The sequence below is a fragment of the Peromyscus eremicus genome, chromosome X (assembly GCF_949786415.1).
Source record: "Peromyscus eremicus chromosome X, PerEre_H2_v1, whole genome shotgun sequence".
Classification (NCBI taxonomy): Eukaryota; Metazoa; Chordata; class Mammalia; order Rodentia; family Cricetidae; genus Peromyscus; species Peromyscus eremicus.
In genome coordinates this window covers 48,924,572-48,996,403 of record NC_081439.1, presented here as the reverse complement: position 1 = coordinate 48,996,403, position 71,832 = coordinate 48,924,572, and the positions used below count along the sequence as shown (strand labels likewise).

General features: G+C 45.4%; 1 protein-coding gene across 1 annotated transcript; it reads right to left on the bottom strand.

Annotated features, from left to right (window-relative positions):
* Positions 1-39,057: 39,057 nt before the first annotated feature.
* Positions 39,058-43,303, bottom strand: LOC131898894 (transcription factor SPT20 homolog). Its single transcript, XM_059250170.1, has 2 exons — positions 43,147-43,303; positions 39,058-41,591 (listed from the first exon to the last, which is right to left on the bottom strand). The coding sequence occupies exon 2, from the start codon at positions 41,569-41,571 to the stop codon at positions 39,169-39,171; it is 2,403 nt and encodes an 800-aa protein (XP_059106153.1). The 5' UTR covers positions 41,572-41,591; positions 43,147-43,303; the 3' UTR covers positions 39,058-39,168.
* Between the last annotated feature and the right edge of the window lie 28,529 nt (positions 43,304-71,832).

The window sequence follows — 71,832 nt, the reverse complement described above, 5'->3', positions numbered from 1 at the left end:
GAGGTGAGGAAGCTGTGGCTTGTTCTGCTTCTCTGATCTTCCAGCATTCACCCCAATACTTGGCTCTGAGTTTGATTTTATTAATAAGACCTTTTAAGATTCATGCTACAAACTCTTGCCAGGCTTTGTGGCGCATGCTTTTAATCCCAGCACTGGGGAAGCAGAGGTGGGTGGGTCTCTGAGTTCCAGGACAGCCAGAGCTACACAGAGAAACCCTGTCTCAAAAAACCAAAAAAAAAAAAAAAAAAAAAAAAAAAGAGAAAAAAAAAGAAAAAAAGAAAAAAAAAAAAAAAAAGAAAGCCTTTCTCCCAAGCAACCGTCAGTCTGTGTAGATCTGCTTATTGTGGACATTCCACGAAATATGTTGCATTTTTTTTTGGTCTGGCCTCTCATTTTAGCATACTGTTTTCAGCACTGATCCACATTATAGCACGTGTCAGTATTTCACTTCATTTATGACCAAATAATATTCCACTGTAAGGATACGCCACAGTTTGTTTTACCATCCCCACCAATCCATTAGGCTTTGGCTAATGTGAATGGTGCTCACTGTGCGTAAGATTTTGTGGACCCCGCTTTCCATCTCATAGCATCCATTTCACTGGTGTGCTCACAGATTATGGGAGAAGTCACTTATTGCTCACTTCCTGCCTCAGAGTCAGCATTGTATGACAATGACTGTCCATCCATGCTGTTCCTTTTCTGTCAGGCTATAAGCAAATATGTATCTAACAATTATGAATCAATAGCAGTCTTCGGCAATCCTCTCCCATCTAACTTGCCATTATTTTTGGTGCAAGGGGATGAAGTTTGTCAGAATGAGGCATAAAGAGTTGGTGAGCATTTAGTTCAGTAACTATTTCAGATAAATCAGCTCCTTCCTTTAAAATTGCATGTCTATACAAACACACGAAATCCATACATGAAGCTAAATATGGTGGTACATGTCTTTAATCCTATTACTCTGTGAAGGCTGAAGCAGGAGGATTATTAGGAGTTCAAGGTCAGTTTCTACTGCATTGCAAGTTTGAGGCAACCCTGAGCTGCTTGAGACTGTCTCAAAACAAAACAGTGTAATGGTGCATGCCTTTAGTCCCAGCACCTGGGAGGCAGAGCCAGGCAGATCTCTGTGAGTTTGAGGCCAGCCTGGTCTACAGAGCGATTTCCAGGATAGCCAGGGCTACACAAAGAAACCCTGTCTGAAACCAAACCAAACCAACGAAGATGGCTGGGGAGATGTTCAGTTGGCAAAGTGCTTGCTGTACGAAGTATGAGGACTTGAGTTTGATCTCCAGCACCTTCAGAAAAAGCCAGAGGTGGTGGAGCCATGTTTGGAATCCCGCAATGGGGAGATGAAGGCAGGAAGACCCCTGGGGTCACTACCTAGACAGCCTAGACTACATCACCACATCCCCCAACAAAAGAAGATAAGAGTGCCTAGCAACTGCAATACCCTGAATTCTGTTTCTAGAACTACAATAATGGTAATAATAATAATAAGAACCTGTCACCACCAAAACACTCAAAAAAGAAAGGGGGCGGGGCATGGGTGCAATAGTCAGGCAACAGGCAAGCAAGTCAAGAGAGTTCACTAAGAAGGGAAAGAAGTACAGAGGCCATAAGCTGCGGGTGTCAGTGCGTGATGGCAGCCCCGGCACTTGAGAGGGAGAGGCAGGAAGTTCAGGAGTTCAAAGACACTTTCAGCTATGTAGCAAGTTCCGGGCCAGCCTAGGATACAGGAGACCCTGCCTCAACAAACAAACAAACAAACAAACAAACAGCAACAAAGTAAGATTCTTTTAGTGCCTCTCTAATCCATCCCCAGGTCCCCAAGAAGATCCTAATGTCATTCCCCAGGTGATTACCATGGTTGCCTCTGCTTTTGAATGATGGAAAATTTCAGAAATTGTAATCTGTCACTTAGGGAAAGCTTGATGGGTGGAGAGTCAGTCTCAAGGACCTTAAATTAGATGACTCCAGGCAACAATTCAGAAACTCTAGCCTAACTGTAATCTTTTATTTACATTTAAAAAGTATTGTTGTTGCACACCTTTAGTCCCAGCACTCTGGAGGCAGAGGCAGGCAGATCTCTAAGTCTGGGACCAGCCTGATCTACAGAGCAAGTTCCTGGACAGCCAAGGCTACACAGAGAAACTTTGTCTCAAAGAACCAAAAAAAGAAAAGAAAACAAGAGAAAAGTAGTGTGTGTGTGTGTGTGTGTGTGTGTGTGTGTGTGTGTGTACCCGTGCACACCATTGCATGTGCATATGTGTAGAGGTTGGAAGACAATGTGGAGTTAGTTATCTCCTTCCACCTTTATGTAGGTTCCAAGGGTTGGATTCAGGTCAGTAGGCTTGCTTACCAAATGCCTTTACCTGCTGAGCCACTCACCAGTCCATCACTATATTTTAAATTGAAATTGCAAAGTATGCTTCCCTAAACTAAGCCTGACTAATATCATTGGCTCTTGGAAGCAATTTTACACAATAAAGATGTGTGCAGTGTATATTTACTTATATTTATTTTTATAAAGGATCTCATCATATGGTTCAAGCTGGAGCTCACCACATAGCTTGATCTGGCCTGAAACTTGCATTCTTCCTGCCCCAGGCTCCGAGCGTTGAGATTACAGGCATGTAACACCATGTCCAGCTGCAATGTATATTTTTAAAATTCATTCACGTATGTCCAAGTGTGTCATCTTTGGGAACAGTGCCTCCTTCAAGACAGGGTCTCTCACTGGCCTGTGGAAGTCAGAAATTAGACTAAATGGGCTGGCCAGTGAGGCTCGTGGGTTCTGTCTCTACCTCTTTGGCACTGGGATTACAAGTGTGGCACGATGACCAGCATTTTCCTTTTAATGTGGGCTCTGGACACCTCTGGACTGAGCTATCTCTCTATCATCTGCACTGTAGTTTTAAAAGGGTAGCCCTACAAGCTAGCTTACCTATTATTTCTAGAACATCAAATGATTGACATCCCTTTAAGGGAGTGTGTTTCAGAGACATTCAAAACAAATGTGTGAGAAACCATGAAAGTACCCACATGGGTCCCAACTTCCGGGATTGTCTGTCTCTCATTCATCCTTCCAAACTTCTGCACCACCTCTCCCTGTATCCCCAATGTTCAAAAGTCAACCTTGACTCACTGATGAGCTCTTATCCAAGTTCACAGAAGCAGTATCGCATCCAGTGACACCCCCCCACACACACACCCCGCACCATGCTGCCACACTGGTTTGGCAGATCAGTTCCTCTGGTTAACCAACTGGCTTTGACCAGTGGCCTCCTTCAGGCAGCCTTGACCTCAGCTTCAGGAGGAATTCAGTCTGCAGAGGGCATGCCTGGAAAGCAGTGAAAGTCACCTGCAGGGGCTGCCAGGAGACCCTGAGTAATTCTAGGAAGAGTAAAGAGAGGCACTTTGGAACTCCAACCAGCAAATGGAAGCCACAGTCCCTCTCTTTGCACCCTGGGAGCGAAGACAAGAAAACAAAGCCTCTGCAGAGAAGTAAGTGCCTGCCACTGGAACAATTCCCCAGTAGTCAGCATTAATCAGGGCAAACGGTAGAGTGGAATAATGTGGAGTTCAATAGAAAGGTACATTACATCCACTGGGAGCCAGATGACGTCATCACAGCTGATGTTACTACAATGGCCACAAAAGGAATGAATGATTCACCAGTTCATTCCTGATGTTACTACAATGGCTACAAAAGGAATGAATGATTCACCGGTTCATTCCTTTCCTCCCTTCCCCCAACACCTTTTCTTCAGCTTTAAGAAACTGGTCTGGAGGCAACTGCGACTTCAGTATAGTAATGGCTTTAAGCCCCATTTCTGCTGTATCATGACAATTTAAATTGTCACTTTCTATTAAAAAGGTCTACCTCAGAATGGTTTTAAGTGAAAGCGTTCCACACTGACAGTGCAATTAAACAAGAAAAAAATTCCTTTCTTGGGATGTCAGTGCCTTGCTAATTTAAACTACGGTATTGCTTTCTATTAAAGAATAGAAACTGATTTGGAATTTTCCCCATTCTCCTTCTATATGTGTGACACTTTGAATTGGCACCATGGCCCAGTCAAAGTCCTGATGTGCCCACGGGGTACCTGAATCTAAAGTGCATCTCTCCTGAGGCAGGCATTAGACAGAAATGGCTTTCCCTTGAGACAGGGGCAGGCAGCACCTTGTCCAGCATTTGCTTTTAATGTTGCCCTTTTCTGATCCAGCAGCGTACCATTTCTCACCCGCTCTCACTGGCTAATCAGGGAGAGAAGTTTGAGTTGCAAGGGACTGCTTTTTTAAGGCGACAACTCCCCGTTTTCTAAAGGACAATTAGAGAGAAAGTTCAGTGTGGCAAATAATTCTAAGCAGAGGTGTGTGAGTCTTTCTCTTTCTCCCCTAAGTTTCGATCGTGAGGTGGTTTGGCCATTTCCCCAAGCTCTTCTTCAATTGAGCCGAGGAAAGACACTTGAGACACTTTAGTCTTTGAATGCATTTTAACACATAAATGGTAACAGAACCCAAATGTTGAACGAGCCAGTACAAAATAACACGTTTTAGCCGCCTCATTTGTCTTCTGGACTCCTGTAGCCCCAATAGTCCATAATTCCTAGGCATTTGCCTTAGATAGATTCCAGCTATCAGAGAGAATAACACAATTACATTCTTAGGTGTTGGTGCCTTAAATTAGAAGTTGAAGAATATTTGAACAGCAGGAATGGTGGGCATTTTGTTTTAATGGTCTTGAAGTGTTTCCAGTCTTTCTGACAGAACCTGATGTCATGAGCAATAGCCCTGCTCCGAAGCACATTAGGCTTGCCAGCAGCAAACGAGGCATAACACTTAAGTTGCTTCTGTTACGTTCTCAATTGGTATCGTTATTGCTCTGAAGGACACCGAGATAGCATCTTGAGAAAAGTGTCCCGATGATGGGTCTCGAGACGCAATTTTTTATGTCTACACAATTACATTTCTCACTCCACCATATTCCACACTTGACTGCCAGGGGGAAAAAAAAGATGATCGATGTAAACCCAGTCCTCACAAGAATAATACATAAGCTGCTGGAATCGAAACTCATTTTATTTTACAAATTAGGCAAACTTTCTTGCAGTTCCATTCTCATCTTCTTTTCGGTTAACATAACAGGCGTTTGTATTTAACCTGAGGGCAGGTGGAAACAGAAAAAAAAAATGGCCTGTTGATTTGGGGACTGATGGGGGTCAGAGAAGGGTCACCTCAAAAAAGAAGTATTACCTCTTGAAAGGTAGAGGTGGGGCGAGAAGAGAGGCCACAGAAACTTTCTTTGCAATGAAGAACATGGAAAATGGAGAAATCAATAAAAATGCAGAGCGGGACGTGTGGAAAAGTATGTACGAAGGAAAGCCTTTGCTTTTATGGTCTGCCTTCAAGCAACAGGAATCTGTTCTGTTGCATTGGACGGTTGGAGGGGAGGTGGTGCAGGGCATGGGGCTTTGGAAGAGAGTCCTTGCTCAACCTTCTCTAACTTCTGGTGGCCATCAGCAATCCTTGACTCTCCTTAGCTTATGACTGCAGCCCTCCAAATGTGACTTCTGTGTGTACACAGCCTCCTTCTGGTGTGTGTGTCCCCTCTTTTTCTTTTCTTTTCTTTCTTTCTTTCTTTCTTTCTTTCTTTCTTTCTTTCTTTCTTTCTTTCTTTCTTTCTTTCTTTCTTTCTTTCTTTCTTTCTTTCTTTCTTTTTTGGTATTTTGTGATAGGGTCTCACCATGTAGCCCTGACTGTCCTGGAACTTGCTCTCTAGACCAGGCTGGCCTTGAACTCAGATCTGTCTGCCTTTGCCTCTCGAGTGCTGGGACCTCTTTTTCATTTTTTTCTTTCCAGTGCTGGGGACCTTTTGCATGCTAGGCAAGTGCTCTACCAGTGAACTGCATTCCCAGCTTCAGGCTATACAATTTTTCCCCTTCCCTTCCCTTCCCTTCCCTTCCCTTCCCTTCCCTTCCCTTCCCTTCCCTTCCCTCCCCTCTCCTCCCCTCCCCTCCCCTCCCCTCCCCTCCCTCCCCTCCCCTCTCCTCCCCTCTCCTCCCCTCCCTCCCCTCCCCTCCCCTCCCCTCCCCTCTCCTCCCCTCCCTCCCCTCCCCTCCCCTCCCCTCCCTCCCCTCCTCTCCCCTCCCCTCCTCTCCCCTCCCCTCCCCTCCCTTCCTTCCCTTTCTCCTTCCCTTCCTTCCCTTTCTCCTTTCCCTCTCTCCCCTTCCCCATTCTTTCCTTCCTTCCTCTCTGGCCTCTGTCCCATGCCACCACAACTAGAGTGTGCTTTTCTTGATGTGTCATGGGCGGCACCCCTGAAGACAGGGGTCATTTCAAAGCAGCTTGCCTATGCTGCCTGATGTGTAGATACAACACCAATGTTACATCGGAACCCAGAGTTTCCTGGCTGCCCCTCTAGATACGTTCTAAAGTGCCTGTTCCTAAACTGAACAGCAAGCTGGCAAAATGAAAATAGACTTTTTAGGCAAGGTGAATCTATGGAGATATTTTTAAAACTAACTTTGTTGGAAATAATTTAATAAAAGTTTCATTTTTATGGTTTAGCATTAAGTCTGTTTGCCTTCATTAAGTTTAGAATCCTAATAGAGTTAATCACAATCTATTGCATTTATTAAATTTATCAAAGAAAGTGCTGCTGTGCATTAGAAGAACTAAAAAGGCCAAGTTTTGGCTGGGTGTGGTGGTGCATGCCTATAATCCCAGTGCTCAGGAGGCTGAGAGAGTTTGCAGTCAGTCTGTGCTATACAGTGATATATATACTCTCAAATCAAAACAAAATGAGTGAGCAAAAAGACAGATGGCTTCTATTTTGGAGAATGTTCCAAATCCAAGTATCTCCTCCATATAAAAAAAATTGTGGTTGAATTTATCGGTTAGAATTTAACGTGCTCCGCTCCTTTAAATACATCCGCATTGTTGTCTATCCTTGAAACACATCCGCATTGTTGTCTATCCTTGAAACACATCCACATTGTTGTCTATCCTTGAAACACATCCACATTGTTGTCTACCATTACTGTCTTTCATCTGAGCACTTCATCTTGTGAAAATGCCACTCTGTACTCTTTAAACAACTGCCCACCCCACCATCCCTGGAAGATACCTTTCTCCTTTCCTTTTAAAACAGTTACACTTATTTATGTGTGTGTACGCATGCAGCCAGGTGCCACGGAGCATGTGTGAAGGATCTCTCCTTTTACCATGTGGGACCCAGGGATTGAACTCATGTCATCCCCTTTGCCTGCTGAGCCATCTCCCTGGCCCTGCCTTTCTGCTTTCTATGTCAGTGAGGCTGACTACGCTAGAGCCCTCATACAAGGAATCGTATGTTTCTATTTTTGTGTGTGTCCTCAGGTTCACCCATATTGTGGCTTGTGTCAAATTCCTCCCTTTTAAAGGCTAGTTAGTATTCTCCAGATGCCATTGCAGTCTTTGTGTATTTTGTAGTAGAGGCTGGCTGGTAGCATATTTTGTCCTTGTCTTCAACAAGACAACATTCTGTGGCACCTGGATGTGGATTCTTAGGGGTCAATAACCATGTGCTATTAACTTTCATCTGATCCTTGTACATAAATGCTTGCTAGGCAGTCAACCTGTATGGAATATTCCTTGACACTGTGTGAATATATGTTGCTGTGATTGGTTTAATAAAGAAGCTGACTGGCCAGTAGCTGTAAGGTTAGGCAGGAGAGCCAGACTAGGAGAATGCTGGGAAGAAGAAGGGCAGAGTCTGGAGTTGCCAGCCAGATGCAGAGGGAGCAGGAGGTACAAGATGAAAGAGAGATAATGCCATGTGGTAGAATGTAGATGAATATAAATGGGCTAATTTAAGTTGTAAGAGCTTTTTAAAATAAACTTATAAAAATAAGCCTGAGCTATTGGCCAAGCATTTATAATTAATATTAAGTCTCCATGTTGGTTATCTGGGGAGTGGCTGGCAGGACAGAACTGATCAGCAGTCTAGATGGAAAATTCCGCCTATAAACATGTGGTTAACAGACATAACTAGTGTGGGTGCCAAATGACTCTTCTGGGCAGGACCTTTGGAATGGCCACCTGCAGATGGGGTTACAGATGAGTCTAGATTGTGACTTTCTGTTTTGAAGTTTTAGAAAATGTTGATCCAGCTCCAGAGAACTGATTTCTGCTGGCTAGTGAGAGGTTTAATATTCTTTCTTTCTGTAACTTTATTTTATTTTATTTATATAGTTTCGAGACAGGGTTTATTTGTGTAGCCCTGGCTGTCCTGGAACTTGCTCTCTAGACCAGGCTGGACTCAAACTCACAGAGATCTGCCTGCCTCTGCCTCCTGAGTGCTGGAATTAAAGGTGTGCACCACCACCACCTGGCTTAATTTTTCAGATTTTTAGTATTTTTTATCTTTTATGATTTTCTACATGTGTATATTGTATGTAAAGTATATCTTCCTCATACCCCCCAACTCTCCCTTTTCTCACCCCTCTCTACTCCTGTTGGTCCCCTTAGACAGCTCTATTTCTCCTTTCAATTGGGTTATCTATGTGTGTAGGTGCATGATTTTATTTATCTATATAAAAATCTAGGAATCACAAATAAGAAAAAACATGACATTTGTCTTTTCTGTGATTGCCTTAATTTACTCAATGTAGTTTTTTTTTTTTTTTTGGTTTTTCGAGACAGGGTTTCTCTGTGTAGCTTTGCGCCTTTCCTGGAACTCACTTGGTAGCCCAGGCTGGCCTCAAACTCACAAAGATCCGCCTGGCTCTGCCTCCCGAGTGCTGGGATTAAAGGCGTGCGCCACCACCGCCCGGCTCAATGTAGTTTTTTTAAGATCAGGTTTCACTATTCGGTCCTTGTTGGCCTGCAACTTGCTGTATAAACTAATCTGGCCTCAATATTTGGGTGATTCTCCTCCCTCTGCCTCCCAAGTACTGGGATTACAGGAGTGTGCCGCCACACTTGGCTCACTATGGGCTTCTGTTGTGCCACCAACAACTGTAGCTCCAAAGATCATTGCTCCCCTTCCAAGGTAAAGAGATGCTTCTGGCAACAATTGCTTATTCAGGGTATGTTTTTAGCTCCCCTTGCCTCTGTGTAGACCCATAGGACTGAAATCTGGCCAATAAGATGTGGACACAAATAGAATATCTCAATTCTAGACTGATCTGTAACCTCCCTACACAAGTCCCCATGCTTGAGCCAATGAGATGGCTCGGTAGGTTGAGTGTACTTGCCACTAAGCCTGAAGGATCTGAGTTACTCCCCATGACACACAAAGCGGAAGGGAGAAAACCAGTTCCTGTAGTGCATCTGTAGCTTGAGTTTTCCTGCCTGGCCCACAGTCAGGACAAATCTCTCTCACCTGCCAGTCCCACAGCCACTCAGACCCAACCAAGTAAACACAGAGACTTATATTGGTTACAAACTGTATGGCCATGGCAGGCTTCTTGCTAACTGTTCTTACAGCTTAAATTAATCCATTTCTATAAATCTATACCTTGCCACGTGGCTCATGGCTTACCGGCATCTTCACATGCTGTTTGTCATCGTGGCGGCTGGCAGTGTCTCTCTCCTCAGCCTTCCACTTCCCAGCTTTATTCTCCTCCTTGTCCCGCCTACACTTCCTGCCTAGCCAATGGCCAATCAGTGTTTTATTTATTGACTAATCAGCAACACATTTGCCATACAGAACATCTCACAGTGCACCAGTCACTTTCCTGTTGCTGTGATAAAACACCAGGACCAGGGCAACTTGTAGAAGAGTTTCTTTTGGGCTTACAGTTCCAGAGAGTTACGTTCCATAACAGAGTGGAAACAGCAAGTGGCAGGCGACTGGAGCAGCAGCTGAGAGCTCACATATCCAGCCACAAACAGGACACTAAGAGGGCTAACTGGATGCCTGCCCAGTGACATAGTTCCTCCATCAAGACCACACCTCCTAATCCTAATTTCAGCTCTGAAATCTTTGAGTTCCTTAAGCAAGGCTAGTGACCATTGATCTCCAAGCTTTTTGGTGGGTGTGAAAACGTTACCCTCTGGTCTGTAGAAGCCACTGTTTAGTCAAGAATTTTGTCCCTCATAGCTACTAATTTTATCCCTAATGCGTGCCAGATGTGGTGGTACATACCTTTAATCTCAGCATTTGGGAGGCAGAGGCAGGGACAGAGGCAGAAGCAGAGGTAGAGCAGGTCTTTGTGAGTGTGTGTGTGTGTGTGTGTGTGTGTGTGTGTGCGCTCCCATGCACATGGAGACTGGGCCTTTCATGGGCTTTTGAAACCTCAAAGCCCACCCCACCCCCCAGCAACACACTTCCTTCTAACAGGCCACCCCTGTTCCAACAAGGCCACACCTCCTAATCCTTCCAAGATAGCTCATCACCTGGGTACTAAGCATGAAAATATATGAGTTTATGGGGGGGGGGCAATCTCATTCAAACCACCACAGCTTACAACCGAAACATCAGATGTTTGATGTTTTACTACACTGTGTCAGATATGCTGTTAGTGGCTGTGAACACAACTGTAAATAAGGGGAAATTCTTTTCTCCACGGATTTTCAACTTCAGTGGAGGGAGACAGAATACAAATAAATGAAGTCAATACTTGTAAGGGAAACAAAGATGTCATGGCCGAGGTGAAACAGTAGAAGAATGGCCTTCAAGCAAAGACTGGCAGCCGAAGAAGATTCTGGCCATGCAAGGTACCAGAGAGAGGGTATTTCAGGCTGAGAGAGAAGCCCCTGACTGACGCAGCTTGCTCTAGGCAGGGGTAGACAGCCAATCCTTGGGGGAGGCAGAAAGAGAGGTATGTACCATGCATGCTTTGAGACGAGCCACAAGAACCAGGAAGGCCTTTCTAGGTCATGGCCAGGAGTTGGGGTTGTATTACTTGTGAGATAAGAAACTACTGAAAGGCATTCAAGAGAAAAGTAATCCATAAACCATTTATTTACAGGTCCCCCCAGCACATCTGGAATCTCAGCTTTAGGGAGGCAGAAGCAATGAGAATTAAGTTTGAGGCCAGACTGGGTACTCAGTGAGAACCTGTTTTGAGCAAAACAAAAGGAAACAGAAACTTTTAAAAATTCCTCTGGCTGATGGGTGTGAACTGGCTTGAATGTACTGAGACCTGAAGTGAGGTCAGTGTAGGTAAGAGGCATTAAGGTGGGAGGCAAGGAGAGCATGGGATGGGCAGGTGGCCTTGGGTGTGGGGAGAAGCTGGGGAATGCAAGTTATGAGTTACAGATTGAGTGAACAGTGGGGAAGCGAGAGCCTTGCTGTGAGGGATGGGGAAGGAAAGAATCAAGGATGTGGCCATTATGTAGCTTAGACTGTAGATCTGGGGGCCATATTTTGAAACTGGGATCCTGGGAGTTTCCTTGTAAGGCCCCCCGTATTTTCCTGATTTCCCCTTGATGTGGGGCTGAGGTGAGACAGGCAGGACCATAATTCATTCAAACAAGTGAAGATGCATTAGTTAAAGAAGTCTCTGCTTCGGCCTAGTCTGATCTATCTTTGGTGGACTCTGGTCTCTAAAAGATGGTGTGGGCCCAACACTAGATTTACATCTCCAGGGGGCAGGTGGGGAGACATGGAGAGAGGAGAGGAGGGGAGGGGAAGGGAAGAGAAAAGGGAGGGGAGAGGAGGGGAGAGGAAGGGAAGGGAGGGGAGGGGAGGCGAGGAGAGGAGGAGAGAGACTTACTGTACAGAAGTGAGCATGAAGCTTGCCAAAGACGTTTTGTCATGGGCTAAGTCCCTCCAACAGAAGGGGCTCAACTTTTACTTCAAAGGCAGTTAGAGCTGACTTACAGCAGGGGGCCCCGGGACTGTTGATGCCCCCCACATCGCATGTTGGTCGCAGGGCTTGTCTGTGACTGTGATTACATAAAGCAGTAGCTCTGGTCCTGGCTGCACCTTGTAAACCCTTCCAGCCTTCACTGGTGAGATAGAGCAACAAAGCATGGATTCCTGTTACCGGTCCGCCCCCTCCTCCAAAGCTCTCTTTGAGATTAGCCCTGTGGAGAGCTGCGGTTCGAAAACCAGTGGTCAAAAAGCAATTGAAACATAGCTAGTGACATTTAATAACGGCTGTTTTGATTAGCCATTAGCCTTGAAGCAATGATTCTACACTAAGCAATACCTTGCGTTCAGAAAAGGCACACTTTGTCTTGATTTTCTTGAGTGCTTTTTCATACCACAAGGTATTAAATGTGTCCATCACTCAATGCCAAGTTTTCTTAAGTTCCTTAAAGCAAAACTCACCAGGCGATTCATACCAAAACGACCCACTTGATCAACACGTAAATGTCTGACTTTTCAACAGATGGGGTGTACTGGAGCTGGGGGCATCACAGGACTGTGACAGTTGTCCTCGCTTTCCTCACAACTGTGTCAAATGTCAGCCCCCTCACCCGCCTGCCTCTGGCTGTCTCACCTGGACCCCTCAGTGGCTCTTGAAGGCAGCTGTTTGCAGCACTGTTTCCCTCAGCTCAGCGGAGGCCAGAAGCTTATTAAGGGGAACCCCGCAGCCGCTGGAGTATGAACTTTGCTGATTAAGGAAAAGGGAGGAAGTAAGTCATTAACCAGCATCTACACACAGCGCCTGGCCTGTTTTTTTTTCTTTCTTTCTTTCTTTTCTTTTTTTTTTTTAATCTCCTCTTTCTTCAAGAAAATGAAAAGCAGAAGATGCTGCTGTTCCAGGTCTCTGAAAGAAGACGCCAGATCCAAGGACGAACATTCAACAGCTGTTTTGGAGCTGATTGTGGGAACAAACAAAAGGCACAGTTAAACAGCGCAGGCATCTCTGTGGTTCGTACACAGTGTACAGCAGGCAAGCAGAGCCAAGGAGAGCACGCCAAGAAAGAGACAATGCAAAAGGCCGCGGCGGCGGCGGCGGCGGCGGGGTGGGGGGTGGGGGGTGGGGGGTGGGGGGTGGGGGGTGGGGGGTGGGGGAGGGTAGGTAAATCATCGCTACGGTTGCGATTGGAATTAAACGTAAACTAGAAGTGACTTGCTTCACTCTGGTAAGAAAGCTAAGGGAAGTCTACAGCAAGTGGCCCAGGGGTTGTTGAAGTTCACTTCCTACCCAGAGACTTTCAAAATTTAGCCTATTCTTAATGAAACACAGGAAAATAAAAACAGTCTTTTGATGAGCCAGGGTGAGTGTTCCTCCTAGAACACTCCTAGAAGTTCCTAATTCCTTCTCCCCTCCTCTCCTCTTCCTGTCTTCTTCCTTCTAATTCCTCTTCAGCCTCTCCCTCTCCTCTTGCCTCTTGTCTTTGCCCTCTCTTTCTTCCCCTTTCCCCTTCATGTCTTTCCTTGGCTCCTTTCTCTTTCCTTCCTCTCTCTCCTCCTCCCTTCTGCCTCCTCCCTCCCCTCCCGCTCCTTGTGTTTTAACAAGCCTGTTCGGAGGGGAGCCAGAGGGGAGATGGACAGGAATTCGTGCTTTACACCAGAGAGGGAGACGAAAGGGAAAGTCAGACGAGAAGAACATGGAGGGAGCAGGCTGTGGGCATAATGGAGGTCTACTGTGTGAATCCCAGAGCTTGAGCAAGATACTCAACGCCGTGTGCTCGCACTGCGAAGAGGGCTGAGGGAATCTTGGGCAACAACCGGGAACTGGCCTGATTTTTGGCAAGGGAAGAAATCAAGAACACATGGAAGATGACAAATTAGGATCACGAAGTAGAGTTAGTAATTTGTAGAAATTGGAGAGAGGGCTGGGGATCCTCATTGTGACAGTTGGGGATTCCGCCAAGTTTACCTAACTCTCTGAAGGCCAGAGAAGCTTCATCTGGGATGTATTTGCAAGGATTTGTGAGACTTTTTTTTTTTTTTTCATTTAAGCTATGTGGCTGCGAAGCCATGGAGTGTCCTGTGGGGCCCCCCCCACTGCTCTGGGATAGGATTTCACTATGTGGTTTAGTCTAGTCTCTTGGCCCACTTCCTGCCCCAGCCTCCCCAGTGCTGAAGTACAGGTGTGCAGCGTCGCCCCTGGCCCATGCACTGCTTTTTACTGAGAGCTGTGCACTGTAGTTTTTGAGTCCTATTTGGAATGACGATCAATTTTGTACAAGTTCCAGGAGTCCTTAATGCACACTTTCCAATTCTGGCTACATCCTTCGTCCTTACAGCCACTAGTCCACTTACCCATGGACTCAGCAGACCCACGAGCACTTTCTGTGTTTAAGACATTATTATTAAGACACACTACTCCAGGTACTTGAGGGTAAACAAATAATAGACAAGGCATCTTAATCTCAAGGAGCTCAGTCTGAAGATAACCATAGTGGGGCTGAATCACTCCCCCCTCAAACCCAAGATACGTCTGAGACCTGGTTCCTGATACTGAGGAAATGCTGAGTGAGATTATTTGGATTTAAGGTGGGCTGTAAATCTAATGACAGTGTCTTTTTAAGAGACAGAAAAGGAGAAGATGGAGAAACAATGGACACATGAGGATGGAGGTGGAGAAATGTGTGCAGGGCCGAGCCAAGAAGCGGAAAGGGTTGGCAGCTACTGTAACCAGAAGTGAGGAGAGAGGCATGATGCTGGTTTTCTCCTCAGGGCCTTCAGTGCTTTGGCAGGTCAAGGTGGGAGATGAAGCAAAAGAGGAAGCAATTAGAGAAGATTTTGTGTTGGGGCAAGAAAAAAAAATACATGAATTTCCATGTTCAGACATGGTGTTGCTAGGGATGTAGTTCATGCAGAAGAATGCTTGCTTAGCACAGGAGAGGCTGTAATTTCAAGTCCTAGGCTTGAAAAAGTAAAATAAAAACTCGTATCAGAGACAGCGGTGTATTAAATTGGCTACATGGTTCCAGTCACCTCTAGATATACTTCAAACAGAACACTGGTCTGACTACCAAGGAAGGAAACACTGCCCTCTGCTGACAACACCAAACTGTGCTAATTGAATTTGTTCTTTGGTTGCTTTTTGTGAACCTCTCCCTGTATGCTTCGCAGGCTGGCCCCATGCTCATGATACTCCTGTCTCAGTATCCTGAGGGCTGGGATAACAGACATCTACCACCATACTTGTCTCATTAAACAGTTAAAAGAGATTTATTTTTGTATCCCAGAACTCCATTGGCAGAGGCAGGCAGATCTCTGTGAGTTGGAAGCCATCCTCGTTTGCATGAAGGATCCCAGTTCTGTCAGGGTTGCATAGTGAGACCTCGTCTCAAAAAAATATTCCCGGTTGGGGATTTAGCTCAGTGGTAGAGCGCTTGCCTAGCAAGCACAAGGCCCTGGGTTCGATCCTCAGTTCCAAAAAAAAAAAAGAAAAGAAAAGAAAAAATATTCCATTTTTATTTATATGTACGTGGTGTGTGTGTGTGTGTGTGTGTGTGTGTGTGTGTGTGTGTGTGTTCACGCTGGCCACGTGTGTGCAGGTGCCCGAAGAAGGCAAACAAGCATGTCAGATCCTCGGAGCTACAGGCAGGTATTGTGTGGGCACTGGGAACCAAACTCTGTCCTCTGAAAGAGCAGCAAGGTCTCTTAACTATTGAGCCTTCACTCCAGCTCATCACTAACCAATTTAAAAACAGTTCTACTGAGAAATACTCAACCTACTCAAAGCTGCACACATGAATGTCTATAACCTGATGAGTTTGCTTGCACGCATGCAAACATCCACAGTCCCATCATTACCATCAAGGTAATGGACATACTCAACACCTCTCAGTTTCCTTATGTCCCTTTGTTTTCGTTTGCTTTGTTTTATGGTAAAAATATGTACCACAGATGTACTCTGTTAACAGACTTTTTTGAGTGTAGGATGCCATATTGCTAACCACAGGCATTAGGTTGTACAGCAGCTCTCTGGAGTTTATCCGTCTCCTCTAACTGGAAACATCCCATGGGCAGCAGCTCAGCATTTCCCTATCTCTAGGCTGTCTTGTTTGCCTTGTTTGAACTTGTTTGGATATGTGCAAAGTGTTTTCCAAAGCACTTGCACCATTGTGCACTTCTGCAGTGCATGGTGGGCCAGTTTGTCCGTGTCCTCACAGGAAGAAACAGGTTTAAAAACCCATTTTCTCCTCCCTCACCTTCCCTTGGTCCATAAGCATTGATTTTACCTTCTATGTCTCACGCACCGTGCCTAACATCAGGGATTCAAAGATCAAGGTGCTACTGTCAGCCTGGGATGCATGAGAGAGACCCTGTCTCAAAAAAAAAAAAGTAAAAACGACAAATCCTAAACTGATCAAACAGACAGACAGACAGACACACACACACATAGAAACATGAGGAAAGAAAGGCAGACATAGGAGCCTTTTCAAATGAGAAATTATATCAAGTGAACACTTGATGGGCTGTGAATCTTAGCTTCTAATGTCACATATGGGTGTTTACATGGATTTTTATATGTGGATATTTATATGGGAGTGAGTGTGGGCAGAGGTCAGGAAATTACAGCAGGGCCTGTGAGATGGGACAAAAGAGGCTTTAAGGGTGGGAAAGGTGATAAAACACGTGATATGAAAATGGAAGGGGGAACACAGGAGGTAAGAAGGGTACATGTTGTGGAATATTAGTTTAATGTGTGTTACATTTGTTTATGCTGTGGAACATTTGTTTTAAGATGCAAAGATGTGTTGCATTCTTTTATGTTGCATTTGTTTCACTCTGTGAAGCTGTGTTAGTGTGCCTGTCTAAAATACCTAATGGTCTAATAAAGAGTTGAACGGCCAATTCAAGGCAGGAGAAAGGATAGGTGGGGCTGGCAGGCAGAGAGAATAAACAGAGGGAGAACTCTGGGAAAGAAGGAGGAGCAAGAGAACAAGGAAAAGAGGACGCTAGGGGCCAGCCGCCCAGCCAGCCACCCAGCCACCCAGCCACACAGCCACACAGCCACAGAGCCACAGGCAGCCACGGAGTAAGAGTGAAAGTAAGACATACAGAAGTAAGAAAAGGGAAAAGTCCAGAGGCAAAAGGTAGACGAATAATTTAAGGAAAGCTGGCTAGAAATAAGTCAAACTAAGGCCTGGCATTTATAAGTAATAGTAGGTCTCCGTGACTGATTTATTTGGGAGATAGGTGGTGGGCCCCCAAAAGAGCAAAGAACAACAAGCCCAAAGAGAAAAAAAAAGCCAACGACAGGTACAATTGGGGACTAAGGGGGAAGGGTTATGGGGGAGAGGAGTGGGAAGGGGGAAATCAACCAAAGCTATGTATGTATGAGAATGCCATAAGGAAATTAAAAAATCAAAAGTTAAAAGTTATAAAGTTAACTTGTTTTCTGGTTTTGAATGGGGGAACTAACATTTTCATTTTGAATTTTTTAAAGATGTATTTATTTTATTTTATGTGTGTGAGTGTTTTGCCTGTCTGTCTGTCTGTATGTATGTGCACCACTTGTGTGCCTGTTGCTTCTGGTAGTCAGAAGAAGGAGTCTGATTCCCCTGGCACGGGGCTTATGGATGGTTATGAAGTACCTCATGGATGCTAGGGAACAAACCCAGGTCCTCTGCAGGAGAAAAAAGTGCTGAACCATCTCTCTACCTCCAACACATTTTCATGTTTTACTGAGCGCAATAAATCAGCAGCTGGCTTCACACCTTGTATGACTGCATACCAGGGAGAGAATACTAAACATGTACCTGGAGAACATTATGGATACAGGGGTGGAGAATTGGGTCTTGGATCTAATTTAGCACCCAATACATTGCATTCCATAGACTAGGACAGCATGTATTTTATGAGGACAGGAGGGAGAGGAGACTTATAACACTCTCATCTTCAAAGTTTCTTCTTGAGAGTAATAAAGGATGCTATCAGATGCAGAAAAAAAAACCAGTTGACATACGACCTTCTCTTTTAAATGTATAAATACGATCTAATTTGGAGTTGATTTCTGTTTTCTCTCTTCAAACTGTGGAAAATCTTAGCTGATCTCATACACTGCTGGCTTGATTAACAGTGTTGTTTTGCTAAGGAGCCCATAAATTACAGTGGTTGGATAGCCCTCTGAATTGCAGGGACGGGACATAACAGGATGTCAGCAAAAGCCAGGCAGAGACAGTGGTCTGACTTTGTACCTTACCGTGTGTCCCCATTCTCTTCTTCAGATAAAACTCACTTGCCATTAGCTTCGTTTTGTCTCTTGATCCAGTTCCCATCATGTGTGTCGTAAACAGGCTCAAGTTTGGAGAAAAGGTTCAGGCTTGCACTCTGTTGCTTGCCCAAGGTCTCTCAAGCAGTAATTAGACAACCCAAGACTGGAATCAAGTTTTCTTTGTACTTAAAAAGAGTTGCATTTCGTTTAAAGAGATTATAGTCTTTCTTTTTCAAATACTATTTGGGGGCTACACACATGCGCGAGTGTACACAGACACACACACACACACACACACACACACACATGCACGCTCGCGAGCACAGTTTATTTTATAGGGATTTAAATCTCTGTCTGGCCAAAAAAGTTTAGTTTGCACAAAACATTACCACAGATAGTTTTTAAGACTTGAAAAAGTTCTTCGTTGGCAATTCTATTAACCATTAGACAAGAAATTAGAGAAACAAACACTGTCTGCTTAATTCAGCTCTTCAATAGAGTTTCACTTAGGAATATGTGTTTCCATCCCAGAAATGATTAGCGGATGGTTAAATTACAAGAAAAAGAAGAATTAACATTTTGAATGAAAGCGTATATAATGAGGGAGCTTGAAGTGGGAGAAAATTACTCCCAAATAGAATAGAATTTAGAACAAGAGAAAAACTGGCTATTTATGTACGTTACCCATTTCAACCACTACACTTTGAGTTCTTTTTTAGGTTTGGCTGGTCTTTTATTAATTTTTTTCAAGACAGGGTCTCATGATGTAGTCCAGGCTGGCCTGCAACTCCTTGATCTTCCTGTCCCCAGCCTCCCCACTGTTAGGATGACACAGCTGTGGGACAGCTCACATGGCCGCTTGAACCCTTAAGCTTTCCTGTCCAGGATTTTGCTGGCGCTCTACGGCTGCTAAAGGCACACCGCCCATCTCGAGCCCCTGAAACGGTGTGCAGACTGCTAAACAGCACACGGATAAAGCTGCTCTCACTTCTTTTTCATTTTCTATCTTGACCACTGAAAAAACTACCCAAGTGCTGGGCAGGTGACATATGCACGCCTTTAATCCCAGCACTCAGGAGGCAGGGGCAGGCAGATCTCTGTGAGTTCGAGGCCAGCCTGGTCTACAGAGTGAGATCTAGGGTAGCCAGGGCTACAGAAGGAAACCCTGTCTTGAACACCCCCCACCCCCAAATACCCAAGAGCCAGGCATAGCAAACAAACAGGGATTTAAAAAATACTTTGTGTGTGTGTGTGTGTGTGTGTGTGTGTGTGCTATGACATGCATGTAGAGGTCAAGGAACAACTTTGTGGAGTCAGCTCTCTCCTTCCATCTTTATATAGATTCTGAGGGTTGAACTCAGGGCATCATTAGGCTTGTGTGGCATCTTGATGGCCCCATCTTTTTTTTTAAACATTTTATTGATTTTTTTTTATGGATTTCATATCATGCATCTATCCCACTCATCTCCCTGTCTCCTCGCCTCTGCCCTCTGCTCTTGCAAACCCCCCCCACAACAAAGTAAAACCCAAAAACACCAAAACAAGCAAACAAATCCCGTATGGAATCTGTACTGTGGCCCGGTGAGTCACACAGTTTACCCTTTAGTCCACATATCTTTGCTTGCAAGTGTTCATTGCTATGAGTCATTGGTCTGGCTTGAGGCCTCTGGCTTCTGTTACACCATCTATACTGGGTTCTCCCTGGGGATCCTCTTGGATATCCTGTTGTTTGTTGTCCTGTGTCATGGAGATCCCGCATCTTTGGATCTGCAGGTCCGGCCCCTTCACATGCTCCAGCAGTTCATAGATGAGGTGGATGGGAGGGCTAACTCACAGCCCTGGTTCTGGGCCTGGGTGGTAGCTGGGTTGGTCAGCCCGCCAGCTTTCCCTCATTGTCGCCGCCAGGGAGAGCTCTCCAGCACTGCCCTGGCTAGCTCACCCAACGAAGCAGGCAGCAAGGAGAGAGGCCAGTTCTGCTCTCAGGCTTTTAGATCTGGGTCACCCACATTCACACCACCAGGGCCAGCTCTACTGTTTTGTCCAGGCAGGTGCAGGGTCTGCTCTCCTGATTGCTGTACTTGATGAGAGGCAAGGACAGCTCTTTGGTTTTCACGCCCCCAGGCTGGCTCCCCCGACCCCTGCCACAGGTGGCAAGGAGTTGGGGGGTGCATATTTCCCTCATCCATACCACCACACGGCGTACGAGGGAGGGGCAGGCCACTCTTCGGCTCTCACGACCACAGGACCAGCTCATCTGTCTTAATTAACCATTTTTTACTTCACAGTTCAGTAGTGTAAAGTGCATTCTCATTGCTGTGCAAGTGATTTTCAGAGCATTTCCGTTCTGCAAATGGCAACTCTACACCAATTTCTCCTTGTCCTCTCCCTGGCCCTTAGCAGCTACTTTTATATTTTCTCTTTCTATGATTTTTAAAATTTCTTTTTATTATTTTATTATCTTGTGGGGGTTTGAATGAGAATGGCTGCCATAAGTTCATATATTTGAATACTTGGTCCCAATTAGTGGAACTGTTTGGGAAAGATTTGGAGATATGGCCTTGTTTGGAGAGGTGTGTCATTCGGGGTTGGGGACTGAGGTTTAAACCATTCCCAGTCGCTCTCCCCAGCTCCCAAACACAAGATTGCCAATTATTGTACTGCCTAAGTGTCCTGACAATATGAACTCAGGATACACTACCACTTTCTTAAAATTTCCCCAGAACCTCTTAACCTCTGCTTAAATCCAGCTCTAACCCCATTCCCTCTTCTGTTGGAGGAAACGTCTCTAGGGACCCCTGAAGCTGTGTTTTGCTGGCCGCTCAAGCTATACGAAGCTAATTTGGTGTGGTCTACAGGTGTGCTCCTCAGGGTTTTTTACACCCGGCCTTTTTGTTGCCAGCTGCTTAGTATCAGTATCGTGAAAGAAATGTGAATAGGCACTATTTTCAAAGCTAGGCATTTTCTTCTTTTCTCTTTCCTGTCTCCAATATGGTTTAATCCCACACATCCCTCTTTTTAAAATGTCCACTGTTTCAGGGGAAACTGTTCAGGCAGCTATTGTTTCTGAACATTAAACAGAATTTAAAATCGTGGTGATCAGCGTGACTTTAGGTAGTGAGCGTTGGAGGCTGGGAGGTTCTGTAGATGTAGTACGATGGCGTGAGAGGTACATTGAGGCTCTGTTTGATTGGGGGTTAAGGGAATTTGATTGCCAGGACTAGAGCTTGGGACTAAGGTGAAACTGAGTTAGGCATTCGTGCAAAAATTTAATGTAGTGCTAAAAAATTTTTAAAAACCCTTAAAGGCAAAATATCATCAACAGTCAACAATATTTTGAAAAAATGTTTGGGCAAAAGTATCTATGATGAATGCAAACTAAAAAAATAAAAGAAAAAGAAAGGCAAGTTTTGTGGCTCACACCTTTAATCCTAGCACCCAGAAGGCAGAAGCAGACAGATCTTTGTGTGTTGGAGACCAGCCTGGTCTACATAGTGATTTCCAGGCCAGCCAGGGCTACATAGTCAAACCCCGCCTCAAATAACCCAGTAATAATAATAATAATGGGATGTATAAAACGATTTATACCTATACTTGCATAACCCCGAGAGTGAGTATCTCGCCTACCTTCCTCTTAGTCTCAGCCCTAGAAAGGACGATGGCTAGCCAGCGGTCAGTCGTGTTCTCACTATTCCAGCTCTCGGCCTCACTGGGAACTACTAATCCCAAATGGAGAGGGGTTCAAGTGCACACCTCGGCCAGGGAATGCTTGACTGGAGGGAAGATGGTTCTCATGACATGTGCTTCAATGTTAAGTGGAGCTGAGATTTCAGGGATTGGATCTGGAACAAGGAGACAACAGATGATAATGTCTGACAACCATAGTACTCTCCCTAAAGAACTAGTCTATGAGGGTTGGAGAGATGGCTCAGCGGTTACTTCCAGAGGTCCTGAGTTCAATTCCCAGCAATCATATGGTGGCTCACAACCATCCGTAATGAGATCTGGTGCAGGCATACATGCAGGCAGAACACTGTACATAGTAAATAAAATAAATCCTAAAAAGGTGGGCGGCATTGGCACACACCTTCAATCCCAGCACTTGGGAGGCAGAGCCAGGCGGATCTCTGTGAGTTTGAGGCCAGCCTGGTCTACAGATCAAGATCCAGGGCAGGCATCAAAAGTACACAGAGAAACCCTGTCTCGGGAAAAAAAAAACACAGAAAAAAAAGCTAGTCTATGGGGGTAACCTAGTTGGGTGACTATTGGAGACTCTCAGGGTTTCAAATGGAGGGATGTTGGTGAGTCAGAAACAACAAAGAACATTGCTATTGCAATTTGGGTGGCTGGAGCACCACTGTCATGCGAGGAGCCAAGACTGAAGATGTATTACATGTACAAAAAACATATGTGGGACAAAACAGACCCCCCATGAAGCCAGATGGCAGGCATGTGGAAATTAGATTTCCGTGTATTCTGCTGGGAATGGGGCCAATCTGGAGAGATACAATTTTCTGGTACTTGTAAGGACATTGAAGAGCAAGGTTAGGTAGTCTGTGTAAAATTAGGTTTTCTGGGCATATATACAAGGAAAATATTTTCTGGGAAAAATATTATTGGAGAAATAACACAATAGCTGTATAGAAGCTTTTGAAGTCTTTCTTAGTGTGCTTTTTCTTTCTTCTTTTTGTGGCTGTAGGGATTGAACCTAGGGCCTTGTGCATGTGAGACAAGTGCTTGCTTGCATCCCTGAGATTTATCTATAGCTTTCTTAGTGTTCTTCTGTGATGTTTTTATTAGCCAAGTATCACGTCCATGAATTGTCTTATGCCAAATCTGCAACCCAAAGCTGCTTTTAGCACATTCAATTGATGTCTTAGTTATTGTTCTCTTGCTGTGAAGAGATACCATGACCAAGGTGACTGAACCCAAAATATTCAAGGTTTTATTAGGATTAAGATCTGAACTGAGCCAGGCAGTGGTGGCACACGCCTTTAATCCCAGCACTCAGGAGGCAGAGCCAGGCAGATCTCTGTGAGTTCGAGGCCAGCCTGGTCTACAAAGCGAGTTCCAGGAAAGGCACAAAGCTACACAGAGAAACCCTGTCTCGAAAAACCAAAAAAAAAAAAAAAAAAAAAAAGAAGATCTGAACTGAGAGCTGGTCATGGTGAGATGCACATCTGTAATACTAGCAGGAGGATCAAGGGTTCAAGTCCAGCTTGAGTACATAGTGGGATCCTGTTCCTAAAAAAAAAAAAAAAGAAAGAAAGATCCCCAGTATTGAAATAAATAGATAATAAACAAATACATTAACAAAAATAACCAAGGTCTTGGTTTTCCTAATGATGTTCTTATTAGAAACATTGAGCCAGGTTTCTATTGAGGGCCAAATGTCTACATGGTGAAGCCTACAACAGGAAGTATTCTGTCCTAAAATCACTTAAACAAACAAACATTGGGTGGTTGATTCCAGTGTATAGCCAAGACTGAGAATTCATAGGACAAGTGGGTCATATAGAACTTTCTGTGTTGACAGAGATATTCCATAGTTGTGCTATTAAAAAGAGCCGTTAGCAGAGTGAGGCTCCTGAGCACTGAAATGTCACTAGTATAATTGAAATTTTGATTTATTTTTTTCTTTTTTTTTCCTTTTCTCATTTTTTTTTATTTTGCAATACAATTCAGTTCTACATATCAGCCACGGATTCCCTTGTTCTCCCCCCTCCCGCCCCCCTCACCTTTCCCCCAGCCTACCCCCCATTCCCACCTCCTCCAGGGCAAAGCCTTCCCCACAGACTGAGATCAACCTGGTAGACTCAGTCCAGGCAGGTCCAGTCCCCTCCTCCCAGGCCGAGCCAAGCGATCCTGCACAGGCCCCAGGTTTCAAACAGCCGACTCATGCAATGAGCACAGGACCCGGTGCCACTGCCTGGATGCCTCCCAAACAGATCAAACCAATCAACTGTCTCACCCATTCAGAGGGCCTGATCCAGTTGGTGACCTCTCAGCCATTGGTTCATAGTTAATGTGTTTCCATTCATTTGGCTATTTGTCTCTGTGCTTTATCCAACCTTGGTCTCAACAATTCTCGCTCATATAAACCCTCCTCTTTCTCGCTAATTGGACTCCGAGAGATCCACCCGGGGCCTAGCCATGGATCTCTGCATCCAGATCCCTCAGTCATTGGATGGAGTTTCTAGCACGACAATTAGGGTGTTTGGCCATCCCATCACCAGAGTAGGTCAGTTCTGGGTGTCTCTCGACCATTGCCAGCAGTCTGTTGTGAGGGTATCTTTGTGGATTTCTGTGGGCCTCTCTAGCACTTTGCTTCTTCCTATTCTCATGTGGTCTTCATTTACCATGGTCTCCTATTCCTTGTTCTCCCTCTCTGTTGTTGATCCCAAAGAGTACACAGATGAGACACAGCACAGGCTGGCTGAAGAGAAAGAGACACAAGCTCTGACCGCAGTTTCTGCTGGCATGTACCCACTGTTTTGTGTATGGGTAGGCAAGTGCCCTACTACTGAGTTATAGTCTCAGCCCCTAAGTAACTTAAATTAAATGTGAAAAAAACCACAGTAGCTTCTGGCTATCATCTGGAACAGTGTAGTAATGTCCAGATTTCAGCTGGGACCAGGCCTATGGGAGAACACAGTAAAGCTGCGGAGGACCAGACTGCATCCTACTGCAGCTGGCATGGGACTCTCTGTTCTTTATCACAGTTTTTAAACTTTCCTTTTATTTAGTCAATGTGTGTTTCACATCATGTATCTTGATCCCATTTGTTTCCCCATCCCTTTGCATCCATCCTCTGCCCCTGCAACAGCCCCCTCCCCCAATAAAACAAAATTTAAGAGGAAAAAGAAAAAAAGGAAAAGTAAAAAAAAATTCCCATCATGGAAGCTGTGGTGTGACACAGTGAGTCACGCAGTAAACCCCTTGTCCATATATCTTTACTTGCAAGTATTCATTGCGAAGAGTCATTGTTCTGGTTCGAGACCTCTGGCTTCTACTGTACCATCAATGCTGAGACTCCTCTTGGATATTCTATTGTTGCCCTGTGTTGTGGAGATCCTGCAGCTTTGGGTCTGTGGGTCAGACCCTTTCACGTGTTCCAGCAGATCATAGATGGGGTGGATGTTGTGGCAGGCCAATTCCTAACCCTGGTTCTGGGCCTGGGTAGCTGCAGGATTGGTCAGCCCGCCAGCTCTCTCCTGTCCTCACCACTAGGGTGAGCTCTCCATCATTGCCCTGGCTAGTTCACCCTTGCAGTGATGAGCTAGAGGCGGGGCCAGTTCTCCTGCTTTCATGCCATCAGGGTTGGCTCTCCCCGACCTACACCTTCAGGGTCAGCTCTACTGTGCTGCCCAGGCATGGTGCAGGAGCCACTCTCCTGAGTGCTGCAGCTAGTGAAGGGCAAGGACATCTCTGCTGTTCTTAGGACTCCAGGGCCAGCTCCTCCACCAGTCTCAGGCATTGATGGGCAGGGGGTGGGGGGAGGGATCTCTCTTCCACCCATGCAGCCACATGCCAGTTGAGTAACAGGGACAGCTCTCCCTTGCTCATTACTTCGGGACTGGCTTACCCTCACCGCCAACAAGGTTAGCTCTATTGTGTTGCCCAGGCAATCTACAGGGCCTACTTTCTCTCTTGTGACCTCAGGGCTAGCTCTCCCACCTGCCTCAGGCATTGATGGGTGGGTTGTGGAGGGCATCTTTCCCCAACAGAGATGAGTAATGGGACAGCTCTCCCATGCTCACAACTTCTGGGCTGGCTCACCCACACATCTGCTAACAGGGTTGGCTCTATTATGTTGCCCTGGCGAGGTGCAGGGCCTGCTCTCCTGAGTGTTGCAGCCCATGGTGTGTGTGTGGGGGGGGGCAGGGACAGTTTTCCCACTCTTGTTACCTTAGGGTCAGCTATCCCATTAGGTGTTGATGGGCTGGTGGGGGGGCATCTCTCCCCAGCCCATGCCACCACATGGCAGATGAGGGGTGAGACCAGGTCATCGATGCTCATGTTCTTGGGGTTAGCTCACCTGTGCCCTTGTCAACAGGGTTAGCTCTGCTGTGCTGCCCAGATGAAGTGCAGGGCTTACTTTCCCGGGTGTTGCAGCTGGTAAAGGGGTCAGCTCCCTTGCCAACTGGAGGCATTAGGGGCGAAGGGGAGGGCATCTTTTCCCCCTCCCCACTACTTCACTGCAGACAAGGGAGGTGGTACCTGAGAGGACCAAGCAGACACCATGACAGGCTGCTCAGTCTTCTCTCAGAGATCAGGCCTCAATTTTAGTTTCCTGAGACTGAGCAAGCAGTTTCTGGGAGGGCCACGAACAAAAGACAATATCACTGATGTCCCTATCAGCAGGGACAGGGAGATAGGACACACCAAGCCTGGGCCACTGAGCCAGCCCCCACAGTCAGTATGTGCTAGGCCAGCCAGCCTCCACAGCAGCTCAAGGACAAAGCCTGGGACTTGTCCAGGCCTGCCCCCAAAATGGATAACTAGTCCTAATAAACCTCCAACTAATGCTAGCCAAGTAAAAATTACTAACATGATTGCCACTCGCATAAACCAATCCTGAGTCTGTTCCTATGTAGTCTGTAGACTCTAAGACCCCCCCCCCACTTGCTTTACCCTATAAAAACCCTGCCCCATTGCTACTCAGGGTCTCTCCTGCTCTGCTGCTGCGTCAGATGGATAGAGAGGCCCGGGTTAACTCACAACAATCAAGACTCTTTGCTTTTGCATTGGATTTGGTCTTCGGGGGTCCAGACTCTGGGCACAACACTACCAACTATGTCCTTCTCATGATGTCAGGGCTGTTCTCCTGCCCACACCTACAGACAGGATCAGCTCTACTGTGCTGTCCGGGTGAGGCACGTGGCCTGTTCTGAGTGCTGCAGCTGGCAAGGGGTTGGGTCAGGTCCCCCACCTGCTGCAGGTGGCGAGGGGGGAGGGGAGGAGGACATCTTTCCCTTGTTTATGCCACATGGGATATGAGTGGGGCTCAACCTGCTCTCCCATTCCCACACCCTCAGGGTCATCTCTCCCATGCCCCTGAGCACAGGGTCAGCTCTATTGTGCTGTCCAGGTAAGGTGTAGGACCCTCTCTCCTGAGCACTTGAGCCAGTGAGGGGTGAGACCAATTCTCCCTAATATTGCAGCCAGTGGGGTCAGGGCCAACAACTGTATAGTCCTGTCCTCTCAGCTTTTGGTGGTACAAAGGGCCAGGGACATCAACAGAGACCACGGCTGTGTTAAGCCAGGAACCCAGATGTGGGTCCCAGCAGCAGCCCAGGTCTAGATATCACCTTGGCCCTGGGTGGTGAGGGCCACTCACCTCAGCCTGCTCCCTTCCTCTCTCGCCTCTTCAGATACGCCTCTCTCCACAGGACACGAACCATTCTGTCTCTCTCTCTCCCATACCACACCATACCTCTGCTCACTCTAATAGTGCCCCTCTGGCTGGTACTGCAAGGTGTCAGATGGGCCCATGTTTTCTCCTCAGAACCCAGGGTGGACAGCCCCAGGCCTGCGTGTGGGTCTCCTCGTCCCACTCAGTTCGCCAAGATGGGGGACGGGGCCATGCTTCCTCATCTCAGAGAGATCATTATAGTGCCCAACTGCCCAGCACCATTGTGGGCCCCTGGTGGTGTGGAGGTAGTGCTGGAGTCCTGTGGCAGGTGGGGCTAGAATCCCCAGACCGAGTTCGGCTGAGTTCTGCCCACCTGGCCGCATGGCATAGGTAGAGGCCTTCTTTATCACTTACCAGATTTTCCATAACAGTACTTCTCAGACTCCATGTAGGAGCCTTGTCAAAATGCTCATTCTGACTCAGAGGTTCTGGGGTATTGGGGTGTAGCCTGCAAGTCTGTATTTCTCTCTCCCTCTCTCCTTTCTTTACTCCCCCCCCCCCCCCGCCCCAGACAGGTAGTCTTGAACTCACTATAAAGCCAAGAATGACTATGAATTTCTTTCTTTCTCCCCCGCCACCCCGAGACTGGGTTTCTCTGTGTGTAGTCCTGGCTGTCCTGGAACTCACTCTGTAGACCAGGCTGGCCTTGAACTTGGAGATTAGCCTGCCTCTGCCTCCTGAATGCTGGAATTAAAGGCATATTCCACCACTGCCTGGTGACTTTGAATTTTTAATCTTCTTGTATCTACTTCCCAAGTGCTGGGATTATAGGCATGTACTCTCACACCCTGGTTTTTTAAAAAATTTACGTGTGTGTGTGTGTGTGTGTGAGAGAGAGAGAGAGAGAGAGAGAGAGAGAGAGAGAGAGAGAGAGAGAGAGAGAGAGGGAGGGAGAGAGAGAGGGAGAGAGAGAGAGAGAGAGAGAGAGAGAGAGAGAGAGAGAGAGAGAGAGACTCTGTACATAGCTCTGCCAGTCTTGGAACTCACTCTGTAGCCCAGGCTGATCTCAAACTCACAGAGATCCACCTGCCTCTGCCTCCTGAGTGCTGGGTTTAAAGGTGTACGCCACCACACCTGGCACCATCACACCCTATTAATGTACCGTGACTAAACTCAGCTTTGTGCATGCTAGGTAAGCATTCTACCAACTGAGCAGCATTCCCAGCCAGAGTGCCTTCACTTGACTCTCTGTCTCTCTCTGTATGAGTGTCTTGCCTGCATATATGTCTGTGTACCTTCTGTGTGTAGTGCCTTCTGAGACCAGAAGTATGTGTGTTGGGACTCCTGGGACTGAAGTTTCAAACAATCGTTGAGTCACCACGTGGGTGCTGGGAATTGAACCCCGGTCCTCTGCAAGGGCAGTCAATACTCTTAACCGTTGAACCATCTCTCTAGCCTCTCAGAGCCTGCATTTCTTTTTCTTTCTTTCTTTCTTTCTTTCTTTCTTTCTTTCTTTCTTTCTTTCTAGTTCTGAAGTTACTTTTTTTCTTTTTTCCCCCTTTTTATTTATTCTCTGTGTCTTTCACATCATGCATCTCCATCCCATTCATTTCCCTGTCCCTTCATATCCACACTCTGCCCTTGCAACCTCTCCCCCAAAATAAAATAAAATAAAATTTAAGAGAAAAAAGAAAAAAAGAGAGAGAAGGAAAAATCAATCTCATCATGGAAGCTGTAGTGTGACACAGTGAGTCGCACAGTAAACCCTTTTATCCATGTATCTTTACTTGCAAGTGTTCATTGCAAAGAGTCACTGGTCTGGTTCAAGGCCTCTGGTTTCTGCCACACTATTCATGCTGAGGGCCATACTATTGATGCTGGGCCCCTCACTAGGACTCCTCTTGGTTATCCTGCTGTTGCCCTGTGTTGTGGAGATCCTGCAGCTTTGAGTGTGTAGGACTGGTCCCTTCACGTGCTCCAGCAGATCACAGATGGGGTGGATTTTGGGGTGGGCCAACACATAACCCTGGTTCTGGGCTGGGGTAGTTGCAGAGTTGGTCAGCCCGCCAGCTCTCCCCTGTCCTCACCGCCAGCGTGAGCTCTCCTGCCTTGTCCTGGCTAGTTCACCCCTTGCAGCTCTGAGCAAGGGGCAGGGCCAGTTCTCCTGCTTTCATGTCTCAGGGTCAGATCTCCCATACCTACACCTTCAGGGTCAGCTCTACTGTGTTGCCCAGGCATGGCATAGAGGCCACTCTTGGGAGTTCTGCAGCTAATGAGGGGCAGGACAGGCTCTCCTACTCTTAGGACATCAGGGCCAGCTCTTCCACTTTCCTCAAGCATTGATGGGCACCGGGGGGGGGGGAGATCTCTCCCCTGCCCATTCAGCCACATGTCAGATGAGTAATGAAACAGCTGTCCCTCTCTCATGTTCACAATTATGGAGCTAGTTTACCAACACCTCCTCTGAGCTCTCAGAGAAGGCAATACAGATTGTCCTAGGACCACACTGGGTAGCATGGTGCTAGATTTGGGTTGTATTAATTTTTTCCAGGAGAATTGTTGTGCAATATTAGTTTAAGATGTGTTACATTTGTTTGTGCTGTGGAATATTTGTTTAATGATGCAAAGATGTGTTGCGTTCTTTTATGTTGCATTTGTTTAACTCTGTGAAGCTGTGTCACTGTGTCTGTCTAAAACACCTGATGGTCTAATAGAGAGTTGAATGGCCAGTTCAAGGCAGGAGAGAGATATAGGCAGGGCTGGTAGGCAGAGAGAATAAATAGAAGGAGAAGAACATTACAGGCAGGAAGAAGCAAGAGAGATCAAAGATTGAGAAAAGAAGGGGCCAGCCACAGAGTAAGAATGAAAGTATGATTATAGAAGTAAGAAAAGGAAGGAAAAAGCACAGAGGCAAAAGGTAAACAGGATAGTTTAAGAAAAGCTGGCTAGAAACAAGCCAAGCTAAGGCCAGACATTCATAAGTAACAATAAGCCTCCATGTGTGATTTATTTGGAAGCTGGGTGGTGGAACCCCCATAAAAAGCAAAAGAGTAAAAACAAACAAACAAACAAATACCCCCCCCCCCAAGAATTCCTGAATGAAATGAATGCTGTTAGCTATTTTCAAATATTTTACTCAGTGAAAAAAGCACAATCAGCTAGGAGATGGTGGTGCACGCCTTTGATCCCAGCACACAGGCAGAGGGAGGTGGATCCCAGGCAGAGGCAGGCAGATCTCAGTGAGTTCTAGGCCAGCCTGGTCTACAGAGGGAGTTCCAGGGCAGCCAGGACTACACAGAGAAACCCTGTCTCAAAAAAAAAAAAAAAAAAAAAAAAAAAAAAAAAAAAAAAAAAAAAAAAAAAAAAACAACCAAAAACTCAAAACCCAAAACCAAAACCCAACCCTCCCTCCAAAAAAATTGCAATCAACCAGAGAAGAGGTGGCTGGGACATCAACTACACTTTACCTTTCTTCTTGCTCCATTTCAAGGATAGCTGCATTTTACCCTCCGATCCCATTTCCCTCTACCCTCTAATTAAAAGCATCAGGAAAACCTTGACTAGGGAGGGATAGAGACTTAGGAGACATCTTGATTACCATGTACTTTGTTAGGTATGTTATTTTTCTTTCATAATTTACTGAGTTTCAGAAAACAAGGTAGTTTTGTGTGTGTGTGTGTGGGGGGGGTGAGGGAAAAGTCAATATGCAAAGTGAGAGTGTCATGACAAAACACACTGAATGTGAGAGATACCATGACTGGAAAATAAAGTTCTGCACGTTTCAAGGCACAGACCAGGGACCCGCATTTGCCAATATTAAACAATTGTAATTCCTATAGATATTAGGGGAACTCTCCAAAATTATTACTACAATTTTACAGTAAGTACAGATTCTTGATTGGGCCATAGAAGAGAAAGGGGGACTTGTATTGGGTAGGAAACACTGCATTTTCTTTCTTTCTCTCTTTCTTTCTTTCTCTCTCTCTCTCTCTCTCTCTCTCTCTCTCTCTCTCTCTCTCTCTCTTTTGTTTTTGTTTTTTGAGACAGGGTTTCTCTGTGTAGTTTTGGTGCGTAGTTTTGGTGCCTGTCCTGGAACTCGCTCTGTAGACCAGGCTGGCCTCGAACTCACAGGGATCCGCCTGGCTCTGCCTCCCAAGTGCTGGGATTAAAGGCGTGCGCCACCGCTGCCCACCCGGCTTGCATTTTCTTAACATAGGTGGATATCTTAAGCCTGAGAATGTTAAAAGGATCTCTTAATGGGAAATAATAGGCACCCTCTTCTTATTTCCACATTCTGGTGTGTTTCACAGTGTCACCCATACATTGGGCAGCTGTTCTTTTCTTAACCACACTCCAAGCCTACAAAATTCCCATTTAGATAAAAGAACCCCATTCAGCCCTGTGCATCTCATTTACAATCTGTTGCAAATTGCAGATGTTGGAGAATAGCAAAAACGCACTGCAGCAAAACCCCCCACAGGCAAAGGAACCGTCACCCAGGGTCTGTCCTTTTTGACCAGAGCTGGGTCTGATTGGAAACTCAGTATGAGTTCTGTTGCTCAGCTTATTTTTACCTGTAGATGGGGCGGCAGGGCGTGCGCGTGCGGGGGTGGGGGTGGGGAGAGTTGCTTTCGGGGACACGGGGAATTTTATTACCATTTCCCCATCTCCTTTTTACATTTTTCACTCTTGTGTGGTGTGCACATGTATATGTGTGTTCGTGCATGCACATGTGTACACGTGCATGTGGAGACCCGAGGTTGAGATTGGATATCATTCTCGGTCATTTTCTCACCTCATTCATCCAGGCAGGGTCTCTCAATCAAACCCAGAGCTCTTCCATATGGCTCGCCAGCTTCCTCTGGCGAGTTTTGTTTTTGCAGGAATTTTAAGCGGGCTGCGACGCCCACCCCGTATGTGTGTGGGTTCTGTGGATCCTTTGAACTGTGGTCTTCAGGTTTGCAAGGAAGCGTTTTGACCCGGGAACAATCTCTCCAGCCTCCCACCCTTCCCCCACCCTTCCATTCGTCACTCTTTCTCAGTCGTCTTTCCCAGCGTACATTCTTCCCAACCTGTAAATCCTCAAAGACTAGATCCTAGATTTCCTTTTTTATACTCTCTATATGCTTAGCGGCCATTATTAAAGACAGAATCCCTTCTTTCCTTAAACTGCACCTCTGTCCGTCTTTTAAGCTACTGGGGAGTCAAAACATCATGCATGCTAGGCACACGCTCTTTCATTGTGCTTTTTATCTTTTAATTTTTTAAGGCAAGATTGCATGTAGACCAGACTGGCCTTGACCTCCTGATCCTCCTGCCTCCAACGCTGGGATTATAGACCTGTGCCACCCACCTTGGTTCCTTCTGTCATTGTTTTACGTGTGTGTTGGTGTGTGTGTGTGTGTGTGTGTGTGTGTGTGCGCGCGCGCGCGCGCTGCGCGCGCTCTCCAGTGTGCACATACACATGTAGAGGCCAGGGGACAACTTTGCCATTCCTCTGTGTCAGCGGTTCTCAACCTTCCTAATGCTGTGGCCCTTTAATACAGCTCCTCATGTTGTGGTGACCCGCAACCATGAAGTTATTTTTCGTTGATACTCCATAACTGTAATTTTGCTACTATGATGAATCATAATATATTTTTGGAGACAGAAGTTTGCCAAGGGGGTCGCGACCCACATGTTGAGAATCACAATTCTAGACCCATTCCCCCTCACTTTTTGACAGGGTCTCTCGCTGGCCCAGAGCTTTCCAGATAGGCTGGCGGCCAAGGAGCCCCATGGGTGTTCCTGTTTTTACCTCTCCAATGCTGGGATTACACGTGTGCAGCAGCAACCTGTTGTCGTCGTCGTTTGTCTTTTGATGTGGGTGCTAGGGATTGAACTCAGGTCCTCATGTTTGCGAGGAGGCAAGCCTTTTACCGAGTGAGCTCCTATCTCCCGTGCCCCTCCTTCCATCATGGTGTTGTTTGGCTGCTTTTATTTTAGCGCTGGGGAGCTTCCTCAGGGCTTCCCACAAGTTAGGGAAGTGCTCTACCACTGAGCTATATCCCCAGCCCTTCCATCATTCTTTTTTCAAATTACATTTTAATATTCCCGAGGTGTTTTGTGTGAGTGTATGTGTGTGTGTGTGTGTGTGTGTGTGTGTGTGTGTGTGTGTGTGTGTATGTGTGTGTATGCGTATGTGTGTATGTGCCTGGGGTGACCACAGAGTCCAAAAGAGGATCCTGTGGAGCTGGAGTGATAGGCAGATGTGAGCTGTCCAGCCAAGGTGCTGGAAACCAAACTCGGGTCTTCTGCCAGAGCAGCAGGGCTCTTAAACCACTGAACCATTTCTCCAGCCTAAAAAAAAAAAAATGACTTTTGTTTCCTGTACATGAATGTTTGTCTGCATCATGTATGAATGTACACCATATGAATGTAGCTGGAAGGTTTCTCTGGTCCTGCCTCAGCCACTTATAAAATAATCATTCAGAGGCTTAATATTATTGACAAACTGTATGGCCTATGGCAGGCCTCTTGCTGGCTAGCTCTTATATCTTAAATTAACCCATTACTATTAATCTATGCATCGTCACGTGTTCTGTGGCTTTACCTGCATCCCATTACATGTTGCAGCCAGCTCACGTCTCTCTGGCCTTTGCCTTTTTTCTTTTTGTCTTTCTCTTTGGATTTTCCGCCTGCCTCTAAGCTGCCTTGCCATAAGCCAAAGCAGCTTATTTATTAACCAATGGGAACATCATATATTCACAGCGTACAGAAAGACATCCCCCAGAAATATGCATGCTTGGTGGCAGAGGAGGCCTGAAGGAGGTCCCAGTACAGAGCCATCTCCAGGTCCCTAAACCTCCTTTTCCCGAAGTTTGTATAGTGGAAAGCCTTAGCAGACAGAGGTACTATGACCTTATGGAGCTCAGGGCTGAAATATCTCCTTCAAGAGCAGGGTTAGGCCATTTTGCAGCCTCTTCTAAAACACTGCTAGTTCCTGGTACTATGGAGATGGCCCAGTGGTTAAGAGATGGTTTTGCTTTTGAAGAGGGCCTGGGGTTCAGTTCCAAGCATCCACAGAGTGGCTCACCACCATCCATGTAACTTTAGTTTCAGGGGATCAGATGCCACCTTCTGACCTCTGCAGGCACACATGTGGCGCAGATACACATTCAGGCAAATGCTCAAACATGTAAAATAAATCCATCTAAAAAATAACTAAAATACTGCTATTTCCTGTGCTTGGGTTCCTCAGCTGTGACACACACCCAATGCATGTGCAGCGTTTACCTGGGCTCACATTCCTGCTGCCTTCAGGGGCTTGAGGAAGCAAGGATCAGTGTAAACCCACATCTCATGCTGCTTGCCACGCTGTAAATAATAAAGCCCTGTCTAGACCCGATATTCTTGTGTCTTCTTCCAGCATAAACGAAACGACAGCAGGCCACCTTGTCTTATAAGCAGGATAAAGATCTTAGACCCTTCCTGTTTTGTTCTGTTTTGTGGAGCAGTGTTGAGACGAACAAACCACTTCTGGCCGTATCTTTGCTGTGTAAATCTGCCCACCTGCCCAAGGGGCCGGACTTGCCGTCAGTGAAGCAGTGGAAAGAATGGTGGGGGAAGGAACGCAATGTGGCCCCAGGAGGCTTGAGTCCAAATCTGGGCTCTGGCTCTTCTTAGCTGGGTAACCCTGAGCACATGATTTGGGCTGCCACCTTGCTCCCTCTTAATTTTACGGGGTTCTTGCAAGGATGAGGTGAAAACACGTTAAACAGAACTGTGCCTTCCACATACTGAGAATGGGCAAAGGGATGGATGCCCTAGGTGTTTCAAGCAGCTGAGTACAGTTTCTTTCAGGGGATATACGGACATCCTTGATATGGAGGATTGTTGCATTCAGTTTTACGGAACAGGTAAATATTTAAATATTTATTTAAAACACCACCATGGGACTGGTGAAGTAGCTCAGCAGGGAAGGTACTTGCTGCCAAAGCTGATGATCTGAGTTTGGTCCTGGGAACACACCAGGGGAGGGAGAGAACTGACTCCCATATGCTGTCCTCTGACTGCCCCCTGTTCACTGTGGCTGGTACACACACACACACACACACACACACACATGCGCACACACATATACATGTGAACACACACACGCAAATAGAAAATGTACTACCCCCCCCCCCCCACTATTAACACATAAGGTCTCAACCATACACAAAGAACTACAGGAAACTAAGGAATGCTGAAGTGGGGGGAACAGTCTTTCCCAGGAAAGAAAACACTAATTGGTTATCCATTAGCAAAGGGTCAGCCATGAAAACATACATGTAAGCAATATTATATACATTATATAGACTGAGCAGTTTGTATTTATGTATTTAAGAATATACATGCAGCCGGGCGGTAGTGGCGCATGCCTTTAATCCCAGCACTCGGGAGGCAGAGGCAGGCGAATCTCTGTGAGTTTGAGGCCAGCCTGGGCTACCAAGTGAGTTCCAGGAAAGGCGCAAAGCTACACAGAGAAACCCTGTCTCGAAAAACCAAAAAAAAAAAAAAAAAAAAAAAAGAATATACATGCATATACATGTATGTAATTACAATTAATGAAAAAAGAGGCCATGAATTTGAAAGAGAGCAGAGAGGGGTATATGGGAAGCTTTGAAGGGAGGAAAGGGAAGGAGGAAATGATGTAACTATATTATAATCTCAAAAAAAAAAAAGGACTGCAAAGGCCATTTTGTCCATTACTGGTAAGACTCATCTTTCTCTAACCAACAGGGTGACCTGGTAACATTCCAGTGATGTCAGCTTCATTCAGCAAAGACAAATAACTATATTGCTGTCAGTTGGGAGGTAAGAAATACGGGAATAGGACCCTGGAGAGAGACAAACTGTCACCACAATGAGGATCATTGGAGGGAAATAAACAGATGCCACTAACTGGTAATTGGAAACAAAGATGAATTTACTTGCCTGTCTGAAAAGAAAGGGCACATCTCTCAAACAAAACATTCTGCTTATTGTACCTGAATGGACCAGTTACAGAGCAAAGGGAGGAAGGACAGGAAATCCGGCCACACGCTGAGATCTGCTTGGCTCTGAAGGCTGAGCTCAAGTTCTTTGCAACTGCTCACTGGACCAGTTCACTTCTTCCAAGTGCAGGCTCCACTCCCAGCGATGTCCAGGATGCTCCAGTCAGCTCTCTGTCCCTCTGGTGGCCGAGGGGACCAGCTGGCTTGAAGGAGGCCAAATCTTTGTTGAAGAGCACCAGCAGGACCTCGGTATAGGTTTATGCCGGTGACATCACGGTCACTGTCCCTTTGCTAATCTCTTTCAGAACCGACAGGCCGAGTTTCCACTTCTTAGGGCAAAAGGCAACTAAACATACATGTGCACTTACAAAGGCAAATGTCATGTAGGCAGATTATCCTTAAGAGTTACTAAAGAACAAAACATAACCAGTAAAATGACACCTGTACATGAATGTGGGCAGCACCACTACCCACAGTAGCCAAAGGTGGAAACAGCCCAAACACAGATAAACAGATCAGGCCATACACAGACAAGGCAATGTGACTGTGCCGAACAGGCTCCAAGTGCTGGAACATAGTACAAGATGAATAAACATCAAACACATGCCAGGCAAAAATGTAGACACAAAATGTACAAAGTTGTACAAAACACTGTACAATTCACCTAATATCAACACCGACAACTATTAAATCCATAGGGCCACAGAGCAAACTGGTGGTTGCCAGTGGCTGAGGGCAGGGGGAGGATGCTTTCCTCCGCAGTGCTTAACAGGTCCAGGACTTCTTTGGAAGTGCTGAGCGTGTCTTGGAAACAGACAGAGGGGCTGGCCGCACAGCACCGCCACCGTCGTAAGTGCTAAGGTATTTATGGGAACGTCAGTGTTACCTTGGCACAGGTAAACGTTTGTTACGGAACTCATCACACCTCGGCTCTCTCATATTTTGGTTGTGAGCCTAGCCTTTACCGGCTGAGCCATCTCTCCAGCCCAACACACCTCGACTCTCTAAGGGAATAAAGAAAAATGGACAGAACAGTTCAGTCCATTGAAACAAGGAAAACTGGAGTGGGGTGATCTGGCAGAGGGTGTTGAACAACTGATGAGGAATAAACAGAGTCAGGGGAAGGGCAGAGGAGGAGGGCATCTCACCTAGCAGCCTCAGAAGGCTGTGGGCGCTGCACAAGCAGACCAGAAACCTGAGTTTCCAAGTGCTTATTTCCTTCGTCCAAGTAACCTAGAACGTTCTAAAACATGTAAAGGGAGAGCCACAGCAAGCCATCCCAGATTGCCTCCTTAAGGCCAGTGGCAGGGAGGGTCTGGAGGAGAGCTGGGGTCTGCCTGAGCACCGAGTGCAGGGAAACCTTCCAAGGGCTGGGCCGGTCCTAAACAAATGTGCTACCGACTCCCTCGCACAGGGGTGCGTGTCCAGGGGGTACTCAATTTCAGTGTGACCACCTTCCTCTGCTCTGGTCTCCTTTGGTCTTAGTTTTTCACAGTGTACTTGCAGCAATTGCATGTCACACGCTGCGCACAGGCCTTTTAAACTAAATTCCCCTGAAAGACATTTCTCTGGTTCACAAGTCAATTCCTTATGTATTTAACACCAACCTTGACCTTCTGTCACAAGGCACAACATGCACGAACCTTGAGGACATCATGCCAAGTGAAAAGGCTGCCTGATATAATGGCCACCTCATGTTTCCACGCATGGGAGGTACTGGGAGCACTCAGACTCCTGGAACCGTAGTAAAGGGTGGCAGCCAGGCGCGGGGACAGGAAATGGGTGATTTGATACTTAACAGTACAGTTTCAATCCTGAAAATATGAAGTTCTAGAACTATGTCGCACAACGTTGGGATTGTATTAATACTGAGCTGTGTCCTTAAAATTGTTAAAACACCAAAATGTGTGTTTGTTTTTAATCACCATTTACAAATAAGCCTCTCAATTATTGGTAAACTATTAACTTAAAAGTGTATTACTGCAATAAAAAAAGACATTAAGTTTATTTTATGTGCTTGGGAGTTTTGCCTGCACGTATATATGTATGTGCACCATGGGGGTACCTGGCGCCCGTGCAGGTCAGAAGAGGGTGTCAGGTCCCCTGGAACTGGAGTTACAGATGGCCATGAGCCACCATGTGGGTGCTGGGGACTGAACTAGGTTCCTCTGCGAAAGCGACAAATGTCCTTAACCCGTAAGTGTCGCCCCAGCTCCTACTTTATTTATATTTGTGCGGGAGGAACACATACAAGTCTAACCCTGAAGAGGCCAGAAGAGTGTCAGACTTTCTGGAGCTGGAGGTATAGACAGCTGTAAGCTGCTTGAAATGGGTGCTGGAAACCAAACTCCAGTCCTTGAAAGGGCAGCAAGTGCTCTTAACCATTGAACCATTTGTCCAGCCCCATGTTACTGCGGTTTTAATGTTTATCTAGATGACAATCTGGAATTACTGAAGCCAACAAAATTTGGATGTGGATTCACACTGGGACACTACAATAAACATGACTTCATCAAAAGCATAAAGCAAAACAGCCTCAGTTTTTCAAATCCCTTCCCTGTTCCTATGTAAAACTTGGGCATTGAGCTTTTTTTTTTTTTTTTTTTTTTTTTTTTTTTTTTTTTTTTGCATTTCAAACATAAAACGTCTGTTGGCACGTTCCAAACACCAACAATGAAATAAAAACTGAGAAATGATTTAGCTCCATGCTGGTATATTTTAAAGAGAAGTAGACTTAGGACCTTGGGGAGGTTGGTGGCTCTCCTGGTCCTTTCTCACTGGGTTCACCAGCTGCATGCCCACGCTCAGAGGTCTGAGGGGCTGATCTGGACACTCTCACTATGCGTGGTATGATTCTTAGCTGCACATTCTGGGTCTGAGTCTGCCCCTGATGTACCACAGTAGCAGAGAGCTGGAAGCTCTGGGAATGAATATTCTGCCTGTGACTCTGCTGGGTGGAGCCCACCTGACATACCACAGATGTATGGGTCTGTCGAATCACTCTGGTCCCCTCGGTGTTAGGGCGACCAGTTTGCTCAATGTTAAGGTGACTGGTTTGCTGAGCTGGCAAGGACAACGGCTGTTGGTTAGACCCTTGGGAGGAAGCTGGTGGCACTGGCTGTGGCTGTGGGGGGGCAGGGGCCCTGGGTGGCTGATGCTGTTTTGGAATCAATACGTATATCTGCTGTGGCTGCCGTGCCTGTCCCTGGGATGGCTTCTGAGGCTCTGGGCGCAAAATGACAGAGCCAGGGGGAAGCTTTACTGTTAAGGGATTTGCTGTATTATTTATAATGAGCTGCATAGGGGGCTTCACAGGACGCTGCGATGGCCCAGGTAGCTGCTCTCTGGTCGGTAGGCTAGTTTGAGTGTTTCCCTCAGCAGCTGGGGCACTGGTGGGGCAGCCTAGGGCCTTGGTTGAACTACCCACCAAACCGGAAAGGTTTGACAAAGACCTTACCACATGGATCACATTCACACCAGTGCTGCTGGTGGGGGGCTGGATCTTTGGGTTGTTTTCTGATGACTTAGCTTTGGCTTGGACAGGTGGAGGAAGGGTGCTAACTCTGTTCCCTCCTACAGTGGTCTGCTGAACCACAGGGGCTGCCACAGTGGCTGCCACAGTGGCTGCCACAGGAGCAGGGGGTGTGTCTCGGCTAGCCTGTGGTCTGATGGAGCCGACAGCTGAGGAGCCCTGTGCTGTGATGGGGGCAAGTGGAACTGGTAGAAGAGTTCCGATTTCCTTCTCTAAGACTGAGGATGGCACTAAACTGGTTGTGGGCTTCTTCCCCGGGGAGGGCTGAGGAAGACAGACTGAGCTACTAGATCCCTGTGGCATCATGCCTGAACAGCTGGCTTTGCTCTGGACAGGCTCTTGGCACACATCCAATGTTTTCCTAGGCTCAGTGTTTACCCCAGCCATGAAATCATCTGAATAGTCACCCAGGGGCATGGGAGGGAGATACATGTGGCTATCACTTCTGTCCTCTGGAGGTAGAAATATGTCATCAGAGAAAAGTGGATCATTAAGGGATGTCATGATACTTGAGTTCATATCCCATAGCAGATCATCATCCTCATAATCAAACATACAATCATATTTTACCTCAGAAGCTGCTGAGACAGTTGGTTCTGCCTCATCAAAGGGCAGAGATGGCATCTCATCAACATACGTCTGCATATCCATCTCTGAAGGCACAGTCAGTTCACAGAGTCTCTGCTTCCAGGTGTCTGCTCCATCAATCTCCAGGTCAGATGGGTCATCTGGAATTATTTTTGCCTGTTTTTGGAAAGGAGTCATTGTTGTGAGGTCAGGGGGACATGTACATCCAGATGGTACCTCCTGTTGATCCAGAAAGGGGGACGCATGCCTCTTGAAGCTTTGTTTCATGGGGTCAGTGTTCATCTTCTGCTCATTAAACAACAGTCTGTTGGTCGAGCAGGTGACAGCAACAGAGGGATCCAGACACAGTGGCTCTGCTGTAGCTAAGAGCAGTTGGCTCTCAAGCTCAAGTTTTTCTTCCTGGGTCCACTGACGGTTATCACTTGTTGTTATGGACTCTACGTCACTCACTAGCGTCTGCATGGTTGGACGTAAGAGAACATGCCGAGTTTGGTAAGCAAGAGAGGGCACCGTAGACGCAGCAGCAGGCTCTGGACCAGGCTCCTCAGGAGGGTAGATGCTACCGCACTGCCTGAAGTCTCGGATTTCTGCTATGACACACCCGTGGTGAAAAACATTCACAGGAGACTTTTCCAGGACATCAATCAGAAAAGAAGGTAACGCTTCAGCATCCAAATATTCAAGCAGTTTCTCTACTTCATAAGGCAACTGAAAGGTCTCTGAAAATGACCCACTTTTGTCCTTGAGCATGAGAGAATAGCCCTGATTTTCGGGGTACAGGTTGACCACTAAACATGGCAACGCCTCTCTCTTCATCAGCTTCTCTAGCAAGTTGACATTGCTTCGAAGGCCCTCTGCCTCAGGCTCTTTTTCACATTCTTCAACATAAATGTCATACAGTTTTTCCTGAAGAGTTTTTTCCCCATTAGATGCGGGTCTCTCTGGAGGGGGCTGCTGCTGGACATTCTCAATAATATCATCTGCCCACTCCAAAGCTTCCTGTAAAGTTTGTTCCATCGTAAAAGAAAACCGGAGCCCTTAAAGAAAAACAAAACGTGTTGGTGGAGAGGTAGAAATCATGACAGTTCTATTAACTGTCCTGCAAAACTCTACAACTCTGTATAGGAGCATATGGGCCTGAATTTAATAAGGACCCCAAGAAACCCGCTTTCCGCAGGTAAGACGGTCGCCCCCAATTCCTACATTGTACTCTCGGCGCTTAGGCACCTGCAAAGCCAGTCTAGGTTGCACCATGAGATTCCGACGTAACAGCAAAGACAAGCCAAAGCAACCAAGAGCTACATTAAAATTTTCAAAGTTTTTTTTTTTCTTTTTGATATTTTGAGACAGGGTTTCTCTGTGTAGTTTTGGTTCCTGTCCTGGATCTCACTCTGTAGACCAGGCTGGCCTCGAACTCACAGAGATTTGCCTGTCTCTGCCTCCCGGGTGCTGGGATTACAGCCGTACGCTACCACTGCCCGGCTTTTAATAGCATCCATACCTCCTGGCTTTTAAAAGCACCCATACCGCCCGACTTTTAAAAGCACCCATACAGCCCAATTTTTAAAAACGCCCATACGGCCTGATTTTTAAAAGCACCCATACCGCCCGACTTTTAAAAGCACTCATAAAAAACATAAAAAATAAATAAAAAAAAATAAAAGCACCCATACGGCCCAGCTTTTAATAGCACCCTTACCGCCCGACTTTTAAAAGCACCCATACAGCCCAATTTTTAAAAACGCCCATACGGCCTGATTTTTAAAAGCACCCATACCGCCCGACTTTTAAAAGCACTCATAAAAAACATAAAAAATAAATAAAAAAAAATAAAAGCACCCATACGGCCCAGCTTTTAATAGCACCCTTACTGCCCGACTTTTAAAAGCACCCATACAGCCCAATTTTTAAAAACGCCCATACGGCCTGATTTTTAAAAGCACCCATACCGCCCGACTTTTAAAAGCACTCATAAAAAACATAACAAATAAATAAAAAAAATAAAAGCACCCATACGGCCCAGCTTTTAATAGCACCCTTACTGCCTGACTTTTAAAAACACCCGTACCGCCCAATTTTAAAAAACGCCCATACGGCCCGATTTTTAAATTTTTAAAATTTTAAATTTTTAAAAGCATAAAAAACATAAAAAATAAAAATAAAAAAATAAATAAATAAAAGCACCCATAGGGCCCGGCTTTTTTTTTTTTTTTTTTTTTTTTTTGAGACAGGGTTTCTCTGTGTAGCTTTGCGCCTTTCCTGGAACTCACTTGGTAGCCCAGGCTGGCCTCGAACTCACAGAGATCCTCCTGGCTCTGCCTCCCGAGTGCTGGGATTAAAGTCGCGCACAACCACCGCCCGGCTCAAACAGCCCCCGGCTTTTAAAAACACCCTAACGGCCCCCGGCTTTTAAAAACACCCTAACGGCCCCCGGCTTTTAAAAACACCCAAACGGCCCGACTTTTAAAAACACCCAAATGGCGCGACTTTTAAAAACACCCAAACGGCGCGACTTTTAAAAACAAACACCCTAACGGTCGGTCGGTCGGCTTTTAAAAACCCCAAATGGCCGACTTTTAAAAACACCCATACCTTTGGAGCTCACTGCTGCTGTGTCGGCCTGGTGCGCCCTGTGCTGGAAGTGGACGTGCAGGGCTGAGGGGCTGCCTTGCTCTTGCACGTCGTCCTCATCGTCGTCGTTGTCCGTGTCGTCTTCGTGTGCCGCTTGCTCGAGGCTCACGCTCCTTATAAAGCCTTCTGGGGGAGGAGGGTCCCTTTTCAAACTTCCTTTCCAGGGGACACCCCACTTCCGCTGGAGAGGCGGGAAGATTTTGGGGGCGGTCTCCTGCTGTGTACCTAACTTGAAAGACCCGCGTGCAGAAGCCTGAGCAAGTAGCAAGTTTTTTGTTACGTAGTTTCAGTATCCACCATTTTACACCGGAGTTCAGCCTGCAGAGTCATCGTTCACCATTTTATTTGTCTGGGTGGATCCTTCAAAAACTGATCTAGGGGAGGCAGAGGCAGGCAGAACTCTGGGAGTTCGAGGCCAATCTGGCTGACATAGCCAGTTTGAGGCCAGCCTGGCCTATATAGCCAGTTGAAGCCAGCCGGGGCTATATATAGTGAGATTGTGTCTTTTCTTTTCTTTTTTCTTTTTTCTCTTTTCTCTCCTCCTTTTTGTTTTTGCTTTTTGAGACGGGGTTTCTCTGTGTAGCTCTGGCTGTCTTGGAACTCATTCTGTAGTTCAGGCTGGCCTCGAACTCAGAGATCCACCTGCATCTACCTCTGGAGTGCAGGGACTAAAGGCATGTGCCAATAACACCACTCAGTGAGACTGTGTCTGTTAAAAAAAAAATCTGTATTCGGAATCTCTTGTCTCCAGTGTTTAGGCTGTTCCTGGTGCCCATCACTAATTGGCACACCCAAGAGAGTCCACTTTGATAGCTAACCCTTATACATGTGGAGACTCTGTATGCTTGGCGTATCACAAGGCTTCTTCCCATTGTCTAGGTACTGCCTGCGCCAGGTTTTCATATAGTTAGACACATAACAGGGCATTCTCCCCGCCCCCCCTTTTTTTTGGGGTTTTTCGAGACAGGGTTTCTCTGTGTAGCTTTGGTGCCTGTCCTGGAACTCACTCTGTAGCCCAGGCTGGCCTCAAACTCACAGAGATCCACCTGTCTCAGCCTCCCGAGTGCTGGGATTAAAGGGGTGCGCCACCAACCACCACCCGGCAGTAACATAACGTTCCTATTCACAACTACTTACCTTTTATTTCCCTATGTGTTTCTAATTTTTCTTTGCTTTTTATTATTCATTTTTGTACTGGTGTTTTGCCCACGTGTTTGTTTTTGTACGACGCAGGTGCAGTACCCTCAGAGGCCAGAAGAAAGCATCAGATCCCCGTGGGAGTGGAGTTCCAGAGGGTTGTGAGTGGTCATGTGGGTGCTGGTAATGGAACCCAGGTCCTCCGGAAGAGCAAGCAGTGCTCGTAACTTCCGAGCCATCACTCCACCCCTATTCTCTTTAAAAACAGATTTACTTTATTATTTGTTCATTCACACATACAAACACATGCCTTCGGAGGATAGAGGGGGAGCCGATGCTTTGGCGCTGGAGTTACAGGCAGCTGTGAGTCTCCTGACATGGTACTAGGACCGGAACTCTACTCCCCCAGAAGGGAAGCAAGTGCTCTTTTCCACTGTGCCCTCTTTCCCACTGTGCCGTCTCTCCAGCCCTGAATTGGCGTTTTTAGAAATTCGTCAGATGTGCTGGTGCTCCTCTCACCGTTTTTTGTCTTTTTAAATTTTTTTTTTAAATTGTATGTGCATTGGTGTTTTGTCTGCATGTATGTCTGTGTGAGGGTGTCAGATCCCCTGGAACTGGAGTTACAGACAGATGTGAGCTGCCGTGTGGGTGCTGGGAATTGAACCTGGGTCCTCTGGAAGAGCAACCAGGGCTCTTAATCACTAAGCCATCTCTCCAGCCCCAGGTTTTCTTTTCTTTTCTTTTTTTGATGATGAATTTCTTGGACTATTTATAGAATATTTTCCAGTCCTTTTGTTGCATTGAAATTTTCCAGTCTTCTTTTGACAGCCATTTAGAAGATTCTCCAATGTTTAGATTTACATACAGCAAAGACACCAATATTCACAGTGATTACTTATAATGACAAGAATCCAAGATAGGTTTGTGAAGCCCCAGAGGTACACAGATTTGTAATAAATGCTTTCTGTTCATTTGTTTTGTTTTGTTTGTGAGGCAGGGACTCACTGTGCAGTCCTGGCTGGCCTGGAACTCAATATGTAGATCAGGCTGACCTCAAACTCAGAGATCTGCTTATCACTGTCTACTGAGTTCTGTGCTACCAGGTTCAGATAAAGGCTTTAAAAAATATCAGTAGTAATTGTGATTGTTACATCTCATCATAAATATATTTGGTTGGATTGAAAGTTTTTTTTTTTTTTTTTTTTTTTTTTTTTTTTTTTTGGTTTTTCGAGACAGGGTTTCTCTGTGTAGCTTTGCACCTTTTCCTGGAACTCACTTGGTAGTCCAGGCTGGCCTCGAACTCACAGAGATCCGCCTGGCTCTGCCTCCCGAGTGCTGGGATTAAAGGCGTGCGCCACCAGCGCCCGGCTGGATTGAAAGTTTTTGAGCACACTAGAGTTGACAATGCTGTGGGTGTCTGTGTGTGTGTGGGATGCACAGGTGAGCCATCCCTGAGGGTGTGAGAGCAGAAGAGCTGATCCTGCCGCCCCCCATGCCCTACAGCAATCTGGAGAGAGGACCCTGCACCTTGCTTGGGAAGAACAGTAGAGCTGGCCCTGGTGGTGTGAATGTGGGTGACCCAGATTTGAGGGCCCAAGAGCAGGAGAACTGACCTCTCTCCTTGCTGCCTGCTTCGTTGGGTGAGCTAGCCAGGGCAGTGCTGGAGAACTTCTCCAGGTAGTTACCATGAGGAAAAGCTGGCGAGCTGACCAACCCAGCTACTACCCAGGCCCAGAACCAGGGCTGTGAGTTAGCCCACCTCACATCCACCTCATCTATGAACTGCTGGAGCATGTGAAGGGGCCGGCCCTGCAGATCCAAAGATGGGGGATCTCCATGACACAGGACAGCAAACAACAGGATATCCAAGAGGATCCCCAGGGAGAACCCAGTATAGATGGTGTAACAGAAGCCAGAGGCCTTAAGCCAGACCAATGACTCATAGCAATGAACACTTGCAAGCAAAGATATGTGGACTAAAGGGTAAACTGTGTGACTCACCGGGCCACAGTACAGATTCCATATGGGATTTGTTTGCTTGTTTTGGTGTTTTTGGGTTTTACTTTTAAATTTTGTTTTGTTGGAGGGGGGTGGGTTGCAAGAGCAGAGGGCAGAAGCGAGGGGACACGGAGATGAGTGGGATAGATGCATGATATGAAATCCATAAAAAAATCAATAAAATGTTTAAAAAAAAGAGATGGGGTCATCAAGATGCCACACAAGCCTAATGATGCCCTGAGTTCAACCCTCAGAATCCATATAAAGATGGAAGGAGAGAGCTGACTCCACAAAGTTGTTCCTTGACCTCTACATGCATGTCATAGCACACACACACACACACACACACACACACACACACACACACACACAAATAAAAATAAAAAAAATTGCTCTGCTTCTTGTGATAAGTAGCCATACCCAAGGTCATAATTTCTCACTCTGCATTATCTCCACCCACCATAGGAGCTGCCCTATGCTTTGTGTGATGTTTATGAGCATGCTTAATCTCTACCCAATGGATGTCAGTAGCAGCCTCCTGCGTTTTTATGACAGCCAAACGTATTTATAGACATTTCCAAATGTTCCTGGGGGACAAAAATCATCTGTGGCTGTGAATCACCCCTCTAATATAACAAATCTAGCTTTGGCAACCAAGACAGTAGGCCCCAGCCACGTAACCCTTTACAAACTGAGCATAGTTAAAATGATAGGTGTGATTCCTATTTTATTTATTTATTTTTATTCCAATTGTTCTTGCTAATGTTCTAAGACTTACCATTTTTCTTAATTACTGGAGTCTTTGGTCAGATGGAAACACAAACATCACCAAATCTTTAGAAAGTGTATTAAAAGTAGACTAGCAAAATGTTTGATTTATCTGCTTTGGAACCAATCTAGAACCGTCCCCAAATTTTCCAGGTTTATCCAGCAACTGAGATCGTTTGTTCCTTTCAGTACTTTTCTTTACTCTTCGCTCAGTGTTTGCTCTTTCAGTGTAAAACAAAATTTCCCATGGGTTCTTCTTAAAAATCCTGTGCCAGTTTTCAGTGCTTTAAAATTTACGTATTAAATCAGCTTTAAAATATATAACATTTTTACCAATTTGTTGAGAATGTAATACAATTTATTTTGATCATATCAATAACCCTTGTCACCCCCTAACTCCTCCTAGATCACCCCCTCCTCCTTCCAACTTCATGTCTTTTTTCTTAAATGACCTGCTGAGTCCATTTGAGCTGCCGATATACACCTGAGTGTGGGCCCATCCATTGAGGCATGATTGACCTATCAGGGGCCACACCCTTGAAGAAAAGGTTCCCCCTCCCCCAGCAGCCATCAACCGTCCATAGAAGTGGAGGCTTGTTATGTCCCTACCCCTTTCATTATTCAGCCAGTTTTTAATTGATGACTTCCTACCGTAAGTACTGTTTTTTCCCCTTGAGACAGGGTGCCCAGGCTGGCCTGGGGTTTCTGAGTCTCCTGCTTCAGACTCAAGAGTGCTTGGATCATTGGCCTGCACCTTCATGCCTACTTGCACTTTCTCTCCCTGTCTTCTTTTCTTCTTTCTGGGTTGTTTGAGACAGACTTTCACAGTGTAGCCCAGGCTGGCCTGGAACTCAGGCAATTCTCTAGCCTCGGCCTCCAAATGCTGGGATTACAAATGTGAGACAGCACATCTGGCACTTTTTATTTTTAATATTAGAACATTCTTTATCCAGTATTTTTACTGATTTTTCTCTGCTAGCCCTTAATGCTTCATTTCCTCTCATGGCTTGAAGATCACCTATACATTAATATTAATCTATATGTTTTTTTTTTTTTTTTTTTTTTTTGGTTTTTCGAGACAGGGTTTCTCTGTGTAGCTTTGAGCCTTTCCTGGAACTCACTTGGTAGCCCAGGCTGGCCTCGAACTCACAGAGATCCGCCAGCCTCTGCCTCCCGAGTGCTGGGATTAAAGGCGTGCGCCACCACCGCCCGGCTTAATCTATATGTTGATAACTTTGATGTTGTCATTAGTCTTATGCAAGGCTTTCCCTGTACAGTTATGGCTTGCCAATTTCCATCTCTAGCCTGGACCACATACTACTCACAGCATCAAGATTCCTATTCAAACTCTTCACCTGGATGCTGAATAGGAAGTCTAAATTTCACCCATTGAAACTGAACTCCTGACCACAACTTGCTCCTTTGGTAGTGCATCGGCGATGTTTCCACAAGGATTGGAACCACTGTGTGTGCTGTGGAATAACATATTTATTTATAGGAATCAGGCTCCATACAATCACGGGAGAAGCTAGGCAAGTGAGGTGTGGGAGAAAACAGTTGGAGGCTAAGAACAGAGTCATTATCCACCAGGAATCACTAAGGGAAGCTACTGGAATCTATGGAAGGCTGTTGCTTCTTTCTCAGAGAGTGAACCTGATTCCATGGCAGGTTAGCAGTGCAAGCAATCTGAAAGAAAAGTGGGGCATGAAGCAGAAGAAATGAAGAATCACCAGGAGCATACAAGGTTTAACCGGGACCAGTGAGGACAAGCCTGTCTGCTCTCACTGCCTTGAACCTTGATGATAGAGGTAATCTATAGAAGGGTCGAACTCCCTTCTCATTGAGCTGTACCGAAGCCTGGCCCTGGATTCAGGAAAGCTGAGAGAAGAGATCCAGTGGGGGCTGAGGTTCCAGCTATTGCTTACCCCTGCCCCATATCATCACTGGAGACTGTTAACAGGGTGAGGTACCAGGTCAGCAGCAATGTGTGTGAGCTGCAGTGGTGCCTGACGCCTGACACACACCTTTAAGGTGTAATGGCTGATGCTCCAGTTCTGCTCTCCAGATCTCATCGGTGTTTATTCTGAGCACCCCTAACCTAGAACTATAGCACACTCTGAGGCTGTCTATCAGTCCATACATCAGTGGGCAGATCTAGAGGAAAGGAAATAAGGAAATGGTCCTGTGTAAGGTAACGTAGTATACAATTGCCCAAGGAGTATCCCCATCTCAGGAAATGGCAAGGCCATCATGCTAGTTGCTCAGGTCAAAAAGCTAGGAGTCAGCGATCTTATTTAGTAAAGTGTCTGTTCATGAATTTTGTTCATTTTAAATCAGATTGTTCATTTTCTTATAGTTGAACTATAATAGCTGGTTGTATATTGGGAATAACAGTCCTTCGTCAGTGAAGGTCCCTGTTCATTTTGTCAAAACCTCTGAATGGTAGGTATTCTAAACATTAAACAAAAATAAATTTGTTCATTTGCAAGTACCCTTCCAGCTATGGAGGTAACCAAATTAGTCAAACAGAATTTTGATTTTTACAGGGGACCGATGGTAAGTCAGCTAATATCAAAGTTATTTTCTTTATACAACTTTAAACAAAAAGAATACTCTGCAAAAAAAATAAGCAAATTCACGTCATTTACAGATGACCATACTGGCTGAGAACTGATTTTGCCCAGGGTTGTTTCCTTAAGGTATTGGCACTCCTAGTCACCAGTAATAGTGTTATTAGTTTTGGTCCCTTGGTTTTCTCTAAGATCCTTTTGTTTGATGGGAAATATTAGGTCATAAAACAGAACATGTATAAGAAAATGAAATTTTCTTGTCTCATGAGAAAAATACATTTCTCTAAGAACTCAAAGGTGAAAGAAGATATTTGGCTGCTCCATAAATCATTTTAGTCATTTTCTGTCCCAGAAAAGGAAGATGGACCCAAAGGAAATCAGTTTTACAAAACATGTTCACCCTTTTCTTGATCGGAGGTATGCATTTCCTGTTTTGAAGCTTTCCATGGAGGATTGAAAGTTGAGCTCATGGCCTGAGTTGGTTTTTCCTGTTTAAAAAAAAGAAAAAGAAAAAAGAAAAGAATCATTCAAGACATAGTTTAGGAGTTTCATCTGTGAATCCCATATGAAGGTACCTTTGAACTTGTGAGGTCTTGAATGGTCACTACTATTGCCAACAGTTTCTGACAGGTCATCTGTAGGACCCACATCTGTAATGATGGTGGTGGACACAAGAGGGTGGAGGCCCTCTCCATGATGGAAGGGCCAAATGAAGCTGTCATGTTGGGCTCTGGGTGGGATTTACTCCTCAAAGAAGTCATCTTTATATCAGTGAAGACAGATGACTATGGCTCATTTATTTTCTCTCTCAAGATTTCCTGAAAAATTTGAAACTATTTTCTGGTGGTTGCTAAGGGCAAAAAAAATGTTCATTTGTCATGTAAGTGGTTTTTGCTTGAATGAAATACAAGGTAAGGAAGGATGGGGCTGGAGAGAGAGCTCAGTGGTTAAGAGCCCTTGCTGCTCTTCCAGAGGACCAGGGTTTGATTCCCAGCCCTCAGGCAACCTGTAACTATAGCTCCAAGAGATCCTACCCTCTCCTGAACTCCGTGGGCACCCACACTCCACATTACGTGTGGTAGACACAGACACACACTGACACACAAAATAGAGACAAATCTTTAAATCTAAAAAAAAGGAGACTATTGGGGAATGAATTACTTTGTTTTTCCCACAGCCCTAGTAGAGAGAGATCCAGATGAGAAAACTCCATGGGGACGGGTAGCTAGCCAAAATTTTGAGACTTATGGGAAACTGGGGAGGCAAGGGTTGTCTCCGGGAGGGCTCGAGAGCATGGAGGTTAACATGGGAGAAATAGAATTGTCTAGAGTTACACAGAGACGTCCTCAGAAGCGTTGTCAGACTTGCAGAGATTATCTCGAGGGATGCTACAGGAATGCTCTTGTGCTTGTATCATCCAGGTATACAAAACTACAAGTTCCTAGCTTGCTGTGTACTTCCTAACATCTGTTTAGCATGCCTCAAAACCAAAGAGCATGACCAGGAGGAGTCTTGTCATTTCTCACGTCCAAGTGGAAGGCCAGCAGCAGGAGACCTACCTCAGACTTGGTACCTCAGCTCATGCTACTTTCTTAGCTCAGTTGTCCTGCCTACGTGCCCTATCAACAAAACAATCAGTTTTGCAGACAGAGCCTGAGGATGCCCTTGGGACCTCACCTGTTGGACAGTCCTCCAGGGCTCTTCCTGTTTTAACAGGTCTAAGAGCAAAGTGAACACCCTAGGGGGAAAGGCTGAAATTCCAAAAACATGCAAAGGGCATCCGCACAGGCCAGTCTGAATACAGGTCTTAGGCAACAGCTTCTTGCCTGATTCCAGGGGCCTTGCTCCAACAGCACCTCTTCTCTGGCTTGATATATGAGAGGTGGAGTCAGAAGTTTTCAACTAGGGGCTCTGTGAACAGATTCCAGAAGGTCTTTTTTGAGATCTTGGGGTTTTAATTACTTTGTTTTATGAGTGCACAGGGCAGGAGGTGAGAAACCACAGGGTATCTGAGGAGAGGAAGAAAGAGAACCCCACTGAGAGACACAAAACAGACCCTGTGGAGGCAGGAAGACACATTTCACTTACCTCACTACTTTCTCATTAAATGGAGGAAAAACCGCCACCCAGGAAAAGGCCGTGTGCCATGTGGAATGTGGGATGGTGGAACAAAATAAGTCAGCCGGCCAGTCCACAGTCTATGGCAAAATGGCAACTCCTGGGAAACCATCAAATGAACAGGAAATCAGGTCATTAAAGCTGCTTCCTCAAGTCTGAAGATCAGATGCCATGTTCCAGCCATTTCCTTCTGTAGTTTTTCTGATGGTGTGATACTCCAAGGACCTGTGGATGATTAAAGAATGAAAAGGTCAGGTGACAGGTTAGCCCATCCAAACAGGGCAATTCAGGATCCGCACAGGTCACCGTTGCTACAGTTCAGTCTGCCCAGCGACCCAGTAAACAGGCAAGTTTCCTTTGGAAATTCAGAGCCTTAGCATCCGGGGTGGTGAAAAATGTCCTGGAATTCATTTCAGAAAGAACTGCTTTTGAGGGGTGATCCCTTCAGTGAGCATATCCATCCCTGCCTATTTGTATTTTTACCTCATTCGTGTTTATGGGTCCTTGTGATCCTGAAGGGTGACATCAGTGTTGTCACTGAGGGGGAGATTGGAATTTTTTTTATTCATCAGAATTTTCTCCTGAGTCACAGCAGATGATTTACTGTCAGTAAGGGCCTTAAACTCATAACAGTAGGTCCTCCATAAATAGAAGCTGTATGTCACATAAGATGGGTACTGCCTCCTTGCAGAAAGACTAATCAAAATCCTTCTGTTTGATGATGCTTGGCATCAGCCTCTGAAGCAGAGGCTATTCACTGAAGTCATCTGGGGAGGTTTAAAAAAAATAGCAGCATGTAGTCTCCAGAAATTCTGCTTCATAAACCTGTGCTGGTGACTAGATAATGTTCACTTTCAAAACCTTCCCAGGGGAGTCTATCTGATGTGCTAACACAATTGAAAATCTACCTGAGCTATCAGCCATACCATGAACATGTCCAGTCTTGTCTGATCTTGAAAGCTAACCAGGGTTAGCCCTGGTTTAGTGCTTGGGTGAGAGAAACAACCTGAATAGTTTAGTTGTTTTCCTAGTTCTGTTTGCCTCTTCTATACCAAGCTAGTCCAGTTTCTCTATATTACAGATAAGAGCACATTTATTTATTCAGTGCGTGTGCGTGCGTGCGTGCGTGCGTGCGTGCGTGCGTGTGTGTGTGTGTGTGTGTGTGTTGGGTCTTCATGTGCCACTGTTTGTGTGTAGAGTTCAGAGGTTCTCTCCTTCCAATGTGGGTCCAGGGATTGAACTCAGGTTATCATGTGGCAAGTGCGTATATTGCTGAGCTATCTCACCAGCCTAAACGATTTTCTTAGGTGCGAAAACTAGATCTAATGGCAGGGTGTGGCAGCAAAACTTGTAATCCCAGCACTTGGGAAAACTGAGGTCGGAAGATCAAGAGTTCAAGGCTATCCTGGGCCACACAGCAAGACTTCATTTCAAAAAAAAAAAAAGACTGGGAGATGGTGCAGTGCCTAAAAATGCTTGCCATGCAAGCATGAGGACCCGAGTTCGAATCTCCAGAATCCATAGATAAGCAAGACATGGTAACAGGAACACCTGTGACCCCTGTACTCCTAAAGGGTGATGAGAGGCAGAGAAAGAACTCCCAGAAGCTTGAGGGCCAGCTAGCCTGGCATATGCAACAGAAAAACAACAGACGCCCTGTCTCAAGCAAGGTGGAAAGCAGAGACTAACACCCAAGGAATGCTCTCTGACCTCCACATGGATGCTGTGCTATACACGAGCCTACAATTCTCTCTCTCTCTCTCTCTCTCTCTCTCTCTCTCTCTCTCTCTCTCTCCCTCTCCCTCTCCCTCTCCCTCTCCCCTCTCCCTCTCCTCTCCCCTCTCTCTCTTCTCTCTCTCTCTCTCTCTCTCTCTCTCTCTCTCTCTCTCTCTCTCTCTCTCTCTCCCTCTCCCTCTCCCCCCCCTCTCCAACCCCAACATAGTCTGTCTTTCTCCCACATATTCCCTCCCCCAAATCTTAGAACTCTCTCTCTCTCTCTCTCTCTCTCTCTCTCTCTCTCTCTCTCTCTCTCTCTCTCTCTCTCTTTTAAAGAAATCATTTCTTCTTAATGGAGTATTTCATTCAGATTACATCCTCTTTTGGCTGCTTCTCTGGCAACAGTTTAGTCCCCACTTCTCAAGAATGTTACAGCTGACTGTACTGAGTGAACAGGAGCCCCAAACCAGGCCTTTCGAAACAGTAAAACAACAAGCAGCAAAACCCCCAAACCAGCCTCTCCTTTCACTTAGCAAGGGACTGGGAGTTAAAGGATCCAAATTCCACCTTCCAATTGTAGACACCCAAGAGCCTGGATGCACTGCAAACACCCAAACCTAGCATATCAGAAATGAAGCACAGCAGTCCCCGCACACTCCAGAGCGAGCAAGGATCTATCTGATTGCGGGCCTCTTCCCGTAGGAATGGCCTCCCACCAGCATTCTTCAAGGAAGGTATTTTGGCCTCTACTTAATTTCCCAAAGAGGTCTAAAATCTACCAAAAGGGATACAATAGGTCAACATAAATCAGTTTACTCACAAGAGATTTTCTTGAATAACGGCTTTTGACTGTTGAGAAACTTCATATTATTTCAAGGTAGCAAAATCCAGGACAGGAAAGAAGACAGTTCAGCAGTGGCCTAGTGCAGGGGGCCAGGCTTCGTATGTAGGGGGCAGGCACGTATACACATCTCTTTTCTTCAGGGTATATGGCAAGCCGCCAAGACCCCTGATCATCAAAAGAAGTTATTTGCTATATTACAGTGCATAGAACAGCAGAGGGAAAGAAGCGTTAGTGGAGGGCTACTGAAAAGCGTCCATTGTGTAGAAAGTCCGGTGGCTAAGCAAATGGGCGGCGCCTGGGGCCTGTGGCCTTCAGGCACTTGGCTCCTGCTTTTTGGCAGCAGAGGCCTCGGTGGCAACTGCATCCTCCACCGGTTTTGCTGGCTCCTCTTCCTCCTCCTCTTCCTCCTTCTCCTCGTAGTCGTCAACATTGTAGTAAACGTCCTCGTCCTCTTCTTCCTCATCCTCCTCGTAGTAGTCAACCTCGTAGTAGACTTCCTTGTCTTCTTCCCTCTCTTCATAGTAGTCGTCATCGTCTTCATAGTAGTCGCTCTCCTCGTAATAGTAGCCTTCATCATAGTAGTCATCCTCCTCCTCTTCAGCCCCTTCGTAGTAGTCATCCTCCTCCTCCCCCTCCACGTAGTAGTCCTCCTCCTCCTCTTCAGCCCCTTCGTAGTCATCCTCCTCTTCCTCCTCCACGTAGTAGTCTTCCTCCTCCTCTTCAGCCCCTTCGTAGTCATCCTCCTCCTCCTCACCCTCCACATAGTAGTCATCCTCCTCCTCCTCTTCCTCCTCCACATAGTACTCATCCTCGTCCTCCTCATCGTCCTCCTCGTCCTCTTCGTAGAAGTCGTCCTCATCCTCCCCTTCTTGGGCATAGACATCTGGGTATTTCTGCATGCACTCCTGCATGGCCTGGAACTCGTCTATGCAGTCGGATTCCTCGAGTTCCTCGGTGCTGTAGTGGAAGCAGGGGAAGGCAGACTTGAAGTATTCTTCACAGGGGCTGCTGGCTGTTGCCCCAAGGCACGGGCAATTCCAGTTAATTTCTCCATCTGGCATTATCAACCCGTACTCCTCATCGGGATCACTGGGGTCGTCAATCACCAGCTCTTCGTTGCTTTCATTGCTGGGACTTTCGTGGTCGTCTCTGGTCACAAATACGATTTGATCCTTCCCTTCCTGCCCGCAGTAGGCCATGGTAGCTCTGGGTGCTGGTGCTCAGCGCTGGTGCTCACAACTAGCAGCTCGGAGCTCGCAGCTCGCAATGCTGGAGGGAGTGGCTGTAGCTGATACACCTTCAGGCTGTGACCTCCCTCTCCCTCTGGCCTGGAGGGAGGAGGTTCTGAGGCCCGCATGGACCCGCCCCCTCCGGGCCGGCCTGCTGCCAGCTCTCAGTAATTTTCAAAGGAAAACGTAAACTCCTACAGTTTGGATGAGTACCCCTCAAGGGTCCATATGTGAAAGTTGGGTCCCCAGGGTGCTATTTATTGCGCAGTCCCTGTGAATCTTTAAGCATCCCTGTAGAACCAAATGGAAGAGCTTTAGGTTATTGAGGGCATGCCTTTGAAGGCAAAAATGAGTCTACAATCTATCAGGCCCTTTGCATCCTGGATCACGGTAGGACCACCCTTTCTCTGGATCTGTGCTTCTGTCACTGTCGTCGCTGGAGCTGCCCATTCTTAGACCCGAATCTCCAGAACCGTGAGCCAAAATAAAACTCTCTTTACTTCCTAAGTACCCTGGATCAGGGATTTTGTTGTAAAGCTGTCTCATACATAATTCTTCTTTTCCTCTGCACCAGCTAATTGCAAACTTGGCTGGGCATAAGAATCATCCGATGGCTTATTCAAATGAACATTCCTAGGTTCCGCACCTGAACATTATCATTGGGTAGGTCAGTGGAGGCACTTGGGATCTGTAATTTTAAAGTAGTCCACTGATTAATATGATCTGCACAATTTTCTAATTCTGAAATAAAATGATTGTTGATATGTCATAAGTTAGAGGAAATATGAGTTCTTTAATGGCAGTACAAAGGAAAATTGATATTTCCTTTAAATTATTTTTCTTCTGAGGGACAGACAACAATAAAAAAAACGATGTCAACCCTGTTTTATCAAAATGTAGGCCTGAATTGCAATCCTGTATTTCTTATTTTGTTTGATTAGTGTTTTAAATGAGGCTCTCCCAGAGAAACCGTGGACACACCTTTTATTTTGTCATTTTGCGTTCTAACAGTGACATGCAGCCTAGCTCACAGTCATTGTGCTGTCTAGCCCAGGTGTGGAATTTTTAGGGGGGAGAGTGAAAGCACCAAAGACGTAGGTGACCCAGCTGAAGTGCAGCTCCCTTGTCTCAAAACCCCTGACTGAGCCCGTGACTCACATAGGCATGCTTTTAAACTCCACCCTCTAAGGCAGCTTTGCTCAGGGATGGTGTTGAAAAGCCTTGGAAGGAATCCCTAAACCTCAGGCCTGAAATCCTGCTCCTTCATCTGCTTGCTGCACAACTGTGAGAGAGTCATTGTGAGTCTCACGTCCACAGCTGCACAGAGGGAACAATGAAACTCATCCCACCTAGCTAAGGAGAGAGGCCTCCCATTTTAAAAACAATTACTATCAACATAGGACCTTGAGTTGGTTAACAGCCATAGGGGTGGGTGGGCACTGAGGTGGAAACATCACCAAGGGTGGCTCTGGTGAAGTCAGGAGCCTTCTGTGGCACAAAACTTGGGTTTTCTTCCACAGTAGTGATATTGGAAGTGCCTAGGCAGCTCGCCAGGTTAGAAACCAAGAGGATCTTTATTATTTAATATCTATGCGACGAACGAAACTAAAGCAGCCAGTCATTTGACAGATGTGCCCAGCACTAACGAGACAACCTCTCTTTCATCTTTCCTTCCTTCCTCCCTTCCTTCCTTCCTTCCTCCCTTCCTTCCTTCCTCCCTCCCTTCCTTCCTTCTTTCCTTCCTTCCTTCTTCCTTCCTTCCTTCTTCCTTCCTTCCTTCCTTCCTTCCTTCCTCCCTTCCTTCCCCCTCCCCTCTCTCTTTTTTCCTTTCTTTCTTTCTTTCTTTCTTTCTTTCTTTCTTTTTTTTTTTAAACTAGCATGCTGGCAGAAGCCTGTAATATCAGAATTTTGGAGACAGGGACAGGAGGATTAGGAATTCAAGGCCAGCTTTGGTTATGTAGCAAGTTCAGGGCTATCCTGGGGTATGTGAGATCCCATGTCAAACAAGATCAAAGGGGCTAGTGAGATGGCTCACTGGGTAAAGTCACTTGCTGCAGAAGCCTGATATCTGGTACCCTTGTCTGTTGAGCTTGGCCTTCTTCTCTTGAGACAGTGACTTTTGCTAAACCTGGAGCTCCCTGTTCTTTGACTAGGCTGGCGGCCAGCAAACTCCAGAGGTCCTCCTGCCTCACCCCCATCCTAAGTGTCAGCAGCAGGGTTGCAGGTGCACAGGGTCACACCTGATGGTCATGAGGGCGTCGATAATCTGAGCTCCTATCCTCGTCCTTGTACAGCCAGTGCTCTTACCCACTGAGCCCTCTCCTCAGCCCAGCTTCAGTGGTTTTTAGGAACGGTTACAGGAAGTGTCTTCATAAAGTATTATTTTTGAGTTAGTACGAAAAGTAATGGGTGTCGCTGTGGAATTTTCATACATACTTTTTGTTGATCTTTACAACTGCTTTAAAATATTTTATTTATTGTTTGACAATTTCATGTCATGTATAATCCTAGTCTTTGAAAAAAATCATTAATTGGGAAAGAATGTTTCCTTTTTGTCTAACAGTGATGGGAAGACTGGATGCCCATGTATAGAAGAATAAAGTTAGACATGTATCTCTTACTCTGCACAAAAAAGGAATTCAAAATGGATAAAAGATCCTAGTATAAAACCGTAAACATTGGAACTGCCAGATGAAAATATAGGGAAAACAGTTCAAGATATAAGCATAGGCAAAATCTTTCTGAAAATGACCCCAATAGTACAGGAAATCTCTTCAGGAGTTGACAAATGGGATTGGGTGAAATTACAGAGCCACCATAATTTATTGTACTCCGTGACTGATACTGTGGAATAAAAAATCATCAAGATTATTAGGAGCTGAGAAGATGGCTTAGTCATGTGAGCTTGTCATGTGAGCAAGACGACCTGAGTTTCATTGAATCCCTAACACCCACACCGCTGGATGCATGTGTATCTGTAATCTCAGAGTCGTGGTGACAGAGACAGGAGGGTCCCTGGGACTTGCAGTCTAGCTAATGAGTGAGGTCTGGGTTCAATGAGAGACTCTCAAAAAAATAAGGTGGTAGCTTTGTTCATGTGTTCTTTTGTGAGACACCAATATTATTCTTTTCCCAATACAACTAACCAAGAACCCAAGGATAAACAGTTAACGATCATGGCAATGCCCTGATGCTTATTAAAATCTCCCCTAGAGTTAGTATCTACTGACAATTCTTGTCTGCTTGATTGCTCTTGGCTATGATGGTTGTAGAATGATCATTTTCCAAGTTCCTCCTTTCTGACCTTCCACCTTAACTACTTGTTAGCCCTAGGCATTAAGCTAAAAGCAAGTGCTCTTCCTTCCCCCATTTATCTACTTGTCTGGCTCATCAGAGTGGACATATGCTCCTATATTTCTGTGGGTTTATAACTTATTACTGAGCTTCATTAGTTTGTTTTGGTGCTATGATTTGCCTCCTCTGTCCTTGAAGCATGTGACCATCTTTTCCCCAATCACTTCCTTCCTTCCTCGCACATCAAAATACTCTTTTTTCATTCTTTTTTTCATTTTTCTTTATTAAGAAATTTTCTACTCACTCTACATACCACCCACAGATCCCATCGCCTCCCTCCTCCCACCACATCAAAATATTCTATGCTCATCTTATATCTACTGTGATCTGTCCCAGAAAGCAGCCAGATCAAACAAACCTCTGATAAACCTTTGACACCCACAATTGGTTGTATCCTTCTACCAGTCTTGTGTGTATGTGTATGTGTGTTGGGGGGGCACATGTATGCATGTGTGTATACGTGCATGAATGTGGAGGCCATAGATTGACATCTAGTGTCTTATTGATCACTTTTGAACCACTCCCTGTTTTTGAGACAGAGTCCCACTATGTTGCCCTGACTGTCCTGGAACTCTCTATGTAGACCAGACTGACCTCAACTCACAGAGGTCCTCCTGAGCGCTGGGATTTAAAGACCTGTGCCACTGTGCTTGACTAGATCTTTATGTATTTAAATGTTAGCTGCCTGTCTGCAGTATAGCTGGCCAAGATTTATGACCATTTTGTAGGCTGTCTCTTCAGTCTGACAATAATTTCCTTTGCTGTGCAGAGGCCCTTTAATTGTGGATAATCCCATTTGTCAACTCTTGAAGTTATTTCCTGTGCTATTGGGGTCCTTCTGGGAGAGTTCTTGAAGTGGTTTCTGTATGTTTCCCTCCAGCAGTTTCAGTTTTTATATTAATATATTTGTATGATCATTTTAAGAAGACAATTTAAAAAAGGATTTGGAAAGATCAGTGTGGCTAAAACTTGCAGGGAGGAGACTGGAGAAGGCAATACTACATCAAGATTTAAGTCTGGAGATCTGCAGAGGTGGTCCAGACATCTGCAGCCCCATGCTGATCTGTGTGTGTCACGAAGCCAGGGAAGTTCTTGGGTATCACATAGGCCTGGAAAGAGTTCCTCTTCCCCAGAGCCAGAATGGACAAGCGTTGTAATAGTCAAGCATTTGGTAGACTATGTAGAAGAGTGTTCCCTCAATAGTGACTGAAGGCCGTTCTTATCTGAGCTAGCCTCACAAAGCTGAAAAACAAGCCTTGAGGGAACCAAACTGTTTCCATATAACTTCATCCTAGAGAAGATTTAGTTACAAAATGCTAAAGAAGCCCTTTTTATTTAAGCAGAAAGACCCAGCATGGAACAATGGCCCAGTGTCTGCATCCCATCACTGACTGTGGTGATTATGTGAGGCTATCTCTGTTCTTAGGAAACAGGCTGAAATGTTCAGGCCTCAAGGACTGTGGTCTGTGGGATTTGCAAAAGGGGAGGAGTACTGAATAAGTGAATGTGGAGCAATGTTAATACAGATTTCTTTGCACTGTTTTCAGTTTTTCAACTGTTAGACTGAAATTATTAATAGTTCAAGTTAATATGAATACGTTTAATGCTTCTTGTATTTCAGAAACACATAATTTGTTCTATTTAGATCATGTTATGGTGGTGCTCAATCTAGCTGTGGGAAAAGTCTATAACTTTTAATTACCAACTGTTACACAGAATAGAAAATAGCCTCTGAGAGGGCACTTGCAAAGGCAGATAATTGCAAAAAAAGGGGAGAAATTTAACTAATAGCTCTTTGTAATCATGATGGACATTTGGAAATCCTTTAATTAGTAATCATTTCCTGTATTTTGCTTAAGTGAGAAAATTTCAAATATCCTTTCTTCTGATCTGGTGTTCCTGTTTTTTTTTTTTTTCATTTTTATTTTTTAAAATTACATGTATCCTTGCTCAGCCTTGGTGCAGGGGACAAGGGCTTGGACCTGCCTCAGCTGAGTGTGCCAGGCTCTGCTGACTCCCCATGGGAGACCTTGATTTGGAAAATGTGGGGATGGGGAGTGGATTAGGGGGGAAGGCTGGGGGTGGGAAGAGGGAAGAGGGGGATCTGTAGTTGGTATGTAAAGTGAATAGAAAATTTCTTTTTTAAAAATAATTTATTTATTTTTATTTTATGAGTGTTGATTGGTATTTTGCCTGCATGTATGTTTATGTGGAGTTACAGACAGTTGTGAACTGCCATGTGGGTGCTGGGAATTGAACCCAGGTCCTCTGGAGGAACAGCCAGTGCTCTTAACCAGTGAGCCATCTCTCCAGCCCTAGAAAATTTCTTAACAAAAAAATGAAGAAAAATGACGTGTATGAGTGTGTGTTTCTGTGTGGGTTTGTGCAAGTGCATTGTGAGCTGCCCAGCCAGCTGTCACTGCAGCTCCAGGGGATATGAGAGCCTCTTCTAGCTCTGCAGGCAGCTGCACTCTGGTTTTCTGCAGCAAGTGCTCTGAAGCATCAAACCATCTCTTTAGCCCCTGTATATATTTTTTACATTTTTATTTTGAGATAGGATAGTCTCACTATGTAGTTCTGGCTGACTGCAAATATACAAGCCTCCTGCCGCTGCGTCTAGAGTGCTGAAATGATATAGGCTTTTGCCAGTCCCCCTAGTTGATGTTCCTATTGATTAAATTAATAGTCTAGAGCCTTTCTAAGTGTTTGGAAAAGTCTGACTTACTGTGCAAGGCAGAAGTAGATGGTCTTAGTATAAGGCAATCGGTGACAGGAGGACTTGTTCCTAGTTGCAGTGAGGAAGGACAGGTCAAGGTGAACCCAAGAATCCTGAAGTAGGCCAGATTTCAGTATGTCCACATGTTCCCTCTAGGTTGGGGACGCCTGGGCCTGCTATCACTCTGTGACCAGTTGCAGTTAGTTTTCTACACTGAGTGAGCCTAACTACTGTTAAGATGACAAATAGAACTTCTTTGGGGAGCTTGAGGTTTGTGGTGCACGTAAGAAGACTCTAACATTTGATACTGAAAGAGTTGGTGGAGGAAGTATTGTAGATTGTCAAGCAAATGAGCAATTCTCATTTCTGATATTCAGGAACAAATTCGATCAAAACGAGGACATTTTTGGCACTGCATTTGTATTGAATCTTCTGTCTCCCATCCAAGTGCTAACCAAGGCCAATCCTGCTTAGCTTCCATGATCAGATGAGAGCCGGCACATTCAGGGGGGTATGGCCATAGACAGAGCTCTGAAGCTTACCCCTCTTTCTGAGGTGTCTGAGAAGTATTAATTGAACATTCTTCTGCCTCGTGGTCTGTTTATTTGCTTTAATATGAACCTTCTCTTTCCGTGTTAGATCTTCCATAATTGAAAACATTTCTTAGTTCTATATGCTTGTTTAATTTTATTTTTTAGACCCTGGCATGGTGGTGCCCACCTTTAATCCCAGCTATTGGGAGGCAGAGACAGGAGGATCTCTAGAAGTTCATGGCCAGCCTGGTCTACTCATCGGTTCAAGGACAGCCAGGGCTACACAGTGAGACTCTGTCTCGAATTTTTTTTATTTTATTTTATGATATCATGAAATTCAGTTCCATCCATAATTAGTGAAAATGTATGATTCAGAAACTTTCAAAGTTCCCAAATCAAAATAAACTCAGTGACTCAAAGCAGCAAGGCTTGCCTGGGGAGGAAATAAGATGCTAATGGCTTGGATCGGACTTCGCACTGCATCAAGCCCAGTGGTCCTCAGCTCTGGCTCCATTAGAGTCATAGTGGGAGCTTCAGACATCTTATGACGGTAGAACTGAAACTGCCTAGGGAACAAAGGGGACTAACGATGGGGTGGGAAGGAGAGGGTAGCAAGGTGTAAGGGGAGGATGCTCAAAGTAAAGTACACACTTGTGCAAAACAACAACAACAAAACAACAACAACACAACAGCAAAACAACGGCCTTATGTGGCTTACAATAATGACGAGGAGGATAGTGATAATAATAATTGATAAATAAAAATCTCACGGCCAGGAAATCAAATCAGAATGTCTGGAAGTGGCTTGGCTGTCAGCAGCTTTTGAAGTTCCCTGGGTGGTTTCCACACAGTACTCCAAGGCTGAGGAACATTGATCTTGACTGAGACGTGTTTTTCACCATCTTATGAAGTGAGTATTTCAAAGGACAAAATGCAAGAACTGATCTTAGATTGTCTTATAGGCATGTATAAGTTATAACTCCAAACTCCGTCCTATAAGTAGATACTCATATTTATTGAGTATCTTTTACAGTATAAAAGGACCACTTAAAAAACACTATAAATTTAAGGAATTTTGAATGAAAAATGAGTGAATGAATAGAAATAATGCACACAAAGAATATAATAGGAACCATATTTGCTAAGCCTGGTGGTACAGGCCTGTAATTCTAGCTACTTTGGAGGCTGGGGCAGGAGGATCAGCAGATTGCATTCCAAGCCAGCCTGGACAACTTAGAACACGAACAAAAAATGCTCCCACAACCTTTATCACTCAGGAAATTACAAGGGCTCTGTGAGCTCTTTGTCAGGAGCTGGGAACAAAGTCTAAATACATAGTTCTTCTTCTTCTTTTAAAAAAGATTATTTTTATTTTTTGTGTATGGCTGTTTTGTCTGCATGTATGCCTGTGCATCATATGACTGCCTGGTGTCCTTGAAGGCCAGAAGAGATATGGGGTTGTTGTATCTGGAGTCCCCCAAAGACCACCAAGAGACCAAATGCGATACAAAAGCCGAGTCTTTTTACTGTGGTGTGTTAACTCAGGACTCTCTGTCCATCTGATGCGGCAGCAGAGCAGGAGAGACCCTGAGTAGCAAGGGGGCAGGGTTTTTAAAGGAAAAGGGTCTTGGGGTCTACAGACTACAAAGAAACAGACACAGGATTGGTTTATGTGGGTGGCAATCATGTTAGTAACTTTTAATTGGCTAGGGTTAGTTGGGGATTACAGTTATCCATTTTGGGGGCAAGCCTGGACAAGTCCCAGGCTTTGTCCTTGAGCTGCTGTGGAGGCTGGCTGGCCTAGCACATACTGACTGTGGGGGCTGGCTCAGTGGCCCAGGCTTGGTGTGTCCTATCTCCCTGTCCCTGCTGACAGGGATATCAGTGATATTGTCTTTTGTTCATGGCCCTCCCAGAAACTGCTTGCTCAAGTCTCAGGAAACTGAAATTGAGGCCTGATCTCTGAGAGAAGACTGAGCAGCCTGTTATGACATCTGCTTGGTCCTTTCAGATCACCTTGAACTGAGTTGGAAAATGGTTGTGAGCTACTATGTGGGTTCTAGAAACGAACCAGGGTCCTCTGCAAGAGCAACAAATACTCTTAACCACTGAACCTTCTCTCTAGCCCCCAAATCATAGTTCTTATTGTGTTACACCACCATTCTCTTTAAGACTGAATATCGACCGTTCCAGAAAGAGAACTTTGTCATCTTAACATAGTGTAAACTTAAGAGTTTTTTTTTCTTACAGCTGAAGGTCACCTTATGCAGAAAAACAATTGCAACTGCTCACAGGGTAATAATAGTGAAGACCTCAGCAGAACAGTGACTGACATTAAGGGTCTCAAGGACTACCCAGGGAGGGAGCATATCAAAAAGCTTTGAGACTGTCTTAGTTAGGTTTCTATTGCTGTAATAAACACCGTAGCGCTCTGATAAGCAACCCGAGGAGGAAAGGGCTCATTTTAAGTTCATCATCCAAGGAAGTCAGGGTAGGAACCTCGAGGCGGAGGCTGAAAGAGAAGCCATGGAGGGGTGCTGCTTACTGGCTTGCTCTCCATGGCTGGCTCAGCCTTCTTTCCCCAGGACCACCTGCCCAGGGGTGGCACCACCCAAGTGGGATGTGCCCTTCCACATCAATCATCAATCCAGAAAATGCCCTGGGGGTTGGAGAGATGGCCCACTGGCTGCTCTTCCAGAGGTCCTGAGTTCAATTCCCAGCAACCACGTGGTGGCTCACAACCATCTGTAATGAGATCTGGTGCCCTTTTCTGGCCTGCAGACATACATGCAGGCAGAACACTGTATACATAAATAAATAAATAAATCTTAAAAAAAAAGAAGAAAATACCCTATAGACTTGTCTATAGGCCAATCTGAGGGAGGCATTTCCTCAATTGAGGCTCCCTCTTCCCAGATGACTCTGGTTTATGTTAAGTTGATAAAAACCAAACCAAAAAAAATACCCAAACCCAAACAAATAAACAAACAAAAGTAACCAGCACAGAAACCTTGCCTCAAAATTTAAGAAAAAATGGAAAGTTGCAGCTCAATGATACAACACTTGCCTCCCATGACTGGGACACTGAATTCAATCTCCAGAACAAGAAAGAAAATGCAAAAGGAAAGAAAACACTTTATTAGTATACTGTTTTCACAGCTAAATAAAAGAAAACTTTTTATGTCAGCTAAGAATTGGCCATCAGGGAAGACGTTATTATCATGCTTCTAGTTAGGAAGGGGACAGGGACACAGAGGGCCATGAGAACTGCTGGAGTCATTTGCCCATTTTCTTTTTGTTTATTTTTAAAAGTTATATTTATTAACTTTTTTGACGGGAAGGGCATGTACATGCCACAGTACACATATGTATGGAGGTCAGAGGACAACTTTTGGGAGTCTGTTTTCTTCTATCACGTGGCTCTCAAAGGTTGGCATTAGGTGGTTAGGTTTGGTGGCAAGACCCTTTACCCACTGAGCCATGTAGCCAGCCCTTCTGGTTTGTTTGATAGGGTCTCAGGTAGCCCAGGATGGCCTCGTATTCTTTAGGTAGCAAAGGTTAGGAGCTATGACCTTGAACTTCTGATCCTCCATGTCTCTCTACCTTCTGAGTGCCAGAAGTAAGGCTTGTGCGACATTCCCCATTTTTCCTAGTTCTTTAGTGTCTTTTTAACACTGAACCAAATCTTGCACTCAGCACTGGGTAACATGGAATGATGCAATTAGAGCCAAGGCTGTAGTAAAACTGTGTTCCACTCCTGGCTGAAGTGTAGATGTGATGGTTGGAGCTACAGTAGTCATCTTGGACCATGAATGCCTGTTTTCTGAAGCAGCTTAGTGACCTTGCTCTCCTCAGAAGAAAGTGGCTTGCATAGTTTTCTGCCCAGACTCTGCTTTCTCTCCACATATATGGCAGCATCTCAACACAGCACGCTGCACTTCACCCTGATCCTACTTCCCCCACCATGTTACCAGTGATTCCCAGCATCAGCTGACCCTTGAGCCCATCTTGATCTCATCAGCCACGTTTCTGCCCTTCTTTTGAAGTTCGCGTCAGTTCCTGGTTGTCCTGTTTGTTGTCTCCGAAGGAGCCAGGGCTGCAGATTCCTTGGTATTTTTATGAATGGGAGACAATGCGGAGGAGTGGTTGAGGACACAGATTCTGGAGTTGGACTGTCAGGGCTTAAATCCTGGCCCTTTCCTTAGGTAACACTAAGCAAGCTGCTTGACCTCACCATGCTTCCGTTTACTCATACGTAAAATGGGGATAATAATAATGGAATCTCCCCGACTGGTTATGAGGAATTAAACAACACACACTGAGGCATCAATGCAATGCCCGATGCAGTAGTAAACCCTAAAGAATGGAAACAGTTGTTTGTAAATGACACTTTTCTTCCTTATGGTTCCATCGACACAAGTTACGAGAGTGATCCTAGGAGCCAACTCAGTATGTTTTCCAGGGAGGGCTGGTGTTGAATATACGGACTTCCTTCTTTGCTGCCTACCTTCCCTGTATTGATGGTGTTCTCGGGGCAGCACCCCTCCACTGGGGAACGCAATGCTTTTGTTTAGCTGTTTTAAACAATAGAGAGGGTATAGCGCTTGGTCTCATCTCTCCTGTAGCTTGCACACTGCAGCTATCGTGTGTTAAAGAACTTTATGGTCTTGTTGGGCTCCCACTGGGGCCAAATATAGCTCCAGAAAGCTGCCAAGAGCCCCTGGCTTTGAGAAACCTCCCTTTCCCTCCAGGTACCTGCTGCAGAAGGGATGTACTATTTGTGCCTTTCCAGCGGGGAAAGGAGAAACTAGGAACAGTGGAGTTTACACTTAACAACGAGATAGCCATGTCTAGTGTGTGTCCTGTTAAAGTGCTCTATTAATGGGGTCAGGACCATCACGTCAGTCTACCGGGTCATTCTTCAAGCATTGAATGAGCACTTGTTACATACCAGACACTGTGGCATACATAGACAAGCAAAGCAAGATGGCTGCCCTTTGGGCTTCTGGGTGAAGATAGTTCGGTGCGTTGTAGGCTTTGACAGACTGAGGAAGTTCCTCTGTCCTCCACTCACAAGGAACTGTATGTTTAACCTTTGTTCCAAGTTCCTGACAAAGGGCTCCCAGAACCTGTATGATTTCCTGAGTGATAAGATGCTGCAACATTTTTTGTTCTAACGTTTGGCCTTTGGCATCATTGCCGAATGCGGGCTCTAAATCCCCTGTAATACCCTGAGCGATGAGGGTGATAGAAGATTCTTGTTGCTCACATAGAGCTCTTCCATCCCTTGAATGGTAGGAGCCCCCCCCTTCTACTGAGAGTACTCTCAGCACTTCAAGATGAGAGCTGATTGCAAAACAGTCGAACTTTGAGTAGCAGAGGCTTAGAACTTCTAGGTCCACTCCCTCAACTTCTGGGGGTGGAGAGATGACCTGGAGAATAGGTTGTCTCTCTGATGAGTCCCTAAATGCCCAGATTCAGAGAGGTTGGTGAATGCATCTGTGTGCTGGGAGGGTAGAACATCCTAATATATTGAGGCATAAGCTCCTGGATGTCACTCTGTGTGCCTATTGTGGAAGATTAGTTTGAAGATGTGTTACATTTGTTTATGCTGTGGAACACTTGTTTAATGATGTAAAGATGTGTTGCATTCTTTTATGTTGCATATGTTAAACTGTGAAGCTGTGTTACTTTGCCTGTCTAAAATACCTGATTGGTCTAATAAAGAGCTGAACGGCCAATAGCAAGGCAGGAGAAAGGATAGGCAGGGCTGCCAGGCAGAGAGAATAAAAAGGAAGAAAAGAGAAGATAGAGGAGCAAGAAAAGGAGGAGAGGGAGACTCCCAGGGCCAGCCACCCAGCTACACAGTAAGCCCCGGAGCAAGAAGTAAAGAAAAGTGTATAGAATAGAGAAAGATAAAAGCCCCGGGGTAAAAAGTAGACTGCATAATTGAAGTTAAGAAAAACTGGCTAGAAACAAGCCAAGGTAAGGTTGGGCATACATAAGAAAGAATAATTATCCATGTGATTATTTGGGAACTGAGTGGCAGGCCTCCAAAAGACCAAAGAGTAAAGAGTAAACAAAACAAAAGAAAACAAAAACAGAACATGTACCTTTTCACCAGGACACCTCACACTAGCCTCTATAACCAAGTGGTAAGTTGGTTATATAATGAAGTTCTGTGAGCAACTGTAGCAGGCTATCAAACAGGGGAAGGGCACGGTGAGAATCTCCCAAATTTCTAGCTAGTTGATCAGAAATCCCAGATTTAGGAGGGTTAGGACTTGCAATTAACATTTCGAGTGGGAGCAGTCTTGAGGGACTGAGTCCTCAAATTTTGGAATCTGTAGGATCAGACTTGAGTTGAATTGTAGGGTATCCAGGAAGATGGAGAGCTGATGGTTGATGAGAGAAAAATCCCACATATTTGATTGGTTTAGAAAGGTTCTGTGGCTAGAAACACGTTAGCATGTTAGGGGATATTCGATCATACTGTGATCCTTGAGTTTACATTTGCATTGATTAAAGTTAACCATGGGTCAGGAGGCTGAGTTAGCAATTAGTTGACAGAAAGTAATTATAGAGCATCAGGAGGCACCCGAAAGAGAGACAGAGAAAATAGTTGGGAGGGGATTTGGAATGGTGCAGAATTTTCTGTTTTGGCAGAGTGGAAGGAAGTACAGGGCTTTTGAAGAAGGGGCCAGCAAGGAGAGAAGGTTAGATTTTTTTTCCTACTCGGCCTCTCTGAGCTCATAGGTTTTCACCCCAGCCTTTGAATCTTGAGTCTTATTTATAATTAGAATGATAGAGATTTAGTGAAAGCTACCTTTAGTGGCAGCGACAGAGCTGGTGCCTGTGGGAACAGAATTCCCACCAGGCTGTGTGGCCTGAGCGGCCAGGCTGCTGCTAGAGAAGCAGGCTGGTAATTGTGAAGTTTCAATTACTGCCTGAGATCGCAATAGATTAGGGCACAACCACTGTGCCAAAGTTAAAAGAACATTAGCAGATTCTTATGTCAATCTTCTAGTATCAAAATCAGAAAAATATAACTCACAGTAGCTTAAACAATAAAGGGAATTTATAACTACAGAAAGTAAAAACTTTAGCAATAGCTTTTGGAGAGGCTTGATCTGGTAGCCTAAAGACATCACCAAGGACCCTGTATTTTCATTTGGCTTTGTTCAGAATTGTTCAAACAAAAGACACATTCCCTTGCAACCTCACTACGACTTCTGGCAATAGGCAGGGTTTTCTCTTCTTCATTTCTAGTTGGAAAAAGGATATTGGCTGGTTTCCTAACAAAAAATCCTGACTTTGGTTTTGATTGTCTTGGATCATACATCATAACTGCCTCTAAGTATGAATTACATGGGGGGGGGGGAATGAAATACACTATCTTAGCTTTCCTCAAATGCTACATCCCTGAAACATTACAAGGGAGGTAGATTGTGGAGTATGAATTGATACCAGCAGCATAACCAATTAAATCAATAAAATACTTTCAAAGGTTAACTGTGGATATAATCCAGTAATAACAACATCATCTTATCTCTCCCACATTTACCAGAGTCTTGTTCCTATACAGCGAGTTTGCCAGCCTTGACATTCTTAGCATTTGAGGCAGATTTTGATTTTGCTCTGTGTGTGTGGGTGGGGTGGGGGTAGGGGGTGGGTGGAGCGGGGCAGCACATGTTCTCTGGCAGACAAAACTGCCTTTTCTTGAGTCACCATTTTGTAGTTAAACCTTTTAGGTACAGATCCCTATTATGGATGTCTGGAGCCATTTCAGTTGCTACAGCTGGGGGAGAGTGGGCGGCACTACTGACATCTAGTGGGTGAAGGACAGGGATGCTGCTAAGCATCTGCAATGCACAACATAGTCCCCCCCCCCCCCCCCAAAAAAAACTATCTGGCCCAAGATGTCGCGGTGCCAAGGTTGAAAAGCTCTGCGCTAGCCAAAAAATCTTAAGACGGTTTCTAGTTTTATGTTTTTGTTTTGTTTGTGACAGAGTTTCTCTGTGTAGCTTTGGAGCCTGTCCTGGAACTCGCTTTTTAGACCAGGCGATTCAGAGATCCGTCTGCCTCTGCTTCCCAAGTGCTGGGATTAAAGGTGTGGGCCACCATCACCTGACCTAATTTTATGTTTTAAACACAAACCATTCTATATTTGCCAACACTACCAGAAAAATACTCAGTAATACTGAACAATTGAGAATGGGGGGAGCATTTCATCTTTCTGACAGTCAAGGTTCAATTTACTAAGCATTATTCTTCCTTCTCCTCCTCTGCCTTCTCTTCTTTCTCATTTTTCCTCCTCCTCTTCTTTTCTATTGAGTTCAGCGTGGCTTCAAACTCCAGCAATACTCCTGCCTCAGCCTCTGAAGAGTACAGTTTACATGCTTAAGCTACCACATCTGGTTTAAACATTTAATTTTCTAAAGTAGTTCATTAAAAGTGTGTGTGTGTGTGTGTGTGTGTGTGTGTGTGTGTGTGTGTGTGTGCCTGTGCGTGTACCTGTAGAGGTCAGAGGTCAATGTCAAGTATTTTTCTCTATAACTCTCCACCTTATTTTTTTGAGACACAGTCTCTCTCTGAACCTGGAGCTCACTGATGGGTTAGACTGTTTAGCCAGTGAGTTCCTAACATCTTCTGGTCTCTGCCTCCTGGTGCTGAGATTCCAGGGACACCAACTCTGACTTTGTATATGGGTGCTGGGGATCTTTTGTGACACACTTTATGCATTAAGCATTTTCTCAATACCAATGCCCCCTATTCTCCCATGTGTATGGTGTGCATGGGTTTGTGTGTGTGTTTGCATGTGTAGAGTCCAGAGGTTGACATCAGGTGTCTTGCTCTATTGCTCTTCACGTTATTATTATTATTATTAGTAGTAGTATTAGTATTAGTATTAGTATTAGTATTATTACTAATCATTATTTGAGGCTGGGTCTCTCACTGAACCTGAGGATTGCTGATTTGGGCTGGCTGGTCAATAAGCCCTGGACTCTCCTTCCCTCCTCTTTCCAGTGTTAGGATATTAGGTGTGGGTTGCTATGCTTAGCTTACAAAAATTCAGATGCTAGGGTTCCAAATGTATGCTTGTGCCACAAGTACTTTATACAACCATCTTTCTAGCCCCTAAATATTTCTTTTAGTTCTCTTACCTGGATCTGCACCAAACCACAGTGGGATTTGAAGGATAACATCTGGCATATAAAAATCATCATAGTTCCACAGTGCTTGCTTAGCACGCATGAGGTGCTGGGTAAAAACCCATCATAAGACACTTCTTTTATGATATGGTACTTTAATATAATTGCTAATTTCTGCCGACATGAATGATACTTTAAGTTCCCACTAAAGCTAGACTTTGCACAATTTATTCTTGTGATATGTAGATTATTGAAACACATGGGATTCTTAATCCATACTATAATGAACATTTGCATTCTTGCACTATGTAAGACAGTCACAGAAACGTCAGAAGCATTCGGGAAGACATTGGCTTTCACTAATGTAATGAATAGTTGAAGAGTTTCCCCCTTTGTCAGTATCTTGAGCATTTGAACAACAGGGCATTCTATTAAATGTTCTGGATATTGTGAGTTTCCAGTCAGATTTCCTTAATGAGTTGTTAAGGATGATGGAAAACAGTGTTTGGATG

Excerpts from the sequence above, each read along its gene's own strand:
- LOC131898894 (XM_059250170.1), bottom strand. The coding sequence starts at position 41,571 with ATGGAACAAACTTTACAGGAAGCTTTGGAGTGGGCAGATGATATTATT.